At 43.5% G+C, this 72,089-nt stretch overlaps 1 protein-coding gene across 1 annotated transcript; it reads right to left on the reverse strand.

Annotated features, from left to right (window-relative positions):
• Positions 1 to 2,126: 2,126 nt before the first annotated feature.
• DPT (dermatopontin) lies at positions 2,127 to 27,543 on the reverse strand. The gene is made up of 4 exons (XM_009705512.1): positions 27,245 to 27,543; positions 19,566 to 19,691; positions 7,903 to 8,010; positions 2,127 to 2,193 (listed from the first exon to the last, which is right to left on the reverse strand). Exons 1-4 carry the CDS (start codon positions 27,541 to 27,543, stop codon positions 2,127 to 2,129), a joined length of 600 nt encoding a protein of 199 aa, XP_009703814.1.
• Between the last annotated feature and the right edge of the window lie 44,546 nt (positions 27,544 to 72,089).

Genomic DNA, 72,089 nt, shown 5'->3' on the forward strand with positions numbered 1-72,089 from the left:
GGAATCACTCTTTCTCTGCCTCAGTTCTGCTTTTTGGGTTTTTTTTGGTCCACATCCCATTTCTGCCTTCCCCCAAGATACATTCTGTTTCCCACCCACGTCTTTCCTCATCTGAGAATTACTTAACTTTCTGAAGAGGAGTCCTGTGAAATGTATCCTACACAGATGCACTGCTAGGGTGGAGCTGGGAATAGAGCATGGGTGGAAGGAAGTGACTGGGATAGGGGTGAGGGACAAAGGTGGCATATGGGACAATATGACACTGCAGCTCCATTGGACCCGAGAGCAGAACTGCTCCTTTCTGTGCCGCTGTGGATCTAAGTCAGCTTAGGATGATCTTGCACTGTCCCCTCAGAGGCCTCCATGAGCCCATGGTGTGCACACAGAATTGAGAGCGGCCTAAGTAGTCAAGATAAAGTTGTGTGGGAGATGAGTGTCCATCTACAGCAGATGTTCCCAGAGATCGTCCTTCTTTGCCTAATTATAGTGCCTGGCCTTTTCCATGAACTCCCTGGCATGAGTGCCTTCTCCCCTGGTGCTCTCTGTTTGGACCTCCCATGGCTTCCTTTGCCTGTCTACCCATGTGAGCACAGAAGCTTCTCCAGCTTCCCTAGGCCTCTTGATTTCTCTTTCCCACTGTTACTGACATGTCTCAGCAACTGGCTGTCACAGAAACTCCCTAATCACCATCATGGCCTCTGAGAATGACAGAGGGTTTCTGTGTGTGCAAATTAATAAGCTGGTGTAAGTAAAATTAAGAAAGGACAAGGCTAGAGCAATGCAAAACCTATTATTCTTTTATTGGACAAGTGTAGTTTTAATGCTCACGCTTGAGGGTATGCTAGTAAATATGTCAAAAACACTTGGAACATGGAAACTGACTGGCTGACAGCACTGTTTCCTATGAAGCTTTACAACCTTAAATTGGTACACGGGGTCATCATGGCCCTTGAGCCAGCACCACCAAAGCTACTGCTAAGTTTACCATTAAATTCATCAGCTAAGAAACTGAGCCCTAAATTCTGGTTTGTTCAAGAGCAAAAATCCTACCTCAGATCTTCCTGGAAGAAATCAATAGTCTTGTTGGATTAGAGCTGCACAAGTGCTGTGCAGTCTTGAAACGTGGTCAGCTTATCCTTTACAGGGAATGAGATCTGCAAGTTGGAGGAACTAAGGTCACCTAAGTCGTTAGCTTTATTTGTCTATTCTAAGCCAAGAATATATTAACAAGGGCAGATGGATGTTGTACAGGCACCCATAGTGGAAACCCAATCCACCTGAAAAGTAGACTCCTGACAAGTGCAGTATACATATTTAGTGAGAGTGCGAGTGGCCTGACCTACTCCTGGGTTTGCCTGGAGTAGCGCTCCTGGCTAGTTGTATCATTACAGACTTTTAAGACAATATAAAAGAGACTCTCAGTAAAGCTGGGTTAGACTTCTCTTTTCTTTGATGGACCTACTGTCATTGTAGTCGGGTATTGATGTCTTCCAGTGTTGTAAATACCTGGAATGCCCCTGTGCAGGCAGACCTTTGTCACACTGGAGTCAAGCTGAGGGCTGTAACGGTAACGCCAGATGCAGTATGTCAGAGACCTCCTGATGCTGCCTTTCAGCACACCCTCAGCTCCTAAATGCTGAGAAGCTGGTAGGGATCACTGGGTTGGTTCCAAGTACAAAGTTGAAGACAGGAAAGTCTAATGGATGTTGGAAAGCTTATAGTATGTCTGCACCTCGTTCGGAGTGACTGTGCTGGGAAGCAATTTATACAAAGTTGCTAAGTGAAAGAAAGTTGTATGTCTTCAGAATGGCTATATGTATATATAAAAAAGGTAACTGCATATGCCATAGACTTGTGTACCATAAATGTGTATGTCATAAGCAAATTTAGTTGTGGGATACAACTGCCAGTGCAGCTTGAAGGAGTTCTCTAAAATCGCTGTTGCAAGCACATGGGCTAGCAATTTATTTATTAGCTCCAGAGGGAAAGAATTGTATCTTCAGCAGACAGCTGATGAGTCTTGGTACTTTTTTTTGTGAGCCTAATTGCCCTTCTCCTGTAATCACTGACCCTCATCCCACCCTGTCTGTCCCCAAGCTTTCCAAGTGGGGTACACTCAAATCTTTTTAAACATTTTGAAATGGGCAGTCATACTCTGTCATCCTGCAGACGATGAATTTCCACTGACGATCCCTGCATGCAAGAGAGACGAGAGAGATATTAGTGAGCCAGAAGGGCAGAGGGTAAGACTATGCAAGTAAGAATAACTTTACAGCAGGTGTCGTGGCAACAAAAATGTGTCTGCCATTAGCTGTCTTTCCTCCGAGTGCTTTGTGTTTTTATGGACTGGAAAGAGCTTAAATACATCTGATAGTTGTAATTCCTTCACACTCTCTTACAGGGTAAGAAAATCAGCTCTCTGAATAATTAGGTCTCTGAGTATCCTTCTGAAGACAATGACCCTTGATGGTGATCAGTCCTAAATCGACTTTAAATCAGTGACAAAGAGGAAAAGGATGGTTCTGTCAAAAGTTATGGTCATGTGATATATTGCTCAGGAATGTGTACAAGGTGAAATACGTGGGTGATTTTCAAGCCATTTCTAAGTGCAGAGTTATCCACACAGCAAAATTCACTCTTTTTTTTTTTCTTTCCACTACTAGGTCTTCTAGTGTCATTTATTAAAGATGTGAAGGAATCAATAGTGAGAGAAATTAAATTCACTTCTCATCCTTGATCTCCACAAGTCACATGTGAGGCAGACTAATGTTTATGAGTGTAAGGAGAAATAATGCTCTTCCTGGTTTGTGAGTAATTGGATGTCTGTATTCTCTCTCAGGAGAGTGATACGATACCTACTAAGAATTGTTAGTAGGAAGCATGACTGGAGCAGCAGAATTCAACAGTGAACGCCACTGATTTAGTGTCCAATAGCTGCAACAGGCTGCAAATTTCCACCGTAGCTTACTGTGTGTTAAATTTTCCCTTGACAAAAAGGCGTGAGCTCAGAGGATCAAATACTGTCCTGCTGTGGAGCAAATGTTCAATTTGGGCTGCTTGGTACTGGCTAACAGGAGTTTAGATCTAAAGTACAGTCCTTGCAGATGACAGCCATCATTTAAATTGATAATGGGTAGTACTCGGAGAGGTTTCTGAGAGTTTGGATTCTGCTAATAGGGATCTCCTAAATCTGAGGCATGGGACAGGTAATGCTGCTGGAGGAACTGAATAGGAGCTTGCTTTACAAGACCGCTGCACAGTGATGGTTTTCTGATCATCGACTCCAAACAGTGAGGAAACTGGTGCAGAACCTGCTGCCTCTCAGGGATGTGCTGAGACACCTGAGCCCAGATTTTGGTATTAGCTGCTCTTACGTGGTTTGATTGACTGGGTGACTCTATCCTGGAATAAGATTAATTTGACTCTTAAGCTCTGCGTGGGTATAAAGCGTCTCATTTCAGCTTTCATTAACTGAGTTTTTTAAATTGAAAATATACTATGCTACTTCACCAGTTTATGCTGAGTCATTTGGAATGGGTCTGGCTCATACTCATCAGCAAGTCCGCGTTTAGTTATATAGTGTTTATTTTTTGTTTTCTTTAGGGCTTTCCTAGCTGGTTTTTAATTGTAATTTCCTCATAAAACTGTTACCAAAGGTTCATGAAATGCAAGATTAATTTTTAGGTTTATTTTAGGAAGTCCTCATTTGGACTATGTACGTGCTCTTGAAAGACAGTTATTACTCTCTTGGTCACTAAGCTACCCCAAGAGACAAAGAAAAAAAGATGACTCTCATGTGAACTAGGATGCACCCGTTGTCAGAGAGACTTTTAGCTCAAAAGTTGAGGTCAAGTCATTTTTCTAAACCAGGATATTGTAAAGTGAAGTCAGGTTCTTTAAAATAAATGTATTTTATTTACCCGAATTAATAACATGGTTTAAAATATTAGAACAGAATTATTTCTGAAGTTGTAATTTAAGCTTGAACTTGTAGACTCTTTAGCATATATGCACATGGTTGATGGCCAATAGGTTTATGCATTTAATGTCTTAATTTGTCTTTTTTTTGCATTACTTATGTTTGAAGTTAAGCACGTATGTCCAGCTTTTCAGGATGCGGGCAATTACTTTGTACCATTGGTGCTGTGTATTTAATTCAGCAGTTATCAGCCTGTTTCAATTTGTAGATACCTTACAAGTTTTCCAGTGGGGGTGCAGATCCCATCAGGAATTGCCCTATGTGGCATACTCTAGAATACATGTGAACTTGCCTTTGCAGATCCTTAACACCAGTTTATAGGTGCCCTCCAAATTGCTAATTTCATGCATTTTCCTTGGCTTGGGGAGTCGGTATTGAATTGTCACCTTTACTCTCCAGCTGAAATGTGCTCTCAGATTTGAATTTCTGATGCTATAGGGAAAATACCTTTTATCTCCAAATATTGCTGAATAATCTGCTTCCAATTCAGTTAAAAAATTCTATGAATTCTTATTCATATTGAGTTTGAAAAAAATCCTCTTTCTTTGGTTGTATGAAACTTATTAGTGACCTAAAATACCCTATAATTTAGCTCAGCTGGGCTCAGTAGATATCCAGCTTGTCCAGGCATTTCAAATGTACTTACTGCTGGGGTATCTAGGTGTTGTTCTATCTGTCAGTGATGATGTCTGAGCAGTTAAGAAATTACCGGCTATTCAGATCACCCAAATAAATGGAGCAGAGAACAGTTTTGTAAAAGAAATGAGCTTATGACAGTCTGCATGTGCTATTTTTATACTACACAGCAAAGAGCAAGCTGTGGCACCTACCAAGCACGTCTGGTAATCCCCACCTCCCTCTCCAAGCTGCTCACTGCTGGTTGGGCTGTGAATGCTCCAGTGGTGCTCTGGACTTTTGAGAGATCAATCCGACCAGACCACAGCCCAGTAACAAGACTCCACGAGAGAGCCGTGCCATCATCATTTGGCATGTTTCAGAGCTCAGGCTGAACCTATTTTGAAGCTTTTTTTTTTTAGTTTTGTTTTAAATTTATGAAGCTATTTTGCCAAGGGTTTACAGTGTGCATATCTATGTGGGCAGTTTCAGTTGTTTACAACCTGCTTCACATCCCCTATGTCGTTCTCTGAAACTTGACTGTATCAGTCTGTCTAACAAAAGATCCTGCCTTTCCCTGCAGATGTTCCCTTACTTCTGTCCATCCTGTCTGCATCAGCGTTACCACCACAGTCCCGAATGCACTCCCAGAGATACTTCAGACCTCTGCTAATTCTTTCCAGCTGCTTTTGTCTTGCTTTATAGACAATTGTTTTCTCCTTTTGACCCATTTAAAATGGGACTGAAAAATGTAAATATTAACCACTTTAAAGTCTGTTCTCCACACATGAGCACTTAAAACCTCTGACCATGAACAGCAACTCCTTCATTCATTCCTGATACACAGGCATGGAAACTCACAGAGAGTGATTACAGAAGAGGGGTGGGGATACCAGCTTTCTAAACTTTCTACAGCTTTTGCCAGAGGCATCACGTACTCTTTCAAATATCTGTGTATCAGCAGTGACCTCAGTGATGCAATGTCTTAGGGAATAGGAAGGGAGGATGTGATTTCTGCAAGTTTATTCAAAAAGTCTAAAAATATCTAACTGTTTGAAGTGATCAGGAAAGCTTAAACTAAAATACCTTCAGAGGCTTTTTTTGTGCCTCTTTTTAGCTCAAGAGCATTGCCTGTCATGGGCTAAATAGTACGGACACAAGTTTAATGTGCTTGAAAATGAAAAGCAGTCTCAAAATCTACAGCATGTTTACACAGACAAGCTGAGTATACTCCTGGCAGGCTGAGACTCGGAACAGCTTTTCTGCTCCTGTTCTGCCTCAGCCAGCTGCAAAGACCCATTTAGGATGACAGCTTTGTGGACTTTTGCAAGTATACCACTCAGGAGAGTTACGGCATGACTCTGAATTATGAACTGGTGTAGCAGGAATTTTTTTCACTTCATACGCTAGGCATCACAAGTTGGCTTTAGTCATTCTGGAAGCTGGAGGCCAGAAAGTTCATTGGCACAGAAAAGTTTCCTGGATATCAGTTCATAAAATGTTTTCTCTATAGTTTTCACCTGCTACTAGTGCAGGTTCACCTCTGCCATCACAGCAGTGGTAGGACAAAGATGTTGATGGCTTCTTCCCTTTCCAGGTACTGTGGTCCCATAACTTGTGAGGACTTGTACTCTGGGTGTACATCCCCATGATGCTGTCTCTGCTCCTGGCCAGTCCCCCCACTGCCACCCCGTGCTAAAGGCTGTACTAAGCCTTCAGCAGTCACAGACAGAAATCTGCTCAGAGGCACTGGTTACCTCAGCTGCTCTGTTTTCCAGACTCCTCTTTGTGATTCCTGACTTTACCCTGGTCCACATCCGATGGAGGCTGGAATCCAGCTGCAGAGGAGCGCACTGTCTGCATTATCTTCCCTACTCTCTGCCACGGCCATGAGGAACAAGGATTAAGAATAGCACTGGGGAATATTTAAGAGGAAAAAAACCACAACAGGGATGTCCCTTGCAACCTTGTAAATTCTTTATCTAAAGGGATAAATAGACAACAATTGATTGTGAAAGTTACTCTTCCACTTGTAGGAACAATTTGTAGACATGGCTTTCATTTTGTAATAAACATGCTAATGAATTTTAGCCAGAAAATTCTGGAAAAGCCTCCTTATTTTAGGTAATCTTTTGGCTGAGAGATCCCTAGTGAACCCTGGCAAGCTGAGAGCATCACAGTGACAAAAGCACCTCAGCTCCTTTGAGTATTACTAGGGACAGCTTGAAATGTTGGTGTGTTTAAACTCCTACTTCTCTCTTCTCTCCCTGCTTCTCCTGTAGCCGGTCTTGGCAGAGATAGGCCAGTGCAGCGCACCTTGCCTTGCTGTCTGTGTTTTGATAACAAGTGCTTTAATATACTGGACTGAGGTGTCTGATAAAAAATATCAGCAAAGAAATAGCTCACAGTTGATGTATTAGAGGTCAGCTCAAAAGGAAAGCATCAAGATCCTTCTCCCACCATCAGGTTTCAGTGACTGCTCACACTCTCCTTAAACCTACTCTGTTAAGATCTCTCTAGTCACAGGCAGACGGCACTGTGGGGTTTATGCTAAGTCCGTATTTTAAAACTTTGCAGTTCTGCATAGTAAAGAGGGAGAGACACTTCTTTTTAACTGAACAGAGCAATTATGATTCAATTTGCATGACAACAACTTCGCTAGCCATAGGGCCTCACTCAAGAGGATTAGCAAATGTCAAGTAAAGACCAGGACTTATCAAGAAAAAGTAGTTAACTCATTTTCTGGAAAGGGACCAATGTGTACTGCATTGCCTTAAGTCCTGGTGTGGTCTCAAATCTGTTCAAATTGTGTTGCAATGGATTGGGTAGTTTACAGCATTCACACTGAAGTTTGTATAGCCTTATCTTTGCATGCTGGCAGATTCCCCACTTCTCTACAAAGAAAAGTGGGCCAAAATAAGTCCCTCATCCCCTGAAAGGACAGGGTGTTCAGGGTGAGTTTTTACTGAGTTAGATGAAAGATGCTCCAACAAGAGGTAGGTGAGAAACAGTGCTGAAGATCTATGACAGTTTGCAGAGCTCAGATGTAGCCAAGCCTATCATTACTGTATTTTTTGCTATGCAGATGGACATGGCAAATGGTCCCCTTGCACATGAAGATGCCCTATTCCTGTTACACCGCCCTGGACAATTAACCACATGCACTGTGAACTTTCATCCTCAGAAGTACTAGCCCGGTGCTGAGTACCACAGCAGATGATCTGTAACCATGCACTGTTTGGGGAAAATAGAAAAGAAAGACTTTTTTTTTTCCCTTTACTTTGTAATGAAACAGAAGAAAAGCAAACCTGTCCACAGCAGAGAAAGTTGTGGTTGCCCCACGGATGTAATGGTCGTAAGTGTACATCATCATGTCCATATCTTCTCCATAGTGTCCTGGATATTCTGTTGTTAACCTTTACATTAAGGAAAAAGAAGATAAACTAATTTAGCATCTTATAGAAAAGTCCAGTTGACTGAATGCAACTCAAATAGTAGATTTTTCTTGCTTCTTTCAAAGTTCTTGTTTCTTAACACCATCACAAGATGCAGTCTCACCTATGAGACTGCCTTTCTCTTCTACACAACTAGTTCATGTAGCTATTTGAATACATTTCAGTAAGTTTAGAACTGTTAAGAGCAAGTTGGAGTATTATATATATATACGTCTGGAGCTCTGGGATAAAAGCAGCCTGAAACAAGAATGTAAAGCTTGTCTACTACTTACATCGTTATTGCAGGGATTTGCTCTGGCCTCTTGTGAGTCTGTTTGGTTTGCTGCTGTAGAGCGCTGTAAATGTTGCCAAGTCAAATAACTGCAAGCATTTATCCATTTATGAATTATATTAAATTAATGTAGCAATTAATCCATTCCTCTTTGTTGTTTCCACTTTCCGCCTAGCATATAATGTAAAAATATGGGCCTGGACAATATTTGTGCAGTGTATTCTATTCAAGAAGTTCAAAGTGATTCTGCAGTTATTAATCAAATTATGGTTACTGCTTCCCTGGGAAACAGGCAAGTAATACTGTGCTTGGTTTTACAGATAATGAACAGATGCAAGAAGGGGCTGGGACCTTGACCAGGACTTTATGTCAACATTATGTTAGAGGTCAGGAATGGAAACCTGGCACTCAGTCTTTCCTTATATTACACCATTTTTTTGTGGGAGTTGCTAGTGGAATGGTGTCAGCTTCACTCCAAAACAGCACAGGGAAGAATCGGGTTCCCTGTAAGGGAGATGCTGTCCCCATGGAAATAAATGGCTCAACTGCTATTTAGACTAACAGAGTTAAGATGCCTTTACAGAAATCCTGATGTTGTGGTTTAACCCCATGTGGCAACTAGAGTACCACGCAGCCACTTGCTCACTCCCTCCCAGCAGGATCGAGGAGAGAATCATAGAAGTGAGAAAACTCATGGGTTAAGTTAAAGACAGTTTAATAGTTAAAACAAAAGCCACGCACGCAAGCAAAGCAAAACAAGGAATTCATTCGCTGCTTCCCATGGGCAGGCAGGTGTTCAGCCACCTCCAGGAAGGCAGGGCTCCATCGTGTGTAACGGTGACTTGGGAAGAGAAATGCCATAACTCTGAATATCCCCCCCTTCCTCTTCTTCCCACACCTTTATAAGCTGAGCATATGACATCCTATGGTGTGGGATATCCCTTGGGTCAGTTGGGGTCAGCTGTCCCGGCTGTGTACCCTCCCAACTCCTTGTGCATCCCCAGCCTCCTCGCTGGTGGGGTGGGGTGAGAAGCAGAAAAGGCCTTGACTTTGTGTAAGTCCTGCTCAGCAATAACGAAAACATCCCTATGTTATCAATGCTGTTTGCAGCACAAATGCAAAACATAGCCTCATACCAGCTACTCTGAAGAAAATTAGCCCTATCCCAGCCAAAACCAGCACACCTGACAACTGTTGTTCTGACTTAATTCAGCCCAGCAGCAGTACTTGAATGATGCTTGAAGGTGATCCTAGCACATCCCAGCCAAGCAGCCATGTGTATGTTTACATCTTGTTGAATCGGTGGGGTTTGAGTACAAGCTCAACTATTTTACTCACTAGGAATGTAACTATTGGGTTGGTTTTAAGTTTTTTAGATGAGATGCTTTGGGGGTATTTGGAGCCCAAACCAGTAACTGTTGGAGTACTCAGAAACTGAAAGTTTACCTGAAAACTAAGGGATGCTGGAATATTAAACTGCTTTCTCTGAGAGTCACTTGCTATAACAAAAAAGTCCTCTGGAATTGCCACTACTCTCTCTCTATTTTAAATGTATGTTTGATCACTTTCTTCTTTGTAAAGCAGATGTGACTTAATTCCAGGTCATTTTCAGCTTTTGAAAATGAAAGAAAAACATCCTTCAGTTGGAACATCATTCCTAACAAATCGTTATTCCTTGACAAATGAAAAACGGGGCTGTGTCTGAAACTCAAGCATGACCTTATCCCTAAGTCTCAATAGTCAACTTCTTTGAACATACCTTGTTCTCCTGCCTCCTGTCCTTGGGCCATGACAATCATCAAACAGATTAAGAGTTGCAGTACAACACCCATCCCCAAGTGTGTTTGGGAAGCAGAGGAGGAGACCTGGTCACAACGTCTGTTGTCAGAGCTCTGACCAAGGACCCATGGGTTTGCAGAGCCCTCGCAGCGCTGTGCCATTGATAAGAAATGAGGAGCTTATGCAGACAGCTACTGCAGACTAAGAGAAATGGAAGAAACCACATACAGTGGCAATTGTTATGATGGATAAATAGATAGAGTCATCAGTATGCTCTGCAAGTGGGAAAATTAGAGCCACAGTTTTCAGTCCAGCTCCCATGAAAAGTCCAATATGAGACCACTATGGATTTTAAGGGAACTGGCTGTGACCCAGACAAAGAAAATAAATACAAATACTACAAAAAGCTGTTTCTCGTGGCTTCTCACCAGTTAGCTGGTGGTTTTTGCTAGACTAAAGATCATCACCTGAATGTGTTTCTGTCAAACCCTGTCAAACCTGATTTATTTGTTATTTGGATTGAAGGCTGACATTATGATTTTTGCTTTCAGGACTTGTCCCCATCTCCTCCCCCCCAAATATGTATTTATTTGTCAGTGTCAGACAGTTTACAGCTCTGATTTGAATACTTTTTTACTTAGATAACCTATGACTTGAATCTGTAATACACCTTTATGGCCCCATAAAGGAACCTTAACCTGAGCATAAGCTGGTCCCTTGGTATAGCCATCTTGCTGAAAACTCTGTAGTTTGCAAAGAGCTGCTTTTGGGACCCTGCACTCCATGCCCAGAGCTGTAATGAGAGCTAGAGTATACTTCACAAAGCCTGACCTCTGCTACCTGGTCTTTATTTTATCCATTTTCTTTACATAGAATCAAGGCATTGAGGAGAACTTTTTTGCATGCATGAGTCTCCCATCAGTGAATAGATGGATCTGAATCTGGGAACTTGAGAGTGTTTCTGAATCCATAGCCAGAGGCCAAGTGAAACTGGGGCTACATCTGTGCTAGTAAATTAAACACCGCTAGAGAATGTTCCTGTGCGCTATAACTTGATTGCCTAGATGTGTAAATTACTAGAACAATCTCTGGGACAGTTTTATCCCAGACCAACTAGCACAGTCTCAGCAGATACCTCAAAGACACAGTTTGTGAGTTAGCACATGGTAGGTACCATTCCCAACAGGCAGAACGTGGACACCCTGGTTTGGAGGGTAAGAAAATTTAATGGTGTGGCTGCGCTCTCTGCCAGAGGAGAGTCTCCAGATTTAGTTTACTAAGTGTCTGACAGCATGTCTTCGAAGATTCATGGGTCATAGCAGGTTTTTAAAATGTGACATGAAGACCAGCTATGGACCAGGATTTCATTTTGCATTCCCCCATCAACTCCAGGTTTTGGGGCTTTTTTGGGACTATTACTATGAGAAAACACTAAGATGTGTGTTTATATATGTTCCACCAAGTGTGTTTCATAACATTTGTTTGGCATTCAGCAAGGAAAATGTTCTGTAATCTTGACCAGCCCTATGTGCTGGGCACACGACACTATGCAAAACACAAGGTTAAAAAACTGCTCAGCTCAGAGACAGATCTGAGAGTCAGTTCTTTGAACTTGTTTCATGAGCCTTTCTGTTAAAAAGTAAATTTGATGACAAGCTCCTGAATTACCATGAAGGGTCTCTCAGACCTTTTGCAGAAGCAGGCAGTGTTATTCTGAAGTGAATGGATGCAGTAGGGAGCCTTCATTTAGCTTCCCTCTCTTCTCGTTCTGCCTGCTGTCATCTCCCCCTCTCTACTAGCTTCTGCACATTACCATGTAGCCTCTTAAGGTTCTTCCACTAAGAAACGTTTGAAAAGCAAATATATGCAATTACCAAAAGTAAATGATTTGGGGACTTGAGCTGCTCTGAAGTTTGTCTTGTTACATAGACAGATGCCTACTGACTTCTTTTGTTCCAGAGAGAAAAATTATAAATAGTGCTATGACAGCAATGTTCAAGTTCACTTGGGTCTGTGTGGCCTGTCTAATTCAGTTCTCTTTGATGTTTGCTGTACTCATTTATGAAACTGTTCCCTTAAGCCCATGCGTCTCAAGGTCATCTGGATTGCGCTGTATCCTTTAGAAGGAAATGCCATTGGTTGTCTACGTAGCAGGGCTCGGTGGTGTGAGCCAGCCCTTCTCTATTATCCCCATTCTTGGAATCCTGGGGGTAAGTTGGACAAAATGTGTCTGCACTGACAGATGCTCTAGTGTTTAATGCATAGGGATATTCAGTATGTGTTTTTTTCGTTGTGGAGAGGAGAAAGGTAATTTAACTGGGCCATTAAGGATCTCCTCAAAGTGATCTGCCTGCCATGGAACAGTGGTTCCCTCAGCATTTGTTGTAGTTGGTGTGTAACCTTATTATCAAGTGCTTAACTGAAAATATTAAGCGTTTTATTGTCTAATGCATATCAACGGCATATCAACTGTGAACCACCTACCAGGGCCCTACAGACAGATAATTCATTCACAAACATGATAGCATTTGCAAGCCACATGTGGCAATGTATGGTTTACACCTGATAGGGGTCATGAAACAAGTGAGAGGCACTTTTTGCCCTAGTTGGTGAGGGTTTGCCTGCACACAGGAGTCTGGACTCCCAGGGAGTCCAAGCCCAAGGGCAAGACCCACTTGGGAAGAGCCATCCACAGTAACCTACATGAGGGCCCTGTAAGCATTTCTGGTATTGATCTCGTAGCAAAGAAGACTGGGCCAGGGGAGCAGTGAGAACCTTGGGAGTTGCCAAGTGCCAAGACAAAGTTGCTGCTGCCGTGTGGGGTGATCTAAGGCCTCTGGAACCAAGCTGTGGTGCTTCAGGTGCCTGAGAGAGTACATGAGGGAAGGCCCTAGAAGAGAGGCTTGCAAAGCAGCTGTGTGAAGACCTGTGTTACACTGGTTGTGGGACCTAGGCACCGAGTAATTTGGTGCCAAAGGAACCCTGAGGAGGCAGAGGATCTGTGTAGGGGCTAGCAGGGTGCATTTAGTTGGATTCTTTGCTAAACCCAGATATGCACATAGGTTTTATGTTTGGGGAAGGACTCATGAGGGAGAAAATAGTAATATGAGACCTTTAGCACGCGGTAGTCTTTTCAATCCATATGATCTCTTTGCAAGAATTAATACAGAAAAGAGGGGAATTCTGGGTCAGCTTTGCAAATCCACTGCAGGTTAGTATGAGGTGTATGATGACTGGACGCAAGAAACTAGGAGCACTAGTGGCCTTGTTGAGAGAGGAGAAAGCAGGTAATTCTACATTAAAGATTGGGAAAGAAAAGCTTGTGAGAAGGGATGTAAGTGGTTTGGCATGTGTGAGAGAAAGCAGGAAAACCTGGCAGAAAAAGGTATTTTCATAGTGGGGTTTTTAGCTGGTATAGAGTTGATGTGGGATGGTTTCTCTTCTGACTGGTTTGAATCACCCCACCCGTCCCCACATTTTTTAGTGTACTTTACTATAATCCTGTAAATCTTGCTCAGGGCAGGAAACGTATTGAAAAAAGGTATTAAATCTTTAACAGAATTACTGTTGTTATTGTTTCAGTCTGAAACTAGTAATGTTTATTTTTCATGATAAAGAATTACTATGTTAGAGAAAAATAGAAAACACAGAGTTACTCATTTAGCACTGAGAAGAACATTTTGTACTAATCTACAGTGATCCCTAGCATTGTTTTAATGATTGACTTCGGAAATAGTTATCGTGAGTATTTTTTACCTATAAGAAGATCAAGTCACACAAATGGCCTTATTAGCATTGTACACCCTGCCCCTTAGAGAAGTAAATGGGAACTGTGGATATGCCTTGCCTTCATATGTCAAGCAGACAGAAGAAACAAGTCTTTTAAAATACCAAAGACAGTCAATGGTAGAGCTCATGGTTTCCTGCTCCAACTGTTGAATATAATTATTCCTTGCTAGTAAGTACATTGTTTGATAGTGCCTTACACTTTTCACTTCTTGTGCAACTACAGTGCTAACAAGATGAATGGCTCCTCTTTAACCTTCATTTTCCTCTTCGCTGCTGAACTCTTCCTCTAACAATGCCACAGCCAAAAGAAGGAGCTGTTCCATTTCAAGATGAAAACATAAGCTCTGACATTAACTTTCTGACCTTTGAGGACAAGGAGTGTCCCCTGAATGGCCTTACTGTTTCAGATGTTATTTACAAGTGCTTCAAGAATATGGCTCTCCTTTAGGAGAATTTTGTTTCGAGAGTCATGAGCCTGCACGTAACATTCAGTGAACATGGGAATTATATGCTTCTAATCAATGTCAATTCTTCCTCCAGCTGGAAGACAGCAGACATCCCTTTTTAAAAGGCATACTATGCTGAAAAGCCAAAGAAGGTCTTAGTAAACTGTCTACAGAAATTCCTGCCGATGCTCCCAGTATAGCTTGCTGGGCTGCCAGGGAACTAGAGGTGTCCTGGAGCTGTTCTAGAGATGAGCAGTTTTCTCATGTGGCAATGTCATGTGCGTTTTGAGATTGAGTTCAGTCTCCACGCTCTGAGATCATACATTCACCTAGACATCACTGCTCTTCCGTTTCCACTCTATTGTAGTGAAAACCACAAACTCTCACAGGGCTGATGAGCCATGCGGCCAACACAGTGGGACCATAGTTCTTCTTGGAGGGCTACAGGAGCTAGTGAAATACAGATACAAGCGGCAGCAGGGAGCTCAGGGCACCTTATGCCTGTTCATCAAGAAAGCCATGTCTGAAATAACATTAGCCAGATTTCCAGTGTTAAGCAAATGTATTTCTCCTAAGATGTCTCTGGAAGATGATCTTGGAGATTGAACTATAAGGTTGTATTTACTGGGATACAAAAAAAATCAGTTAAATACATTTAAAAAAAAAAAAAAAAGAGGGGAGGGGAATTGGGTTGCCCAGAAGTGCATGTTTCCACCACATCTATTCTGAGTTCACCTCCTGGATTTGTATCTGTGCTGTTGGTAATCTCTGAGAAACCTGCATAGGATCTTATCAGTTTCAATATGGCTTTGGTGTCAGGTTCAGTCAAGAAAACAAATCAGTTCTTTAAGCCCCATAACTCTTGGAAAATATAATTGTTGCCTAGACGATGTCATTGTGATAGAGAGCAGCCACAGCTCCAGACAGACCTTCTGGCACTTGGACTGCTTGTTGTTTGGAGAGGGGAAACAGTCTGTGCAGACTTGGGGTTGCTCTGTCACATGTGTTTGCTTTTGAGAGTATGGAGTCAAGCTTTCAATTTCCTGGCAAAGAGAAAAATCTGAGCTCTAATGGGACCACTTAATAACACTGTCTCTGCATCTGTGATGGATTTACTTCCTTTATGGTTCAAATCAGCACACAGTTTATTTTACTGTGGTAGCATTCCCTAGCCAGGTAAAATAATAGGAGCTTTTCTGCCTCCTGTGAGGAATGTTAATTATTTTCAGTATGGTAAAAATGTGCGGAATCCATGACAAGACTTGGCATGGTGAGGAAGGAAACAAAGTACTTGTAAAAAAAAGTTAAAAGTAGCCAGTCCAAAACTATAAGACTGGAAAAGATTAGTATGCTTATTTTCAATATGGACTTACTGTACAGGTAAACTGAGAATTAATTGTGAGAAGATGAGCTGTGAAACAGAACTGCTGGGCTCTTAGATTAAGGATACAGATGCTACCAAGCAAAGTCCTTAAGCATGTATTTGGCTTTAAGCATGTTCTTAAGTTAATCAGAGTGTTTAAGTGTGGGTTTCAGTCAGCATGATGGTGTGATAAATTAGTATTCCAATAAGTATTAGCAGGACTCAAAAAACACAGGAATGTTCCAGCTGTAAAAACCAGGTCAAATTCTAACAAACCATTTGCAAGGCTCATATACATGGGGAAAACCTGTCTTTATTTGTTGTAGGGAGGACCAGCTCACTTCAGGAGGAATGTAGTCCGGCGGAAGAAGAGCCAAGAGAAACCATGCTTAAGGATCAGCTGACTTACTGCTTTTATATTTGCCAGAGAGCCCTGTACAGAGAGGGAGGGATCAAATACCCAAGGTGAGCGCTAATTTAAAACAAAGAGTTTTGTTATGCCTCAGTATTGTCAGTTTTCTTAAAAATGCCTTTCTGCCCTTATTTGGTTTCATAATGAAGGATTCATTGCACATTAAAATTCAAGGCTGCTGAGAAATTCTGCAATGTGGATTGTCTTTGAATATGGATTTTCCTGTCACGCATGATCCATGAGGCACCACAGTCACTGCATATTTTCCTGGTATTACTTTTCCACATAGTCATGTACTAATAGATGCCTTTGCATGAAATTAAGCTGCTTCAACCAAGAAATAGGAGTCAGCAGCATATTAATAGCCATTTCTCCACAGATAGTTTATTGACAGTTAGTTTCTGGAACAAAATAAATGCCATTATAGGTTGGGGAAGAAACTGTAATAAATAATGATACTGTATACACACACACATTTTTATTCTGTCTCATATGCATATGCATTTTGAGGTCCTATCCATGGGAGCCCAGACCTGCTTTGCAGATTGTTTGGAAAACACATTCTGTCAAATGTATCTTAAACAGAGTGCAAGATACAGACCAGAAGTGTGATGTGTGAACAAGGTTTTGTGACAATAAATTGGAAATACCAATGGAAGTGAAGTTGTGAGTGAGTTCTCCTGGGCTTAGGGAATGGGAAATTTAGTTCCTGTACACTGAAGTTTAACAATTCAGACAAGTCACATCTGTAGTAGTGAAAGTGGGTCCAAAGCATGGGATTTCATGTTACCACATTGCAGTTCACATTGCTTATGTATTAGCATAACAACTAGCACTCTCCAAGACACTGTCTAGGCAGGGTAAAGGGAATAAAACAGAAAATAAACCATTCCTGGCAGACAATAGACAGGAGAACAGTGTTTTGGAGAGGAGAGTTTAGCTGCATGATGTGGGCTTTCCAGCAGAGGAGTCCTCCTGTTTAGCATCACCGGATAACTCTGGCAAAAAGGGACCTCAACGGGTCTCTGGTACAGCCCCCTGCTCAAAGCAGGGTCAACAGAAGGTCGGACCAGGCTGCTCAGGGCTTTATTCAGTTGAGTCTTGAAAACCCCCAAGGATGGAGCCTGCACAACCTCACCAGGCAACCTGCTCTACTATCTCACTGTCCTTGTAGAGGAAAAACTTTTCTTTATATCCCTCTGAACAGCAGTCCTGCCCTCAAGCATATTAGCTGTTCCCCCCGGTTTGGTGTCATATGCAAACTTGGTGAGAGTGTGCTCTGTTGCCTTGTCAAGGTCATTCATAAAGATGTTAAGCAGGACGGGTCCCAGGATAGACCATTAGTTACAGTGCTTTGCTTGTAATGGACACCCAGGCAGGGCATCACCCTTTAACCACTACCTCTGAGCCTGTTATACCACCAGTGTTTTACTCATCTAGTTGTCTGTTGATCCAGACCATAAATTCCTAATTTGGATAACTGTGTGTAGAAAGAGCTTGTATCTACTTTTCTACCAAAGGCAGAATAAGAGCTTGAAAGAAAATGGAAGAAATATATTGTAAGGAGGCACTTCAAGAGAGTAAGGTCAAACAAGGCTCTCAAGTAGAAGAAAGTATGAGAGACTGTCTAGGTGGAGAGTGGATATGGAAGTGTCAAGATAGGCCAGCACCTTGAACAGAACAAACTGGGCTCCAGGTGGAGTGGCTGAGCCTGGTAATACAGGGTACAAAATGGTTTTATAATGAACCTATAATCAAAAACTATGCACCAGAAGCTTTTCACAAGCCAGGTGACTGGTCTTCCCAGAGGTTTTACAGCTCTCCCCTCCCAGAAGAACGTGAGCACATAGGATTTCTACCCTGCTTAGAGGGACAAACGCTTCAATTGCCTTTGAAATGCTGCCTTTTCTTTATGGAAAGACAGTAGCAGCTGAACTCCATAAGGCATTCTTTTCCAAGCATAAAAATGGAGTGTTGTCACTGTTGGAAATAGAAGGGCAGTACAGGAGTCCGTGTGCAGCTGGGATGGAAATGCAAGACATCACTAACCCCAAACATTTACGTTAGGATTTGCATTACTCTGAATGCCAGTTTGCAAGGCAGAGATAAAGCTGTTCCCAGTTGTCAAAGCAACGTCTGAGGGAAGCAGGACTGTCAACAACAACAAAAGAGGTCAGAGAAAATTTCTGTTGTCTCTCTGAAAATACATGCAATATTAGAGGAGTAAGAGAGACTAGAAGAACTGCTTGAAAGTTAGAGTGAGTTTCCCTCAGAGGGAAAAGCCTGGGCAGGTATGTAAATAAACCCCCAGGTAGAGAACATTTGTAGGCAATGTAGGCTGGAAAGGGGGGCAGAAGTGTGTTCAAAGACTTTGTTACAGAATCCTTGTCATTTAAAGTCTTTAAAAATGATAATAAAATCCCATTTATTTTCCTCCTGACTGCATAGAGACTGAAGGATGCAAAGCAAGGCACTGCTGTTGTGTTTGGCCAGTAGCCAAGTAGACCAGTAAGACCACCGGGCATGTAAACAGTTTGTATGCATCTCAATGGGAAGTTTACTTCAAAGCAGAGTTCTGGAAACAAAGATTCAAGCACAGATTTTTTTCCTCTAGTTTCTTCTTCTTTTTTTTGTTAAAGTGTGGGCAGGTTATTCTTTGTATCCATGTGAACAGCTGGATTCATAGCCCTGGAGCGTAAATTTATGAGTTCTGTTACTCAGAATGGGCAGGACCAATATGAACTTTCTCTACACCGTCTGCTATTTTGCTTCCATCTCAATTTGGAGAAACCACAATGGGGACAGAGGGAAGCTTGGGATGTGTAGCTCATTTTTCCATAGCCTCTGTGAGGTTGGCAGCACCAGTTTGTGATACTGTGTTGAGTTGAGGCCACCTTTTCTTTTTAGCTTTGGACTACGATCAGTGCTTATTTTGACTTTGGTCTTCAAACAGCCTTGAGAGAGGGAGCAAGATGTATGCACTACAAATGCAAAAATCCCAAGTTGCCAGCCAAAAGATATTTTTTCTGAGGTAACTGCCAGTAAGTTCACTCCTGTAAGTCACTGTGGCACAATTGCATAGCGTGGAGATGCTCCTACTCCAGTAAATATGCTGGATTTATAATGGGAGCTATATCACCACCTTTGAAATGCCGTTCCACTTTGGAGACTTCTGTCATGATTTCCAGCATAGCTAGGCTGCTGCTGATACTCAGACCTGTTCATTTAGGGCTAGCTACTGTGTTACTCTGTTCAGCGTAACTGTGCCCTCATTCTCTTCCCTTAGCCATGGATTCTCAAGAATCCTGTTACCAGACTGTAAATAACTTGCTTAGCCCCATAAAACACAGTTAACTTTTTCTCAGACAAGGTTTTTGATGGGCCAAGTGGCCAAAGACATTTATAGGGACTGCTGGGGAAAAAAGGCTGACAGGTTTGGTTTCTGCTTGAACTCACCAGCATGAATATGGGCATCTCCGGCTATAGCGGCAGCAGTAAAATTGCCATTCACGGTCAAGCACAGATGGAAAATACTGGCTCTGGAAACCAGCCACCAGCCCATTGTTTGAGCAGGTTTGATACCTAATTAAAGAGGAAAAAGAAAAGAACATATAAGGAAAACATGATATTAGATTCCCTGATAGTTTCAAGCATTTCTGAAAACAGCATTAAAAATTTTGATTCAGGGTGGAAGCTTTGTATTGAGAAGCACTGTAGGCACTTGCTGTGTATTGAGTAGCCATTTTGTATAAGAAAGCAGCAGTAACCTAATAATGTCTTAACACTTATGTTGCACTTAAAACTATTTAAACTGTTTTTAAGTATTTAATCATTCCAGTATGCTAATCAGGTAAGAAGACTGTGCTGGTGTTGACATTCTCAACTGTTTACAAATCATGAGACTCATTTCAAAATAGTTCATTAATACTTTTATCTTTGACTGTTGGTATTTGAGCATTTGGGGTTCACTAGAGTAATTTTTTCAACTGCTTCTCTACAAAAAACAAGCCTTAGAAACTCTTTTATAAAAGAAGTTCAGCAATTTCTTTTATTTCTTTCTCAATTACCTGTCTCCAGGAGAAGGTGTTCTTAATTTAAAACAGTATAGGCTTGTGATGAAATCATGATTTGATAACAATCATAGAATCGTAGAATCATAGAATCATTATGGTTGCAAGAGACCTCAAAGATCATCAAGTCCAACCATAAATCACATGAGGAAAACTGAGACTCAGATGTTATGAAATTATAAGACTCATAAGTTTTATGGCTGGATTTTCAAAAGAAAAATCTGGTGCTTCATGCTTTCTATGTACTCAGGAATTCTGTCACACATGTAAATCACTGCCTTCAAGTAGAATACACATCATCTCTAAGCATGCAGGTATATGCTTCTCTTTCTGCACACCGTACAAGCATCTGGACAGTGATACCCAAAGGAATTCAAGTGATAATCAGTTTGACTAGTTTGCTGCTTGGAGACTGAAGTCGAGGAGAACTTGAAAACAGACAGCTCATTAACTCAGCCATTGAGTGCTCATTCTCTCAAGCACCCTCCTAGCCCCATTGTTTCCCTGTTGGAGAAAATGACAGAAATCCAGTTTCTTCCATTTCCTTTCATTTTCATTCTTTTTCCTTCATCAAGGAAAACTGGCAGCCTAGAGCTGCAGCAAACCTTCCTTGTGATACCATAAAATCAAATACATTGATATATCCAGAAGACACTTTCAGAAGTAACTTTATGGTCAACAAATAATAAAAAAAAATCCCCTAGTTTCATTCAAGGACCTCATAGTTTATTTTAATGGATCTAGAGTTCCCAGAAGGGAAAACACATCTTCTAACAGACTTTGATGTTTGGAAAGTCATTCACTTGTGCATACAGGTGTTAGTGATTGAAAAGCATGAGGCTCAAGTGTTTGTATGCAAAAGCTGAAAAACTGATAAATTTTAACCAGTGCAGGAATGAATTCCTCTGCCTAACTTTCAGCTTCCACCTTTGAACCAGGGGTCTCTTCCATATGTCCCTTGCCCTGCGTTTTGTTGTTCAGACCAGAGTATTTACATTTGTTTGTATCCCTGCATCTCCCAGGTTGCTGGGGCCACACATACTTGCTGTGTTTTGTGAGACTCTTTCGAGGACCTTCAGAGTTAAGCAATGATGGGGACTCTGAGTTGCTATAGTATCACACCAAGTAAGGCAGTTTGGCTCTCACTCAGAGGATGTCAGCATGACTTTGATAGGAAGTTGCTCTGTTTTTTGGCACATAGGCCATGGGAACATATGGCTAAGACTGTGTAAACATATTGGATAGCTGCAGATGATTGGTGTTATCCTGATGGAAGAAGGGTTGATACACAGAAATATAAGGAATGGTTGTACCTGTTGCAAGCTGAGCATTAATCTGTGTAAAGTACACAAACTTGCGTCTCTTCATCTTCTGCCTCTCTCCCTTCCCAGTTACATGCATTTCCACTGCTCAAGTCCTTGTGCCCCTGCGAGATTTTCTAGCTCTTTTGCATAGGTGCAATCATGGGAGCATTTCATTCCTTCTTTTCCTTTGCATTTCCTTTCAGAGGCTTGGCACTGCCCTGCAGTTTCCCATCCCCACCGATCAGCATCTGATATTCCTGCCCATACTTGTCTTTCTGGGAGGTCCTTCCCTCTCCTTTTCTCTCCCCACCTGCTCACATGCAGTCTGGGAAGTCCTGCCCTCTTTCCCACTCTCTTTGCTCTACAACAGGTTTTATTTTCTTGACACCTCTACTAATACAGTCCAATTTTTTGCACATGGAGAGAGGTGGCCTAACTTCATGCAGCCAGTAAGACCATGGTTAGAGTGTGGGAGGCATTTTTTAAAAAGACATTAGATAGACTGTTTTCCTGGAGTGTTGTTTCACCAAAGTCTGTTACTTTCAGTGTCCAAAACTTAATTTCCTTTTGGTACAGCTGTGGAGGGGAGGCCCTATCCTGCTCTCCTGAGTTATTTTTGTGGAGTGTCCTCCCTCTGTGTAATTTGGTTAGCCGCACAATGAAAGCTAATTTAATGGTCAGTCTGTTACAGATGAATGTCTGAGGGCATGCTCAGGACACTTGAAACACTGGCACTCAGACAAAGGGAATGGCTTTTCTGTGTTTGATTAGGCCATGCCAGTCTCCAATGGCCACTTCTACGAGGAGTCTTCACTATGTGTTGTGGGGTGGTGAGACGTGGTGTCATGACTTCCACATGCCAAAGGCAACCTCACTGTCATCTTCAGCTATCTTTTTCTTTCATTTAGGGATCAGTGATGACTTACTTTCTCCTCTCCTCCTGAAGAGAAGGCAATGCCCTATTTGTCCTGTTGATTTCTCCTTCACAGTCACTGAGGAGGCCTCCCTATCTACAGAAACACCCCTCTTCTCCTCAGATGCTCCCACTGGACTCAGTCCATTGCAGCTGTGCTAAAAGCGTGTTACACTATCCCTTTAACATAAACCTAGGGCTTTGAAGAAAATTAACTTGTTTGCGTAGACAGCACAAATGGGAACATTTTGAAAGGGCAGCTTGATTATCGGGTTTGGGTAATACAGCCTCAGATTTGAGACTTGGGATCGGTGAGAGATTGAGAACAAAAACAGTTCCTCGCAGATGTACCAGGGTGTGCTGCCAGTGCCTGAAGAGGAGGCTCCTGCAGACACTTCCTTTGCTCATGAGTCTGCCTTTGCACCTAGTTTGTGGGAAATAGGGCTGTGTGCCTGCTTGAAGGATCTCTCTGTGTGTGTGTGTGTTTGTGCACTTAAAGAGAAGGCAAAGAAGAGTGAGAATGGGAGAGGGGAGGGAGAATCTAGATATCTGGTTTTTCCAAGTCCCATCCAAACACTTTCTCAGAAGTCTAAACAAGGAAAAGAGACAATAAACATGCATTAAATACCACTTGGCTGGAAATGTTTCTGCTTTGTGCCTTATGGGTAACTAGGAGTGTTTGAGGATATGGCACGGTTCCATCTGTATTACGTGGTATAAACCAAACATTTTCTCCTGGAAGGAAGAGTTGCTTGTCTTTCACTTGCAAGCTTTTTTTTGTTTGTTTGTGTGATCCCTGTCCTTTGGTACGATCACTATCAGGCAAGAAAAATATTTTTTCTTAAGTATCTTGTTCAAAGACTGGTCTGTAGGGACGACTGTAGTACTCAGTGAAGCAGTGAAGAACAGTCTCACCTGCAATCACTCGGACATTACCTTTTCTTAGGTGGAGAAATATTTACCCAAGTCAAACTTCCTCTAGTACAAATCGAGCTAAGAGCATAAGCTTTATTCTGTCTGAAAAGGCAGGATTCCTTGAGAGGTCATAACATACAAATAATTAGAAGGACTGTATGGAATCAGAGGATGTCCTGAAGACTTTTACCTACTCCAGACATAAGTATTTCTAAATTATCCAGGAACAAATTCTGCTCCCAGTGTTGAATAGCATGCTGGTTAGCAGGTAGTCTCTGCAGAAATAAGGTGTTGGGTCAGATTTAACAAAGCCTTTGTATACATACTTAACTTAATGAAGCTGAGAAGGCATCCCTGGTCATCTGATCCAATCTATTGCCAAAATTTTCCCTGTGAGTCTTGTAACATGTTCACAGGTTTCTCATGTCCATTCAGCAAAACACAAAAGAATGTGCTGTCTTCAGAAGGGTATGTATATATATGCTTAACTTCAGGGATGCATTTATTATGCAAAGCACCTATAGTTAGATGTATTCTGAAATACCAGTAGCTAATTCTAGGCAACTGTCAGAGGTGATTGGTCTTCATGAGTCTGCTTCTGGAGGGAGATGGGATGTCCCAGAGAGCAGTTTTTAGAGTACCTGGTTCTCTCCATTGACCCCGGAGGGGGCAGAGGTCATAAACTAGGCATCGTGATTAGATGCCTAGTGTGGATCTGTGTCATTCCTCTCTATCTGTTGAATAATTTTTTTTGTATCTGTAAGATGCAAAGTCTTACAGCTTTAATCCTAGAAGTCGATATAATACCTAGTGTTAGTGTAGGAAGAAAACTTACCTGAACCAGCTCTGCCAGTGGTTCCCTCCTGCCCTCCAGCCCCCTGACTCTCCTGTCTCTGTGCTCCCCGCATCCATTTCTGCCATTTCCCTCCCCTAGTGCTAACAGCCAAAGAAAATAATGAGTTGGAGACTCTTCCTTCTCTCTGCTTTATATTCCCACTTAATTTTCTCTCTAAAGCTTTTCTTGGTTTGGTGTCTTTTCTAAAAAAAACTCTCTTGGGTTTGTCTCTGTTGTGCAGCTGCACAACAGTCAGGAATAGTGATTCGTGAAATGCCATAAACATCATTTGTCAGAGGTCATTTTTTGGTGTTTCTGCCAGATTAGAGTTTCTGGGACATGGCTGAGAAACTGGAGGGAATTCAGAGGAGAGCTGTACATATGATCAGTGCTTGCTTAGGACTGTTGGAATATAAAACTTCCAAAGGAGGACTAGGAGAACAGAGACGTGTTCAGCCTGAAAGCAAAAGGATCGGTGAAGGTGCATGGGTGAGGGAAAGGCATAGCTACTACCTGTTAATAAGTAAAAGACATTTTACAAAGGATGCAGTGTGCTTGCTCTTGTTACTCGGTGAAGGTAGAGCAAGGAATAAAAAGCCTCAATCACAGCAGAGGAAATGTAGCTTAAGTTTTAGGAAAAACATGGCAGCTTTGTAGTTATTGGTGGTACAAGCCAGTGAATCTCCCTGGGTGTGATGTGCAAGGTGAGACAAAATACCCTGTGAGGCAGAGCTGAAGAAAGAATATTACAGTCCATCCTACACGGATGGGGAATGGGCTAGCAAGTCCAGCAGGGTGCTGTGTCAGCTGACATGAGGATGATGTATTGCTCACCAATAGATTAGTTCATCAGGAGATCAGTGCGGAAACAGATTTGGCCAAACAGGAACTAATGGTACTGACTGTGACTCCTATTTGTGGTCCCACTTGAATACTGAGTGAATCTCTTTAGAATTGGGGATGGCTCCAAATAGCACTGAGCTGGGCATGGAAGAGAGAGAGAAGAGAGAAGCAGCTGTGAGAAGTAAGACTGCCAAAAGAGAAGGTGTGGGATTGTCAAAGGCCCCGCAGGCTACATATGTGCCTTGACATTAATTTGAGGTTTGAGTTTGCACTCAGACACTCCAGGCTGGCTGCCTGCTGGCCCACACTTTCACTCCAGTCTGGAGCAAGCCTGCTGGGTTCTTGGGCAGCAGCGTCTGGGCACAGCGAGGGACATGCTGGCTTACAGCATGCCTCTCTCCATGAAGTAATGTAGGTGCAACCAGCTCAGCCTTGGGTGCAGAAAACTGCAGAACACAACCAGGCACAACTAGCTAAGGTTTCTGGAAATAGCCCATGTAATTAGGAGCACAAGTTCACCTTTGCAAAGGGATATGTGTTCCCTAATCGCTTTGGTGTATTCCTCCCTCCCCAAAAATAGATAGAAGAAAGACAAAAGGAGATCTATGCAGAGAAGACAGATAGATGTAAGGATGTTGTACTGGAAAGGTGAGCTAGGGAAGAAATAACTAAAATACCTCCAAAAGCTAGGAAAGAGAGTGAAACAGAGTTAAACTCACTGAAGAGGGCTTGCAAAAGAAATAAATTTGGAGAAAAGATAGGGTTGGCAATAGGAAAAAATGTAGGCAAGAAGGAGGACAAAGTGGGAAGATTTTTTCAAGAGGTGAAGGAAACAAGATTCAGATAATACACGGTGGGTGTAGTCATGCTAAGCATACGGAGCATGGTGATGAATATGGCCCCATGGTTAGATGGCAGAAGAAAATGTTCTCTATAGACTTACACAGTATCCTTGTGAGAAGTGAACTTGAGTGATTCCTGCCAGGGATTTTTAGAAAGAGAATAATAATTTTATTTTGAACAATAGAAAGGCCTAATTAAAAATTACTATACAATAAGTAGAAATTTCATCAATGTATGAAAAATGAAGTCATCCAGGATTATCATGGTGTCTTCTTTCTGCTGTTTTGCAGCCCCTCCCCTTCCTTTTCACTTCTTATTCCAAAATTAAGTATAGGGTCAATCTTTCTTTCCTTAGCAATTGCATCAGCCATAGGAATGTATCACGTGGTAAATGAAAGAGTATGAATAATTCAGAACAAAATTTTGAATCATTTAAAAAGCAGAAGCTCCACATTTCATTGCTAACCTGTTCCCATATAACATGAAATCTACAAAAATCACATTGCAATTTCTGGAACAAAACCATTTCAAGTATTTGAAAATATTCTTGTATTCGTTTCATTCTTTCCAAAGAATATTTCAAACTCTTAGTTTTCCAAAACTGTGTTTCACATTTCATGAAAGAATCAGAAGATAATTAAATACTGGGTATATGCTGCCTAAACATGAAACACTAGACATATTTCCAGAAATTATTGTGGCCATAAAATGTCATCATCTTTGCCTCTAAGGTTGATGGAAAATGTAATTTTTAGTTAACCAAAACTGACTGTATTAGGGAATTAACATGATCTTCTGCTATCATTATTATGCATATATATGCCACCATCATCACTTGTTAGTGTGGATTTTTGGCTCCTGTAATATCAGCACGACTAGAAAACAGCCTTTGACTGTGCCTAAGCCAAAAAGCTCAGCAACAAAAACACAAAGACAAAAATCAGGGCGATACAGAGAAGACTTTTTTTTCCTAGTGATAAGAACAGGAGGACAGAGTGAGGAGTACAATTTGTTCCCCAGTTTAGTCACTGATTCAATGTGTGGCCTTTCAAGAGGGACTTTATCCTCTCCTCACTGAAGGTTCATGCCTCATTTTCCTCATCTGTGAAACAACAATAGCAAGACCTAGCCGCTTTGCAGCTGAGGTTGTGAGTGACCAGACAACACAGCATTTCCAAAGCATGCTGAGACCCTCCAGCAAGAAATTTCTACAGAGAAGGCAAATGTGATGCTGATCACCTCACACACATGCATCGTGATTAGTGAGTCTCAGGCAGTCGTTCAGGGCAGTGAAGCTGCTGGTTATGACAGCATTAATATGCGTTTGCATTGCTCTGACCGCAGTATTAGCACCCGCGTTCCTCTGGGGGTATCAGGGCTGTGCCCACTGGGGATGGTTGGGGGTATCCTACCATTCGGTTCCTGCCCTGTTGATCTCTTCCCACCAGCACTCTGTCGGCTCACCGAGGCTCTGGGCTGCCGGCATGCAGGCGTAGTTCCACAGTCTGTCGGAGCCTTCCTTCTTGTTGAAAACACTCCTGACGGCCACGATCACCTGCCCATGTGGGCACTGGAAGTTGAAACCCTGCCTGTACGCATTGACCCATTCATCATTATCTCCATAATTATAGGGACCATAATAATAGTCACCGTACTGTCCCCATGCCACGGTCACCAGAGGCAGGAACACGCAGAGAAGGACAAGGTCCATCCTGAGGATGTTCCTGGCTTAGAAATGCCCCACTGGTTTGTTGGGCTGGCCCTTTTATATTGCCTCTAACATTTGGCTTCCAGATGTTATGCTTCCAGATCCAAGTGCAATGTGTCATTGCTTAGCAAACCTTCTCTGAGTTACAGACATGTCCAATTACTTTTAAGGTGGAATTCTGCAAGTACAGTAAGTCTGCAGGCTGTAAGAGCAGGGTCTTACCACCACCACAAACCATCTGTGATCCCTTGCTGCAAAGCTACTGTATAGAGCAAGATACACATTGTAGTACAACTGTCACAGACATCCCACTTTATACTCAAGGCAGCAGTTAAGTTTGAAAACTACTTTATTTGAAATTAAAGCTCTATTTGAAGTCGCCATTTTCCATCATTAGTAACGTGCAACAAAATGTGATCATGTGTGTGTGTCCCCACCCTCTTTTCCTTAAATACGTGTGGCGTGATTCTGCCAGTCCCTAGAAAGAAGGGAGTTGGGCAAGGTGGGGGAATTCACTGCTTCTGTTGTAAAAAATCCTTTAGACATTTTGGTTTAGTTGGAGGGGAGGTGGAGCCTGAATGACTGAGACTCTGGCTTGGCATGGAAACAGCTTACCCTGAGAAGCGGGGCATCAGCTTCTTCCATGCAGAACTGATTTAGCTATGACTGTGGGTGAGCACTGTAAAACTGTGGGCTCGGCAGATGTTTTAGTGTGAGGATAAAGCACATAAGCAAGTTACGATGAAATAAGCTTCATGTGTCACCATAGCCTATTGAAATCTTTAAGCAAGGCCCTTTACGCTACCTTGCATTTATCATGGGCTAGAAACAGGGGGCTACTGCTGAGGAACTGCTGTGCTGCAAATTCAAAACCTGACTTGCCACTTGGAAATATGTTTATATGTCACATCCTCAGGTAATTTCTTTATCAGGAACCCATGCTATTCAGGAGAGCGTGGAACGGTGTGCTTTATTTAACTGTGTACTTGACCCATAGAAAACTGTGGGGCTTGAGCATATTTTAATAAGTAAGACAGTCCAAAGTCAATCTAACATAGTCTACATATGCGTGTGTTGTCTATGCTGTGATACTAGTGAAATGTGTGACCCTTGGAACAACTCCAGATTCAGATTTTGTCTCTTCCAGTGAAATCACTGCAAAGGATCCAGAGACTGTTGTTTCCTTCAAGTTTCTCCTCCACTCTTTTCACTACCCCTCTTCCCCATTTAGGCTATGCAGAGGGAGGAAAAAAAAAAATGTGTATGAGCTTTTATTCTGTTGCTGATACTATCAGAAAGATCTGTGATGGGTAACAGTGGACTTGCTCTTCTCTAGGGATTTCCAAACCCATCATGCCTGGTCATTGCTTTGCAGGAGCATAAGCATCCCAGAAGGCAGATGGCTTTACTAACCAGCCCCAGATCTCAAAAGCTGCGTTCATCCTCATCAACCAGGTACTTTTGTGCCTTCAGCTCATGGCTTTTTTGTAGCAGAGCATTGTTTGACAAAACTGTAAGCAAGGGTTGAGCTCTTTGCCGGGAGGACAGCGCAGCAATCTCAGTTGTCCATGCTCACAGCCAGTGCAGATCCATGTGAACCTGGCAGCTGAGAGTTGCTGATCTAGCTCAGTGCCTCACCTCCAGCTGTAGCAGCCCCAGATGTCTGGGGAAGAGGGCTGTGGAGACAGCACAGAGCAGCCCTTTCCTTCGAGCTGCCCTCTAGATTTTAGGTAACAGCGGGGACACAGGTAGCCAAAGTCTAAAGAAAGAGGAAATTTAAGATTAAAACCCCCATAGTTATCAATGGGCACCAGAGTGCAGACTTGAACTGCACGATCTCACATGAGTTTTTCTGCTATCTTGATAGTGTGTTTTTTTTCCCTCTTACTTCCTTAGACACGTAGTCACATCTGGGAGCACTGCACACTGCTGTATATGCCTGAGAGGCATTCTGGAAGACGTTTTAACAGGAAGGACCACATTATCATATATATATATGATCCTTACCTCACATAACCCTTTGGAAGTGCCATTCCTTGGTAGGAAGTCCTTGCATAACCCACACAAAATCAGGGGCAAGAGGGGATGAGAAGGGGGAGGAGGGTTCTATGGAGAGTAGGGCATAGACTTTCTTTGCCTACCTTTGACATGTGTGTGAAACTTCGAGTGTCTGTTGTCACTTCCTACATACAGTCTACCCTGCCTGATCCCAATTAGTGGATAGGGTGGCACTTCCATACTGCACTGTGATCAAGAAGTGGTTTGGCTGGCGGGAAAAAGCTGTGCAGGGAAGGCAGTGAACACAAGAGGTGTGGAACTACAACTCTCTGTAGCACTTGTGGCAGTGCAGACGTGTCCTGACCAGGGACTGCCTGAAAATCTGCAGTGCTGTGTTTCTGGATCCAGTGCTTTCTGGGAACTTTTAATATTAAATTTCATACTTCATTCTGATACTGAATTAAAACAGAAGAGAGCAGAATTTCTTACAGGAGGAACATGATGGTTTTTAGTCACCTTGGAGAAGGGTGCTATTTGTGAGTGGGAGGAACTGTGATTTGGAAATTCCTGTAGGGGTTAAAAAAAGAGAATAGTGTGCATACATGAATTTTGTTTCTGAGTAATGCTCATTCAGCTCTGCAGTTCACAGCTGCTTGGTTCATGGAGCAAAATTAAGGCTGCATGCGAGTTGTTTTGCTAACTTTTCACACCATTGCTACAACCGGGATAATTCCACTGATGTTGCCAGTGCTGAGAGTTGCAATTTTAGCCGTATTTCCATCAACTCACTGGCATGTTAACCACTATGACTTACTCTGTTCTGGCCAGTGAATCAAACATAGCAATTCAAAAGCCAGTGGCTAGATGAGCTGCAAACTAGTCTGCAGCTTCGTGACTTTGGTTAACCTCAGCTAGAATTTGCACTAAAAGAAAACTCAACAATATTTAAAAGTCAGTGCCTCTCTGAAATTACTTACCCTTTAATTTGACTTTAAAAACGTCAGCTATACGCCTTACACATCCAGTTGTCAATGAAGTAGTAAATATGAGGTGCTAAGACCAACCTTCAATCATCAGTTCCTTGCTGTGGAATCTATATTGGTTGGTAATTTTATTCACTATGAGTTCTTAGAAATGCTGCATTTAATCCACGTGAACAAGTATTTAGTTTCTGCTCACCCAATGATGGTGTATGAAAGTAGTTGTTCTTGAGAGCCCCCCCTTCCTGGCCTAACTTTGAATTTAGCTCTGCTTTGTGCGCAGTTTGGACTAGAGGCCTTAAGAATGTCCTTTCCAACCTGAATTATTTTGTTTCTCTCCTGCTGCAGATACTGGATGCAGCATTACTTAGCACTGCAGGTGTTATTAGTGCCTTGGAGGCATTAGGAGAAATGCTGCAGTATTCTCTTACCATGCCATGTTACAGCCATGAAATGCAGAGAAATTGCAGTGCTTTGAACTAAAATCACAGATGCAGTAGTACTATTTGAACAAATAACAGTAGCCAGCTTAATGGGTTTTATTTTAGCACCCAAGCTCTATACCTAAATAGGAGAAAGAACAGAAGAGCTCTATTTATTGTTTGGCAAACACAGAGACACTAGAGCTGCAGTGTGAAAAGCAAGGGTTCAGACTTGGTCAGTGACAGGTACAACTAGACCTGTGTCTACAAAACTGAGTTGCATGAAAGTAGTGTCATCTGGTTTTATTGGAGTAGCTGTGCTGCTGAAGTTCCTATGTCCGCAAAGGTCTGACTTGCGGGCAACCATTTTTTTACCCCACTATGAGGGCAGAAAGGGCATATGAGGGTGTTGTCTCGCAGCACTTCATCCTTTAGATGCACAAGAGTGATTCCATCCATATTACTCAGGACTGTAGCCAGAAGTGAAGCTTTGCATTTTGTGCTGGTGAAGGAGGCTGAGTGTGTATCCCCGGAGCCCTGAAGTCCTCTGTACACAAAACAGGTATGGCAGAAGCAGTGACAGTAGCAGAAGCAATATACATCTGCTTCCAAGCTAATGCAACCGCATCTTGGCATTTCACAGTGAGAAGAAAGTGTTTTTCATGTCAGCTCATTGCATCAGTGAGGTCACACATTTTGAACACATTTTCCATATTTTGTTACACATTCTCTCAGAGTGATGCTGGCAAGCGGAGTGGCTTGGATGAGTCAGGGAGGCTGCATGATCTGGGAGCCGTAGATTGAATTCAATTACTGATTATTTTTCCGTGCCATCTTTGCAGCATGACTGATTTTTTTTTTTTAATAAGCTTCCTGCATTGTCAGTTTTTATAAAAATGTGAGGGTTTGGGGTGCCTTTATTATGTTTTTGAAATGAGGTAACAGAAGCCTTGGTAACGTGGAGAAGGATGAAGCTGCTAGAAAGCTGTGCTTCACAAAGGACAAAGATATATCCTTGTCAACTTTTTAGCTCAGAATTATTACCTTCTTTTAGAGTAATGTACGTGGTGAAGGCTGGAGTTCATTTGTCAAGGCTTCCTACTGTTAATGATACTTTTTCTAGCACCTTTCACTTGATGTTCTCAAAGTACTTCGATTAAGTTCAATCACCTTCTTGAAAAGTAGGAAAGGTAAAAATACCCTTATTTTACATGGTAGGTCCAGTGGTCTGCCCAATGTCCACCAGTACCTCAGGGCTAGAAACAGATGTTAAACACCAGCATCTAGACTATCAGCATCAGACTCCAGCCCTAGGAAAGCATACCTTTTCCCAGCCCCTTCTCCTGCTACTTCCCTACAGACATGCTGGTTTGCATAGCTCTTTCTTTGTAAAAGGGAAGCTACTACTTAAGATCCTATGATACTAGAGGATATTTCAGAGCTGTTTTCTCTTTGGAAGTAGCTGTAGAAAATTCTGATATGATACCACCTGGAATATTGCTGTGGAGGAAAAAAGTGCTAGTTGCAGTGCTCTTTTTCCAGGGTTATCATAAGCCTTTGGATAATTTTTGTAATAGCTTCCTGCCTGCATATGTAGTATTAAATCACGGGTTAAGTAATAAAGCAAACAGGAAATGCAAAACTTAAGGGATAAAGTCCTGAAGAAAGGGTAAGGAAGCTTCACTGAAACATTAGTAAAGAAACAACTGAAACAAATTTTCTTGATCTGGGAAACCAGCTAGATGCCATGATAAATCTTTTCCATCTGCAACTCTGAAATCTATTATTTTGAAAATGTAGTTTCCAAGCAATCGGTGAACAAGTGTTTCGTAGATTGATCACCATTCCTAGATCAGATTACCCCCCAAAACTGGGTACAAAAGTGACAGTCACAAACCTTTGTGACAAACCTTTCCCTGTTCACATAAAGCTTTTAGCAGGGAAAAGTTGGAGAGAGAAAAAGAGCTAAATTGTGCAAGGGGAGACATCCTTATCAACTGCAGGGTTTGTGCAGACATCCTAGAATGTCAACACAGAATATTCTGCTGTTAAATAACCCAGAAGCCTGTTGCCGTCATTACTGACTTCCACAGATCTCTCCCCAGAAATAATTTCAAATATATTTACTAGGGGATATTTAACCAGTTCTGTTACATCCATTCCTCAAATCTGGGCGTGAGGAACTGTGTAGTAAGAAGTCATGCACAGCTTATGAACAGAAAACAATGCAGTTTTTGTTCAGGTCCACTAGTAGTGAAGAAGTGAGATGATTCCTGCACTTTCACCTCCTGCATGGTTTAATCATAGTAACACAGGCTTTTGTCCGAGCAGTGATACAACTGCTCCTCCCCACTCTGCACATCAGGCTGTGAAAGTTGCCCTCTTACCATTTGTGCCAATAAATTCATTCCCTAAAGTTGTTGCAAATTACAGAATTGTTGCAATTACAGTGACTCTTCCAGGATCACTACGATGAGGAAAAGCCAATTTGATGAGTGTTTACCATTACAGTTGCAAATGTCAGCACAGGGCATGGTATTTTTCCAATTACATGTCACTGCTAAAAGCTAGGTGATTTTTCCTAGTACTCTTTGCTAAAAAGGACTTTTCTTATTGCTGTAGCTGTTGTTATCACTATTTCTTTTAGCATGTATGCTTAAAATCCGTAACAAGACTCTAGTGACAGTCCCATATTAAGCCTAGACAGGCAGAGTGCAGTGTTTGAAGGTGAAGCTGCCAAAAGAAAAGAAGAAACCCTCGAGGCTACAGGAAATTCAGGTGGCATTGATTCAGGAGAGAGCCAGATGCTTCAGGCTGAATCAGTGCTGAACCTCCTTGCAGATTTAGCAAGCAGCATTTTACCAGGACCTTTTTATACATGAGCTCAGTAAATGAATCCCCCTTTTCATTTAAGATCTTCTCATCTGTTTTTTTAATATAATAGCTTTATATTTAGTCTTTGAGATAAATTCAAGCTTGGCTATCTTTGTGCTGCCTAGAAGTTGGTGGTTCCTACTTGATAGAGCTGGAAAGCAATCATCACCAGATCATCAGAGGAAGAAATGTTCTAAAACTTTATATGACTCCTTCAGAAAGAGATATCTTCTCCGGTGGGCTTGTTGGACATCTGAGTGAAAATGGTACTAAACCTAATACATAAGGAATTTTGAATAGATCTATGAAAAATTAGCTTCTCCTTCTCTCAACTTGTTTTAAGTTTGGCCTCAAAATGTGTAGCTTCAGCTGATTCTTGAAGCATTGAGAGTCTGTTGTGATAAAATGGGTAGGAAAAATGTTACATTCTAATGCAGAAGTTAGAAAAAGCAATCAAGGTATTTTTGATGTATCCTTCATAATCTGAGAAGAGATACAAAAGAGGCACAAGTCCTATTTTGTTTATTTTGAGTGTCTCACACAAAGCTTTGTTTCCATGTATGGCTCAATCAGTTTAATCCATGGGAAACCTTTTAGAAAAAACCACAGCAGCCAGTTAAAGCATTTTCAAAATCCATGGACTACCGACTTGGGGCTTAATATGGGCCACCCTTTTCCAGAGTGTGACTGTAGCTGTCCCAAGTGAACAGCATTAAGAGGTCAGTCAGCTGAGATCCTTGTCATGGAAACCAGCTGCTGTGGATGATGAGCAGGTTTCTCCTTCAGAGAATTTTTGTATCATTAGAAAGTTCTCACATGGCTTTCCCTAGCATAGACTGTGACCTACAGATCATGACATCGCTGTGAAATGCCAGAGGGGAAAATCTGAACTAATCACTCATAATAACTCTGCACAGACCCACAGGGTAAGTCTGAGGTCAAGGCTGAATTTGTCTTTGATGTGAGAATGGTGGTAGCTGTAATTGACTTGCTGGTCATGGGAATGGGACAGAGCCAAAACCAGTTTTCTCTGAGCTAGATAAGGGGGAGAAGGGGTGAGAATGTGACTTAGGAGTGTCTCAGTTTTACATTGAAAGGACCCTATCTCTGCATGATCGTTCAGGCCAGTGCAAAGTAAATGCTGAGTAGGAACACTCAAAGCTTGTGGTGTTTTATACCAGTTTTGTACTTTGTGCAGACTTCGTGTCAAAATAAAATCTTAAGAGTTCAGAATTATCTTGCTTTAACAGTCACTAAACCCAGGTGCTATCTGGCAGCCCATGTGATGTGGGAAATGAAGAGAGATGCTTAGCTGGTCCCTTTTGGCCATATGGTTTGTGAATTTGGATAGCTGGAGTGACAGCGTAGCCATTGAAACCCAGCTCCCGGCCCAGCTCCTGGTGCCCTCTGTCCATTTGCATTCCAGCCGTGAGAATGATTTCTCTTTTCTTTACTTTTTTGCTTTTGTGGTGCTGCAGATGGCGGGGGGAAGAAGGGGGGAGAGAGGAAGAGAAAATTTGGGGAAGGGGCTTCTACGTCCTGTCACTATAATTCTTTGCGATCTGACCTTTCGGATTTTCAGCCCCGCTCAGCCATCCACCACTCCTCATGTGACTGTCACCTCACATTATTGTAATTAGCAACTGCCAGCCCCAGAGATTTGATGGCAGAAGTGAAAAAATCTGAGAAGCTCTCTGCCAATTTAAAATTAACCCTGTCACTGCAGGACAGATTGCCCTGCTCTAGAAGTAGCTCCTTGGCAATCGCACTGGGACAATCCCATGCTCCTGCTGTTGTAACCCAGCCCCCTTGTCTCACCCTGCTTTTTCCTCCTTGTCTTCTCCCAGATCCCAGGACTGCTTCACCCTCCCTCCTCCCCACATGCCAGCCCTCTTTGCTGGCTAAGAGAAGTGAAGCTGCTAACGAGAGCACTCAAGCCGACAGTCCCAGAGTCCACGTGGGTGGATGATAAACGTGGCTTTCTGTGGCTGTGCCAAATGAGGTCTGTCTGCCCAGCCTCAGAAAAGACCCCGCTGCTCTACGCACGTCTCTCTTCTCCTTCCCCCCCACCTGGGGCTTCTCCTCCCCCTGTGCGAGCACTGCAGAATACAAACCCACCTGGGCCCCTGCCCATTTATGTGGCCGTCAGTTCACGCTGCTGTCTAAGACTCACCATCTTTGCTGCTGTGAATACCTCACCCAGGTGGATGAAAGCTGGGTCAGATCTGCCTCCTCACGCTACAAGTTCCTCACCTTTTTAAAGGGATTATAGATTTTCTCCGAGTGTGACTGGCAACTGCTGTTGTCAAAGCCGTCGTTACATGGCATTTACAAATCTTGCTTCATTATCTTGTAAGCAGGGGGTGGCTGCAGGTCATCCCTGTTGCTGCTCTCTTCAGCTAATTAGGAGCAGCTCCTGCTCGCCTGCTGTGCAGCGGTGGGAGCACAGTGACAGCTCAAAGAAAGGTTGCCTTTTCCCAGGCAGGATCTGGGGTTTCATACAAAAAAATTGGAATATGGAGAGTGCAGCAGTATCTGACACCCAGTCTCTGTAGTCATTGTATCTGTTCAAACAAATAGAGCACAGTCAGGCAACAGAGGTCCTGATAGTCCTGCACTTCAACTGGGTGATGAACTGTTTCAGTGCATGTGACAGGCAGGTTTGACACTGCCCTCGCTCAGATTCCATTCTGATAGAGTTTGCATAAAACCAAAAATATATTTACTTGACCTGTTCTGCACCCTCCTGTATAGGTACAGGTTTTTTTACTCCCAAATTCATAAAAGCTGGTACCCTTAGTCCTTTAGGATAAGGTTATGCCCTTTTTTGCAGTAGTTTCACACTGCCATAATTAGTTTTGATCCATAATGTGCTTCCTCTGCATCCCCCTTGTTGCACGCAGTTATAATGATCACTATTGCTACAAATTGCCTATTTCTTAGTTCAGCTTCTCTGCGGGGCCAGGGCAGAGCAGCTCCCCCTCATCACCACAAGAAGCCTAACTGAGAGGCCCTGAAACATGATTGCAGTATCTGGTCTTTACATGCTTGAGCCATGAAGTTCCTGAGCATGCTGTCAGCTTTCAAACTTGCAGATTTACCTTTGCACCACAAAGCTTATCGTGCCTTATGCCCATCCACATGGCAGGCCATTTTTCTAAGAGCACTCTTGTATTTTGTTGGTGTGCCTGACATTGTGGTAGATCCCACCAGTAACTGTGTTCACTGAGAAGCAGGAAAATGCCTACATAGCTATTACTGTGTTTAGCTTTCCTAATCACATCAAATTCTGATGGCCTGTCAACTACATCGACAGAATAATGCATCTTTTCCTTTTCTTTGGGCTATGCTCGAGGTTATTTTATTGCTCCAACAGCTTTATTAGGGTGGCAGACTCTCCATTTCTCTTCTCACCTTTAGGATATTTACAGCCACTGCTCATCATCGGAGGACACTGTGAGTCTGTGGAAGAGTAGCCTTGAGAGTGCATAACCTTGGTGTTACTATTTGCTTTGTATGGATAAATGGAGAGAAAATAGTTGCCAGTAAATGTAAAGATAGACATGGGAAGAGTGAAGAAGAATCAGCAGAACTCTAAAAAATCTCTGGAAACAAAGTTACGTGTTTGGGTTGTTCATAAGGTGAGGCATTAGAAAAGCAGGCATGATGGGCACTAGTGGAATACTTTGTGCTTGTATTTTGCAACTGCCTTCAAGGGAATATGACATGATTAAGAGAAATTTCTGCTCATTGCTTAAACGCCTGGCTAAATTTTATGTCCACACAGCGCAGTGAAAGTGTCAGCACCTATTGGTTCCGGAGGTCATGATTTAAGCTAACTAGGAATGTGTGTGGATAAGTCTTGTGCTACTAGGTTAAGCTGCCTTTGTAGCTGTACCCAGTGATGCTTTCTACTGAAGCATGGAAAATGGAAGGGTTTGTCCTCAGTAACCGCCAAATACTTGGCACCAGCTGAAGGCAATAAGGGCCAGAAGTCACTGTTCTGCTAACCATGGACAGGAACACCTGCCTTCCTCATGCCGCAGTGGGCACAACATAGTTCAGGTTGGAAGGCATCTCTGGAGGTTTCTGGTTCAACCTCTTGTTCAAATTAGGGTTGGCTGAAGATTTGACCAGCTTGTTCACAGCGTTCTCCAGTCTGGAAAACCTCCATGGGTGGAGAATGCACAACCTGTCATTTTTCCACCCGCAAACAGAAAGTATAAGTTGCAGTGCATGGCAATGTAATAGCTTTGTGACCAGAGGCACTTGGTAACAGAATCAGAGTTGCTGTTATTCTACTACTTGTGCACTCCTCTGCTCTGTAGCTGTCTTTATCCCCTTCAAAGTGTTATATTGAAAATGGTGTAGGTGAAAATGTTTCACTTTAGGAGGCATGTCCTGCCTCTGTGACCTTAGAATATTTAGCAGCATGGATGCAGAATGCATGCCACACATGCGGTGAAAGTCCAAGACTGTTTCTGAGCCTATATTAGGCACATTTGCCAGCTGTCACCTGTGTGTGGGTTTTTTTGTTTGTTTGTTTGTTTGTTTGTTTTTATGTGGGATGCAAAACCCAGCAGCTAAAAAGACCGCATCAATGTTCTTTTAGGTCAGCAGTGGGTTAGACCTGGGGAACTATCACTGTCCCTAGCCCAGTAGTGCTGCAACTCTCCAGATGCCCTGACAACCTTGCACACAATAAAAGAACTGTGCTAATTGCTTGAGACCTTTTTTATATCTTCCTTCTAACAATATTTTCATGTATTTAAACTTAAACTTCAGAATATCAGCAGTTCAGTGAGAGGTGCTATTTTCGTAAATGCTGGAGTCCTGGGTAAATAAATCCGGACACACTGGGTTTAGTCACAGCTCAAACTGGCTCTGTCACTAGGCTGTTCTGTATCCTTTAGCAAATTACTTTGCCTCTTCATGTTCCCGTTTGGCCTTCTGCTTATTTTTGGTCTTTCTGGCCTGATACTGTAAGCTTAGTTGTTAAATTACTGTCTCTTACTATAGATTTGACAATCAATGTATTGCAACCCCAAGCAAACGCCCGTATTCCCCAGCTATTAACTATTTGTTTCTTGCTTCATGCTCTCTGTCTTTTCACAGTAAAACTCACAAAAGTCTCTATCTTGTCCTGTTGTGGAAGAAGATGGGGAAAAAAGCTTCCAACTATTCAGCAGAAAATGAAAAATTATTTCTTACCCAATAGTTATAATAACTACTATGAGCCCGTATCTCTAGATACATGATTTCCTGACATTAAATGAATTTGACATTTACAGCTGCTTTTATTTCTTCCAAGAACCTTGTCTCTTTTTTTCCCACTTAAAGTGCTGTTGTACTCTGAAAATTGTTGTTAATATTGGCACCACAGGAGCTCCATATTATATATCAAGTGTACTCAGAGCACAAACAGGCAGATCAACAGCAAGAAACTCCCTGGCTTTTTGGTCATGGTGGAAAAGGCCTTTGCTAACTTACAACCCTGCAAACTGGATCTCAGAGTCTGCCTGAACTGTGCAGAAGTGATGGAGGGCAATAAAGGAGAGCATGACGCACAGCACCGAGAATAGGCTGTGCAAGAAAAGCAGAGACAGCAGGCTTCTCTCCCTTGTCCCGCTCTTGCTGCTGCGGAGGATTTATGACGTTGTAACAGGCTCTGCCGTGAGTTGAATATGAATAGCAGTTCTCCCAGACTCTAGTACAATCAGCATCTTTGCTGCATTGGCTTCATTGCTTTGCTTCAGTACCCCAGTGAGCTGACTGGCAAAGTCCAAAGCTGCATGCTAAGATCCCTGCAGCGCTGCAGGCAAAATAATGCCCAGGCTGCAGGAATAAGGAAATAACGTACCTTGTAAGTGCCCTTCACTTAGGCCGAGATTACCTGGGGAACAATGAAAGACCTGGAGAGGGTCTTGCCAAAAATTCCTTCTTCGCTGTCATCCACTGCAGAGAAAATAATTTGCATATGGTTACTGCTCTACGAATTGCCTGACACAGTCTCTGCCCTCTGCAGCAGAGAGTTGCTGGCTGCCTTCAACACAACAAACAGATCCAGATTCTCATAAACATGAGGCTGGGATGGATCGCTTATCATTTCACCAAGATGAAACCCAATTAGAAAAAGCAATTTCATTGCAGCATGTCTGTCTCTTACCAGCTTACTCTATCCATTGGTGTCTCTTGCTTACAGTCTAAATATGAGACTCTCGAGTAAGGATCATTAGGTATTCACAGTGCTGAACACAATGGGATCCTTATCTTCCTTTATCAATCACTATCACCATCACATCAACATTCATTTGTTTACACTGTCTGTTCTTTCGGTAGGAAGCTCTGCTGGGAGCCATAGTGGTACTAAGGATTTTTCTCCACCATGCCTCCCTTTGAGAATATAAATGGCTTCGCTCTTTATGGCACCCAAAATGATATTTTCCCACAGATAACAGTGATTATTTTCTGGGTTGGCTTTTCTTTTTTATGCCTATCTGATGCTTTTCTTACACTGTAATATTTTATATCTTCCTAGCACTTTCCATTAAGGATCTTGAGGCATTTATATCTATGAGGTACAGAAATGTTGTATCTATTTTACAGACATGGGAAACTGAGGAAAAACATAAGGTTTCCTTGTCGTCAAGGTCATGCACTGAGTTTATAGCAAAACTGGCAATAAAAAAAAACAACAGATCACCACCATTTCTTCCTCTGTTTTTAGCTATTCCCTTCCTTTGTGCCTAATCTCCCTCCTGTCTTCTTTTCCTTCTACTATTTTGCCACTGTCTCGTCCTCCCTTTCAGCATATCTTAACCCTAAAAGTGGGATTTGTTTTCCAAATTTTTGAATCTGAATCTGACCCCAACTGCTCCTTTCATGTAAGCGTATGCCATACAGTGCTCACACACTGCCAGTCCTGCTTCTCTTTTATGTGCTAACAGCTAGGAATTTCCAGAGTAAACTCACAGGTATTTCAGGGACCTTGGACACTGGCAGTAATTCTCATTTCTCGTGCTTTTTTCCTGTGGCCCATTATAGTGCTAGCATTTAACTTTGTGTTATAGGCCATTAGTATTTTGCTTTATAAATAGGTCATTCTGAAATGTTGTAGCACCTGCAGTGTGTGTAGACATGCAGAACAGTGTTCCCTGGGCCCTTCTGGACTCAGTATCTGTTGTATGCCTATCTGCAGTGGTATGTGAGGATGAGGGCCATCTTTTCCCAGCCTGTATTTCAACAGAGATTCCTAATACAAATTTTCGTTCTGTTATTCCCACATTGGAAAAAAAAAAACCCAAATGCTTCCTGGATGAAATCTTCAGTGTTTGCCCTGCAGTGCACCCCAAAAAGACAATCATGTGCTTATGATGCAGCCAGATAAAGGGAAGCGTTTAGGGTTTCAGTGGGTTATTTGTGTTGGTTTGTTTTTTGTTTTGTTTTTTGGTTTTTTGGGTTTTTTTAGCCCTTCCCGAAAAATAACATAACTTCTGCACGTGGTTATTTCAAAAAACTCTGGGCAATGTACTCTGTGAAGTAAGAATAGCCGATTCAAAATTCTGATTTCTATAGATGTGGGCACTCTTTGTATTTTAGGCACTGTGTAAATGCCTTTTCTGGATAGATTTGTTATCTTGTTTTTAATATATTGAAACAAGGGGCAGCTGCTAAGGAGGAGGGGAGGCTCTTTGCCAGTATAAGGACATCAGGGAGGCTGTCTGCCAATTTCAATGAGAAGAACAATTTTTTTTCCTTTCCACTCTTCTACTCTTTTCCAGTGCTTCTACTCCTTCACATTCGCTCCTGGACAGAGGTAGGAGTTCAGCCTCCAAACTGAATCAATTCTTACTCCCTTCACTAAGGCTGTCAGCAGAGTAGAGTTAGGTGTCATGACAGTGGTTTTGTGTTGTAGGTAACTGTTCTCTGTGCACTGGGCTGATATAAGCAGGCTGATAGCCCCTTTCCCCTTTAGCCTGCTCAGCGCAACATGCACGCTGCAGATCACTAAGGCTGAGATTACTTGGCTGTACATATCTTCCCTAAAATTACTTCAACCCCTGTCTCTCTCCTAAAAGCACTGCAAGATCTCTGAAACCATGTCTTTCCTCTGAGTGTGCTCAGAGGGAAATTTCCTGATTTTAAAGATGTATTTTTCTTCTCACTTGTTTTACATCTCCAGTTATCTGTATGAACAAGGCAAGGCAAAACAGCCATAAGAAAGAGTAGCCCAGTGCTGATAAGCTGGCTACCAGATCCAACTCTGCAGCATGTTCCAATTAGCTCTACCAAGAAAAGCATCAGTGGCTGGAGTAACAACATGGATGGGAGACTCTCAAGGGGTTCAGCCAATACCAAGTGGATCAGCAGCCTCATGTTAGATGCTCTGGTACTGGTTGAAATTGTAGTTTTCAGGTGGGGCAAAAAATGAGCTCCCTGCTATGCTATTTTCCACAAGAGTAGAGGCTATCAGCCTTATTCTAAACATGTGATTACTCATCCATACATGTCTGTACCACTTCTTACTAGATGCTATTTACATTCTGCCTTACTCAGAATTTCTGAAGCACTCTTCATTTACAAAAGCAATCCTCCCTACTTTCTGCTCTGGACTGCTGCTAAATACGTAGATGGGTTACTGTGTTGGGGGAAAATTTGCCCTGTATGCGGAGCAGAGAGTATACTGGAAATGGCCAATGTCAGCTATGCAAATAGTTGGGGTGATGAAACTTGACCCAGTTGCTTAAATGGCATCGTTCATATGTATTAAACTATAATCTAATGGTGGAGTATTAAGCTGGAGGGAGGAACTCACCAGGTTGGAAATCCATGTACAGTTAGTGAAACAACATCTAAAGTTGGCGTCTTGTTCCCCCTTAAAGCTTTAAGTGCACTTCAGCTTTTGAAGCTAAACCACTTTGCTGGAGGACTGCCCAGTCTTGCTTTGGCTTGCCTCTTTCTCTGGATTCCCGCCACTTAAGAGATGTTAGCTACTTCAGTTGTGTTTTAGAAACATGGAAAATGTGGCTCATGTAAGCTTATGTTAATGGATTGCCGGACTCTTCAGGCTGATGTTTGTCTTTTGCATTCTGCATTTCATGCTCAAGAAGGCAATTTGTTTTTCCCCTTGTCTAAACCTCACCCCTGTTGTTTGTTTGCAAAAGGAACTGTTTTGCAGAGGTGGCAGGATTTGCAGAGAGTAGGAAGGGAAAGGGGCTTGCCATGTAGATGTGACATTTTCTTTACCTCGCTGGAGCTTTGCAGCAGCATCTTGTTTCGCTGCTCTCTGATGTCTTCTTTTGCTGTACTATTGACTGATGTCAGTTAATGCTTAATCACCAGTCATCAATGCTTGAGCTATTTCATGGCTTGTTGAGGTCCACTGACTATCACCATGCAACCCACAGCAGCCTTGGTTTTGTAACACATGAATGAGAAGAAAGTTGTCTAACAGAACCACTTCTTACTGGAGCTTTCGGACAGCCAGCCACCACAACTCTTATCCTATTATAGGTAAAGATATGTTCATGAGGTAACAGGTATGCAAAACGTTATTTATTTAGTAAAATACCATATATATTTATATATTCCTCCCTATTTATCTATCCCCCTCCCTATACGTGTATATATTTAGATATTCCTTCAAAATTAGGGACTGTCAGTGATTATCTGCAGTGCAGATACTAAAGTGGACCATTTTTATGTGAGGCCCTTGGGCATATGGCAAGTTTCTCTCAATAATACAAGGCATGGGCTCCCCACGTCCCTAAGGCTTACCTGCATAGGTACGGTTATGCTAAGGTAATGTGTGGTTTCACTGTTTCACTTCTCCCCTCCTTTCTTCGGGTGTGACTCCCTGCCAAAGGTATGGTGATATCATCTTGACATCAGACTGGCACCAGGGAAAGAAAGCTACAGAGCTGGCTTGTGAGACAGTCCATTTTTTGTTTGGCCTTTGCATACTGAAGTGCTTCAGCCATTTCTTGTTTGTAGGGCAGTGGCAAACTTCTCAAGCGGATGTTAAGATGTGAACACAGGGAAGAGAGGTAAAGTGCGCAGCCCCTATCTCATGCTGTGGCCCTAATCGTTCTGAAGAATTACACGCTTTGTCAAGTCCCATTTGTAATTCCTCTCTTGATTCAGCCTATCTTCCACCAGAGGGAAGGGAAGGAGAACTGCTTAATTTGGATAGCTCTTGGAGGCAAAAATTTTCAAAAAATTAGGGCCTTGACATGGTGATTTTATATGCATGTGGATGTCTTGTCAGCCCATTGTCATCCCACAGAGACAACATTTCCCTGGATGGGTAGGTAAGGCCTATGTGCACAGAGTGTATGAAGTGCTTTTGGTTTCTGGTGAGATGAAATGCCCTTAATATAAACGGCGGCCTCACAGAAATCAAGAGCAAATCTCCCAGTGACCTCTGTGGGGCCAAAGTCTTACAAAACTTGACCTTCTAGAAATGGCTGAAGTCTAGATGGGCCAGATTTTTCTAAGCTGCTAATAGGCTGCTATACAGAAGGATCTTTTTTCTTAGCTTAGTTTGCTGTGAAAATACATTTTGCTTTAGAAATGGTCTTCCCGTGGTGACCAGGTCAAGAGGGGATCATAACCACACACTTGATAAAAGAGTCTACAGCTATATGGGATGAAGCCATAATGCTCTTCTTTGGGCAGTGTGGAATCTCATGGAAAAATCCTGAAACACTCATCTGGAAAGACTTCCAAGAAACTCGATTCCAGATCTTGGATTCAGCTACCCTGCTGGTTTTTCAGAGTTCAAGTTTCAAGGCTGAACTGGGATCCAAATAGAGGCAAATGGTCATTCTCTCCTTATAGAAGACCTGAAATTGCAGGTTAGCATTTTCCTGACCTCTGTGTTGTTCCTGCTACTGTGTTTTGTGGCATCAGCCTGTCTCAACAGCAGCATTAGGTCAAAGGAGACCCAGAGGCCTCCCTGTTAATGACAAAGGAGTTGTGCTTTCTTCTCCAACACACCATTCCTGCCCATGGTCAAGCTCTGAGATAAAGTTGGCCTAGGAGGATTGCTCAGAGGCACAGGTCACAGAGACCAAAGTATGTAACCTTGGAGTGAGTCAGCCTCAGTACCTCTGTGAGACTGACATTTGAAGATGAAGAGAGAGAAGACAGGCCATGAGTTCAGGTGTCAATACACTTGTGTGTGTACACGTGTGAGCAAATCTGTGGGTAAGAAGCTGAAAGCAGAACTGCTGCTGTGTGTGGCAAGCAACAGGGGTAGCTGGACTGGCCCTGAGGGTGGGAAGAACAGGTAAAGGCAACTTCAGACCTGAAAAATGCCGTCACAGGGACTGGACTGGATTGACACCATGCTGTTCCACTGACTTCTGTACTATGCAGCCACGGTGACCACAGCCATATTTAACCCAAGCTTTTCATCTTACTCCAGAGGAGGAGAGGGGCCAGAAAAGAGCCATATACATTCGTTCTATATGCAACACATTATGCCCACTGCAAGGAGAGGTTTGGGATACTTGTAGGATCTTTTTGATGCAGATGACAAAGATGGTATCTCTCCTCCCCCAAATATACACTGTCCGAGGCTGTAGCTTTGTCCAGTTTCCTGGGAGCCCAGACCTTGGTGGGAACCCATTGGCACTGTGGTATTGTGCCCCTCCACGACACCGATTAGCCTTCATTGGCCTAGTTCTCCACTGGCTCTGGCCTCCTATCAACAGCTTCAGGGACACTTGGATGTAAGGTGTCCCCTTTTATTCCTCTGCCTGTAGGAAGAGTTAGTGATGGGGCTTGGAGGACAGGCAAAGATACGAAATTCCTACTTGCTCTCCATTTCCCGTCTTCACTTCCTCCTCTTACCAGATTAGGAGATGTCTGCATTTCAGGTATATTTTTCCAGTTTTAGTGGAGAATGTCTGCTAGTATTTTCTGGTTGACTGCATTCATTTTAGAGAGCAATCTTATAATTTTGTCATTCATTGTGGCCTTCTGTTCCCTCTAGTGGTGGCTGGGCTCTCTGTAAGCCATAGCTACGTAGGGAGTTTGGTTTAGGTCTGAGCCTACTTTCAAGTTCTAATTACCCTCAGTCTGTATTGTTCACCACAGACATTCACTAAGAGGGCTAGGAGACATTTAATCCGAGCTCTGGGGTTTGGGTATGGTCCTTCTGCAGGCCTGAACTTCACAGGACCTGGTGTGTCAAGCACCAGCCCACCAGCAGGTGTCCCAGAAGCCATGGGTTTCTCACCACAGTAGGCACAAGATCTCCCGTACTTGGGCTTGGATCTTCTGAAGGGCAGTGTGGCTGCTGTGCCACAAGCAGGATACAGCCAAACTAAAAGCACAATGTACAAAAGGAAAACGTGTGGACTGTGGGAGTGGGTGTGCTTGAGCCACGATCTTCACCTCACCGTGTGGGTACGCTCCTTTCAGGGGCTGAGGAGCCTGCTGTTGCCCTGGTGACTGGAGCCGGCTCTATTAGCACAACCAGGAGAGCCTAATCCAGTATAGTCCAGACAATTAAGAATGAGTCCCTGCAGCACAGCATGAGAAGGGATGATTTCAAGGATGACATGAGGCAGATATCGTATTTTGTGTCATGTATAACCAACACATGAGTACTGGATTGAGAGAGTTCACTGCTTATCATTCCCCCATGCTGCAAAGAGAGCATTATCTTTCTTATATTGCAGAAGCCTTTTATCTTTGAAAGGGACAAGAACTTCACTGGGGACTACTACTTCTCTATTAGCAGTACCGTCAACAGACAGTAGTTTCTCCAGCTCTTGCAATGGAAATGAAACCTCTGTCTAAAGGAAAAACAGTAATAATGTTGTATTAGTCCCTGACAAAAGCACAGGAGTATGTGCTAGCACCATCTAGCCAGCATCCCTGTCACTGCATCACCAGCTACCTCTTATCCCTTTTTTTCCATCTTCCAGCTCGTTGCACGTAGTTGTCCTCTATTTTCAGCTACAACTCTTACTTACTGCCTTGTATCCTTTGTCCTCTGGCATTACCGCACAACCTCCCTCATTCCCAGGGAGAGGCTGCAAACTTGCAGGCAAAGCCATTGACTATGTCCCAGTACTTGTGAGTGAGGAGGAAGGGGGATGTTCTGGTGATATCCCAAATCTCAGACCCTCTGAAGAGGGTGAAGCCAGAGTATTCCTGTGCTCTGCTTACAGTAAGTGCCTGAAACGTGGAAAAGGCTGTGGGGAATGAGTTGAAGTAGCCTCTGGGGAAGCTCTAGCTTGATACAAAGCACAGTCCATCAGCCCTAAAAGCAGTGAGCTGTGAAGTCACCTTTGCTACCTGCCATCTCCAGGTGGGGTAGCCCCAGGCATCGGTCAGCTGGACCCAACTGTCTCATTTCAAGACCCTGTGCCCAAAGCAGCCAGGGAAAGGCCAGATGAGCAGCAAGTAGTCACCTGAGGCAAGTAATCACCATAGACTCGGCAGTGCTGCAGGCCAGCCATCCTTGCATGCCATGTAAACAGCACCCTGTTTCGTGCCCTGGGGGCTGTTCTGGCAGCCCACTCTGTCTTGAAGCTTGCATGGCTCCGAGCTCATCTCCTGGCCTCCTTTTTTGGGGTGTGCTCTGCCTGGGCGGTGACATGGAGGTAGTACAGCAGCATGTGAGTGAGGGCAGGATATCCCTGCAAGCCCTCGGTCCTCATCCCCAGTGTGTGAAGGTCACTGGCTCCTGGGTAAATTTCCATCAGATGCGGCACTCTCCCGTTGCGACTCAGCATTTCTGACACCCGACTGCAGCTTCTCTTTCTCATTTGATCGTTTTCTTGGTAAGGGGAACTAACAGCCGTTACTAGAGTGATTTGGCCACTGTCCAACAGTGTGTATATTACTCACACATCTCCCTGCTAGCAAAAGGCTTTTCTTTTTTCACTGTCTGGTTGCAGCCTCTTCCTATCTTCATCATTAGAGAGCTCAGAAGGTCAGTGCTAAGAGAAATCTTGGAGGCTTTTTTCACAACCCAGAGTAAGAGAGGGCCGGGGGGGGAGGGGAAGGGTGAGAGGGAAAGGACGGTGTGCCCAACTGAACTGATTCTTCACTAGGATTGTCTCTGATACAACTGAAAACACGATCCTGGAAAATGGGATATTTATAGAAACTGTACTGCCCCAGTTGGGTAAATCTCAAGGTCATCTGATGATCACTGCGAAACAAATGGTCAGATACTGCTGCTGTTGCCCCGGCATCATGAGCCTATAAGACCTTCAGCTCAACACTGAAATCTGCATACAAAATGGGATCCTACTCCCTCTCCCTGACAACCATCTCTCCTGAAACTGCATTAAGGAAATACACAGCCCAGCAGTGAGGCTGCTCAAAATGCCTGCATGGCTTTTTTGTGTGTGTGTGTGCTGTGAGAACATTAAGCTATTAATTCTAATTCCCTCGGAGGCAGAGGTCCACAATTCATTTCACATATAGGGCATCTCAGGAGTTTGCCTGAACAAGCAAGGGACCAAGTGCTGGCCTGAAGCCAGTTCTTTCATTTTTGAGCCCTTCCCATCCCTTGAGGAAATTCTGCATGGAGGTGCTGCATGCCAGAGTTGCCAGTGAGAGAAGAAGAGCAGATGACTTGTTTTTTCACTACATCTGTTATATTCCTGCACAAAGACAAGTCCTGACCTCATTGTCAGGTGAACACAAGCCTTCCTCTGCCCTCACGCCCCCAAAAGTACTAGCTGTCAAAGAAATCTGTGGTGACAGGGAAAGGTGAGAGCAAGGTCATGGCCGCAGCTATTTCACTCTGGCCCAAACAATTGACCAGGTCTAAAGAGTGAGGGGTTTCCACTGCAGAGAGTGGAGTCAAGGAGGCACTGTCCTGAGGCAGCTACCCACTTCTGAAAGTTTAAAATGCTCTCCCCTTCCAAAACATTAAAGGCAAACTAAATGTGACCTCTAGACAACCTTCCTGAATTGCCTTTCCTGAGCACAGAGCAACATCTTCCCTAAGATTTTCCATTTCTGACGTATCTTTTCTCCAGTGGGCATGCCTGCGAGAGCCTTTAAGTTTTGTGTACAGGGTTAAGAGGGTAAATTGGGGTAATTATTCATATCTTCAAGCATTTATTCCGCTGTGAAGCAAAATACTTGATTGCAGTGACAGTATTGTAACCAACACAATGCAATGCAAAGCAGTAATAATCATGTGGCAACTGCAACAAGGAGCATGGAAAGCATACAGCAAAGGTGAATGCCCCCAAGAGTACACCGCATGAAGGGTACGTTTTTGCTGTTGCACAACCTTGGGTCAGATTAAGCTGGGCCAAGCAAATACAAGTGTGCCAAGCTGTACTGGAGCGTGTCCTTTAAAAAGGTGTGCTCACTCAGGTGGGGCTGCAGGCCTTCTGCAGTCACCTCCCAGGTCCTCAGCCCTGCAGTACCCCGGGGATACACTTTCTTCTGGGTAGCTGAAAGCTGGTCTGGTTGTCTCCATAGAAATACTAGAAATATTGCCTGACCATCAGACTGCATTGCAGTGGGATTTAAACCTGGTATATACACTGTCTTAGTGAGGGGTCATTTCTGATGCAGAAGTAGTGAGTAGGTAGCTGACCAAGGGAAGTTATGGAAAAGCACTGGAAGACTAACAGTTTTGAACACAGTGGCTAACAACCTGAGCCTGAGCCAAATTGAATGGCTCATTAAACTCAGGCAATAGGTTTTTGTGGGTCAAGGGGAAATGGATAAGGAAAAATGCTGTGGAAAAGCTTAACTTAACACTGCAGGTGAATGTGAACACTGAGTGTGAACATGCAGTGCTGCAGAAAAAGATGTACAAATACAAAAGGGAGATATAGGGCAAGATAGTCCAAAGCATTCAACCTCCAAATTCCCAGATTGAACCTCCCTGCTCTGGGAAGGAAAAATTATATATAGGTTTAAAGGTGGATCCTATGGGAAAAGCAGTGGTTGCTTGCCTCTCTGAAGAGTAAAGGCTGTAGGAGATAAGAATTCCTAGCCTAGGATGGTCCGTCTTGCTAGGACTTGTATGAAATTGAATCCACTCTACAGGATTGATACCAGAAAGGGTGCAGCTAATGCACATGACATTCTCAAGGATTAGAAAGATGATTTTTCATGGGCCAGATTACTTTAGAGACATTGGTGCTATCATATCAAGGTGAATCCTATTATCCATCCAGTAGTACACATGACAAATATGAGAGCACCACTGGGATATGAAATGTAGAGGCAGCTTACTTACATGGGAGGAGATGGTTAAATGCATCAGTGAGAGAGAAGCCTAAGTACACTCTTTGTCTTGTTAAACTTTAAAAGTTTAGGGCAGAGATGGTCTCTGTCTTGTGTTCAGTGTTGTCTTAGCCATACTTTGGAGAATGTAGGCTTGGCTTTTACTTAGCGAGGCCCAGCTCAAAGAGGCAAATGGTGCCTGAAGTACCCAAAATACGGCTCCTTCTAGGAACTCTACACTATTTGTTGATACATGTATTAACTTTTCATTTGAATGCTCTCAAAAGGGAAGTATGTTGCCCTGATCTGCTGGCTACATTGATGATTAATGCACTGCTGAGGCTCTAGGTGTCTTTAGGTGGCCTCACAGAGGTGTCTGGTAAACAAGAAAGACAAAGCTGTAGCTCGAACATTGTGGAAGCCTTTGTCTGCTCTTTTTTCTCTGATTTATTAACACTTCTTGTTGAAAAAGAACTGTAGTGTAATCATTATTATGCTTATGCCCCGATCCATGGAATCAAGGCATGAGCAAAATTCTCTTCTTAGTTCTTGTCCTTTGGGTGTAGCACAGGTTAGGACCGTGCCATGTAAGAGGGACATAATCTATTCACTCACTCCCTCTAACACTGTTTTTTGCCTTTTAAATTCTACAAAGTCATAAAAGGCTCCTCCTGCTATGCACATTTTAAAAGACTTCCAAGCAGAATGACCTCCTTCTCTGTTCCCTTGGTGAGAGGACACCCTTCTGCCTACAGTGAAATTAAGCAAATAATAGCATCTGCTAGTCCAGGGGGCATCTTTCAGCGGTGGAAGCTTACAGGTTTTGCCTGGTATTTTCCCTCTTCCTAAAACACATGTTAATGATTTTGACCTTTCTAGTAATTTGATTCCAAAAACAGTGTTGCAGCAGCTGAGCCCTTAGCTGTCATTTTGAAGAGAAGATTATTACTGCTCTGAAATCAAAGCAAAGGGCTGCTTGTTCAAGCCTATGTGGAGATCCTCTCATGTATGGAGATCCTCCTCTCTCATCTCTCTGTGTCCTCAGCTCCAGGCCTGCTGTCAAGAAGTTCCAGTTGCTTGGCCAATGTAAGGATAAATCTGCTGCCAATTCTTTGCATCAGTGTAGTATGAAAAATCTCTAGGAAAGCCAAACTGGTTGAATATTTTGGGGTGACACCAAAGGAATCCTTGTACACAGGTACCTTGGATAGAGGGTGTGTGTGTGTGTGAAAACGTTTGTTCGTGGTGTGCAATGGTTGAAAGGACATTTAGGCTATTTGCAGATAGGCCAGAAAGTGCTCCCTGCTTGCCTTAAGCAGAAGCTGGCTTGTGCCAAAGATCTCCTTCCAGATCTGTGTTCCCTTGGCTCCTCCCACAGTGTGAATAATCCCTAACGTTTCTGTGACTAAGTGGATTTGTGATGGAAATCACGGCAATATTTTCAGAGTCCTAGTCTAATACCTGAGCCCTGACATGATTCTTTCGCCCACATTGCTAGCATTTTGCACAGTGATGTAATGCCTCTTACTCATGGCACCGTGATCAGGAGTATGTCCACGTAGTGGGGAACTAGTGAAATTTGTAGTAAACCCCAAACCTCCCTTTTGTTCACTCTTGAAAACCTTTTCATTCATGTTTGAGTTTGCAGCTTTTTTGGGGGATGTGATTTGCAGATAGCTTGCTCTATTGGCGGGAACAATAAGGTCACAGCTTTGTTTTTGACTTCTTGACTTTGCATTGCAAAATTTAAGTTGCTGTGTGGAAAGAAAGTCTGGTTATCTGCTTCACGAGACTAACATGAGCATCTGCCTTCAGCTTGGCTGTTTCATCCCCTCTTCTCCCAGTCCCTTTCCTCCTGTTCCCTAAACGCTTATTAAGAACAGCAATTGGAAGAGCAGGTGTGTATAAAAAGAGAAAGATGTAATCTTATCCATACAAACCCCTAGGCCCATGGCTGTGTTTCTTGTATCAACTGAATAGAAAGCTGCTGTCCTCAGAAAACTGATAATAAAAATCATTTGGGAGGCTCACTGCTCAGTGCAGAGCAATGTCTGTTCTGAGTGCAGTTTCTGGTTGCTTCTTTATGGACAGTGTCCTTTCTGCTGTGCATGACAGGGATGGTTCTCCCAGGTTCGATGGAGCATTCACAGCTGTGTGCAGAAGCCACAGAGCCTTGTATGGGGCAGGTGCACTGGGGAATGGTCACAAGAGGACTATTCAGATATTTTTGTGTCATATTCAGAGAGGGGATTTTACTTGGCTAACGGAAAGGTAGGGGTAAACCACTTTGCAGTCAGTTCACATAAATGAATGCAAATAGGGTTTGAAAGTGGTAGGCGTGCATGTCATGCATGTCCACACCATCTGCCTTCTCTGGGCCGTAATCACCTTTTCTGCGAGGTTGTATCAGCCACTACTGCTGTCTGTAATAATCATAGTAGCACTGACTGCACTGTTCATCCATTCATGCAACCATGGTCTTCCATAGCGAAAGCTGCCTCCCTTGAGGCTAGAGACTTGAAAGCAGACCCACCTGCAGACTGCCGTGCCGGCAGCTGTAGAACAGGTGGAGAAGCCAGGGCCAGAAAAGCAGTCAGGCATTGCAAAGCCACTATCGGGCTGTTTCACAGGTGAAGAAACTGACACAGATGGAGGGCAAGGGAATTGCTCAACGTGGTATGAGTAATATCACTGGCAATACCCAGTCTTGAAACTAAGCCTGGCTTAGGCCACATTCTGTGCAATGTGCAATAAACTGGGCTGCAGCATCCCTGGGCTCCCCACTCTTGCCCCACAGAAACTCACTGCAGACGGCTGGCGCAGCTGACACTGCCGTTGCACCGCTGTCTTGGCTCTGATCCGACAGTACTGCTAAGGGAGCTTCCCCTTCCTTTCCCCTGAGAGTGTCTATGGTGAGAAAGTAGCAGATTCTTTACACAATAGGTGTTCTTTCTTAAATTAAAATAATCCCTTCTGGGTTTTGGTCTTGTTCAGCTCAGTCTTCCCTTTTTGGGCACATGATGTAGTTGGGTGACTGAATAATTTATAGGTACCACCTGGCAGGAGCAGAGATACTGACATTTAAAGAGTCAGTAAGGATGAAACAAAGGCTTTGTTGTTTGCTGATGCTCCAAGAATAGGCTGCACTGAGAGCAAGCACACCTTGTATTTTCCCTCTGCCCCTTGTCCCTTTGGTACCCCCTCCCATTCCACTCCAGTCTGCAATTTCCACTTCTTTCTTTCCTCCTTCACTCCCTAGAATTGGCTGCCTCACGGGAGCTTGAAGCTCAGGTGCTCCATGCTCCGGTTGCACAGAGTTTTCAGTAGACCATAGGCAAAATGCAGTCAGATGTATTGCAGTGTGATAAATTGGGACCCTCCCCAACCTCTTCTAACTGAGAGCCCAAGGTGGACCAATCTGCCTCGTTCCTAGACCTCCGAGTAACACTTTTCTGCCCAATTTCTTCTTTCTATTTGCCTGTGTCTAAGCATCTGCTAGACCTCTGTCTCTGACTAAAGAGCATTCTCATCCATGAGCCCTTTTGCACATTGACCTTCCTTCTAGTCCTCCAGCTTGGCCAGGCCCCAAGCTCGAGGTGACTGCTCAGGTAGGCAGTCCAGTCTGCAGGGAGAGTGAAGGCTGTAAAGGAGAGACATGAGGGAAATCATCCCAAACAATGTTTTTGACAGCAATTTAATTACCCATGATGTGATGTGTACCCATCCTGGGCCACATCTAGTCTCCCAGTTCTTCTTGTCTTTCAGGAAAAATGATGGGATGGAAAAGAGCCAAACAGATTAGCTTGTGTTGGGGCTAGGACTTTTACAGCTCATATGGCTCTTTATTAGCTCACATGGCTATGTCAGGCTAACCCATGATTCATTCACTTTTCTAGTTATTCAGACTTTGCCTAGCTGTCCATCATCCTAGGAACCAGCTAGTTTCCTGAAAACTAATTCTTCCCGCCAACACTGCCATTTCAACCCAGTATCTTTGGCAGTCCTAGGACACTTCTCTTACTGTTTGGTGTGCTTGGATCTGGCCTAGATAAACTAGGAGACCTTGCTATTGCTCTTTGAACAGCAAAACCCTCTTTGCACTGATAAACTGTTGGCTAAAGTATTTGAATGCTTTAGGTGATGTGCTTCACTTTTTAAAAGAGAAAGACAGAGAAGAGCACAAATATAAACACAGAAACCTGCAAATGATGAAAAACAAGGAGGCTTCTAAATTCCTCTTTTCTGATTGATAACTTGCAATCCAGTGTTAACGGTGTATTGCTCATGTCTCCAGAAAAGATATTTAGAAGGAAGAGGGAGCTGCACATTTCCAGAGCTAGATGCATGGAAAGGATAAATAGCTCCGTCCCATAGTAACACTAGTCAGTCAGGCGTGTGCTGTGTGTCACTCAGGGGAGGAGTGCCTGCTCCACTGCGCAGCATCTCTGCTGTCACTGACAGTACCTTCAGTCCTGTATCCCTCACTTACCTTCCCATCGTGACTCTCCTCTGCACCTTCCATCCTTTAGTATCAGGCTGCTTCCTGCTTCTGGATTAGAGATCAGCTCTGGGAGTATATCCCCTTTCTCAACTGTGCCATGCTTTTTGTGCCTCTGTGCCTTTTACAGTCTCACATGCTGACCACGTTCACACTTTTAATCTCCTTTATTTCTTCCCTCCCCTCTTAGCGCCCTGCTCTTTTCAGCACTATAATAGTATTTGGCACTTCTTCGAAAAACATTTCTAAGCCATCATCATATTTGCTTCAGGTTTTTACAGTTTTAGCCATCTCACAGTGCCAGTGGGGAAAGTGAAGCTAAGCACACTTAGTGATCATCCCAGAAAATGCTCATATCAAAATCAGAAGCAGACTTCAAGGTATCTCAGTCTCAGTGCATGGTTCTGGCTCTGTTGCAGGGCACGGACACCGTGCCCTGCTCCAAGCCACTCAGAAGGTGGCAGTTCCTGCCATCACCGATCAGCTGGTGAGACGGGCTCTGCCAGCCCCTCGTAATCTGCTCCAGTGCAAAGTCAGCCGGGGAGTCAGGCTGGTGGGCTTTGTACAGGTTGGTGAGAGTCGTTCGCAGGATCCCATCACCAACCCAGTTTTGGGGGTACCGGCAAGCAGCTGGCTCTGCAAGAATATTCTAAATCTCTTCCAGATGCTTGAAACATGTGCCTAGAAGTCACAGACTAGACAAGAGGGAAGGATGTGATAAATTGGATAGATCTTTGATCTGCCCCTTCTGACCTGTATGATATTATCATTAACCGATGCTCTGCGTTCTGAGCACGAGTAGGCCTTGTGTCAGCCTCAACACAGGGGTGAGCATAGCTTGGCTACCTGGAAATACATATGTGCTTTGGTTTATTGTGGGGAATGTAACAGAATGGAATAAAATTAAACATTTCTGCCATTTATGGAGGGTAGACTATGTGTCTGCTGTATATTGTTCCTCCTTGGATAGAGCTGTTGAATGGCTGTCAGCATACTGAAGGCTCTTAAATGTAACAGAAAGCCAACCTAAACTTCCCTCATCTGGTCTGGATAAACTGACTGATCTCACCATTCCTGCCGAACAATGGAAAATTGCCTGAATATTTAAACATGTATTGTTCTTAGGGAAACAAAATGTTCAGCTAGTTTGGTTGCCTTAGCAACATCCACTTCTAAAAATACAAAAGAGACGATCTACAAAATAAGTGAACGTGTAGAACAGGCAAGGAGAGAAAATGCTTCTTTCTCCCTGACCCAGAGCAACTGGGTCATAGGCATAAAATGCTTTGATTTAAATCATCTCAGTGAAGGATTTAAGGCATATCTTCACACACTTGTTGCACAAGTTTAATTTTTAATAGTTTAGAACATGGCTAAAGTTAAACCCACGCAAGCCCCTGTGACATCTCTTTTATATTGACTCCAAACCGATTCTGTCGATGGTACGTTTAGCATGATGTGAGCCCAGAAAGCACAGATTGCACCAGAAGTAAGCAGCAGGTCACAACGATGGTTGCTGTGTGCTGGGGGGCAAGGGGGCTAAAACTGTAAGGATTAATTAAGAATGATCAAAGGCCAGCCTGAGATAGACCTTGCAAAGGCAAGTAAAAGAAGCAACAAACAATTCCTTTGTGACATGAGGTGGAAAGGACCTGTGCATGCTTGGGGAAGGTAATGAGGGGATCATAGGTGTGACCCAAGGACAGCATGAATTAAACGAGTAACACCTCTGCTTTCAGTAATTCTGACAATGGAGAACACAGGGCAAGTGCTGTGTGTATAGAAAAGGAAATGACTGCATTCGAGATGAACAAGAACGTAAGCATCTTGATCAGCTCCAGTCACAGGGACCAGAATATCTCAGAATATTGAGATAGCTGGCGTATGAAATGGCAAGTCTTCCAGGGCGGATTTTTAATTAATCTATCAAGTTGGTGGTGGCACTGTCTGACTGCAGAATAACAGATGCAGTACTTCTGTTATCTCTAAGAAAAGGAAAAGGGTGTAATCTAGGGAAATGCAGATCCATTCTTCTGACCGCCACAGTGCATATAGCTTTAGAGCCAATCAGTAGGAGGGAATAATAAAAAAACAGGGAGGCAAATGAACAATGAAGTACAATGAAATATTAGTTTGTCGAAGGCAGAGCATGCCAGAATAACTTGATATTTCTCTTTGATAAGACAACTATTTTAGATAGCGGAAATGATAGAGATCTCATCTGTCCAGACTACAATAAAGTACTTGACACAGTGCCATATGTGAAATTAATAGCTAAAATAGAAGTTATGAAAAAGTTAGAAGGCAAATAACGAGCTGGCCGATGGGGAGACAAAGGTAGGTTGTATGGAAAAGGAAGGTATCAGGTTGGAAGAATGGAATTTAGTAACTGGCTTTGCTAGTGCATTAGCTTTAATATGCAGAAATGTATCAGCATCTGTAACAACAACACTGTGGTGGCTCAACAGCTGGAAATGTCAGAGGTGGACAAAAGCTTGCACTTAGTAATATATTACACTGTCATCACACGGGGACTGTGAGCCCCAACATGCTGCAGTTGTGAAAAGGCAAATAATACCCTACAATGTATCCAGTGAAAGAAGGAAGAGTGCATAGTGGTATGCAGGACTCGGGGGAGATCTCATTTGAAAAATGGAGTGCAATTCTTGTTGCCTACTTACTAGAAATATGTATTCCAATGGGAACAGGTGAAGAGAAGAGCGAGCAGATGATACCAGGACCAGGAAGGCTCCTAGCCTATGTGGAGAGATTAAGGGAGGCTGGCTTTTACAGACAGCAAAGTGAAGAATGAGAGAGGCTATATTTCCTCTCTATAAATGTATCAGAGTGTAAAAATCAGAAGAGGAGGTTATTAAAGCCGAAGGACAATTGTATCCCAAGAACAAGTGAACAGAGCAATTAGGTTTGGGAACAGGCTCTAATCATAGAATCAGAGAATCATAGAATGGTTTGGTTGGAGGGGACCTTAAAGATCACCTCGTTCCAACCCCCCTGCCATGGGCAGGGACACCTCCCACCAGACCAGGTTGCTCAAAGTCCCATCCAACCTGGCCTTGAACACGTCCAGGGATGGGGCATCCACAGCTTCTCTGGGCAACCTGTGCCAGTGCCTCACCACCCTCATGGTGAAGAATTTCCTCCTAATATCTAATCTAAATCTTCCCTCTTCCAGTTTAAAGCCATTGCCCCTTGTCCTATCACTACATGCCCTTCTAAAAAGTCCCTCCCCAGCTTTTTTGTAGGCCCCTTTAGGTACTGGAAGACTTGCTCTAAGGTCTCCCTGGAGCCTTCTCTTCTCCAGGCTGAACAAGCCCAACTATCTCAGCCTGTCTTCACAGGAGAGGTGCTCCAGCCCTCTGATTACCTTCGTGGCCTCCTCTGGACTCTCTCCAACAGGTCCATGTCCTTCTTGTGTTGGGGACCCCAGAGCTGAAGGCAGTACTGCAGGTGAGGTCTCACCAGAGCAGAGTAGAGAGGGAGAATCACCTCCCTCGACCTGCTGGTCACACTGCTTCTGATGCAGCCCAGGATACAGTTGGCTTTCTGGGCTGCAAGTGCACGTTGCCGGCATAGCAAGGAAAGAGAGGCCAGCATGTTTTAAGAGTATTTCACTCAAATGAAAGACATTTCATGCTGTGGCTTCCTGTGATAGCACTCAGTGACTGAGAGGTTTCTAGGGCTATATTTGCCTAATCACAAATCAGTTTGGCAGCATCCATATCCAAGAGGTCTCTGTTTTGCCTAAACTTAATTCTATGCTTTCAGCCACACCAGTACATCTCAGGGTGCAAAACAATGATTCACTGGAAAACACTTGGTGGAGGGAGGATGACAGCAGGGAAAGGAAAATACTAATTCAGCAGAAAGCCCTTATCCTTCCCTGGTACTGAGGGACACAAGGTAACACCACATTTGCAAACTGGGGATACAGGCCTGTGATGCTGATGCCAACAGATGAGCCAAAAGAACTTCCTTAAAGTATAGTAACTGCATACATTGTGTATAGACCTGTCATGGAGACAGGCAGAAACAGCCCCAACTCTCTCCCAGTCTGTTTCTGTTTGCTTTCCCCCATGAACAGTGACTTTGTTGAGGCTGTTCAGATGAAAGCCTCCTTTTTTCTGGATGTTTTTTGGCCTGTTTTTTATCATTTACAAGGTGGTTGCCATGCTGCGATGCTCCTCATGACATTTTGTGACAGTTCCTCTCACAGAAACTTTTTACAGAAGAACTGATGTTCAAGCTGATGGGATGACTTGCCTGAAGTTGCTTGGGAAGTCCGTAGCAGAACAGATGGTCTACTAAATCCCTACTCCCAACCTAACGACAAAGCCAGTGTCTTTGCTACCCTTTCTTCCTTGTTTCATTTTTCCCTTCCATTTCAGTCTGCTTCTGTCAAGCTCACTCGTGTCCTCTTCACACCCTTCTCCTTGCCAGCTGAAGGGCAAGGCTTGAGTGCCCAGCTGCAAGCCTCTGCCCTCTAATTTCTCATGGTTCTCAATTTGCTCCATCCATGGCTCTCACAGTTGTAGATCACCACAACAACAGCACAGGGGTGGTTAGGATGAACATAAAAGAAAGGAGTTATTGTGACTCCAGCTGAAGCAATATGCATGTACTAATGGGAAGCAGGGCTTTGGGAGAGCCCTGGGAGATTTCTTGCTTTATACAGGGGATAAAATCTGATATGACAGACTTGCCAGATCTTGCTCATCAAGGGTAAAACTCATGCAATTAATTCCCACCTTGTGCTTCCATCAGCAGGCAGCTTTTGCTCTGTGTTTTCTCTGCAGCGTTACAGCCTCTGTCTCCCCTGCGCCCCCTCTCCCATGCCAGGCACAGCTGGTGAGTGTAGTCTGTGATCCACCGAAGACCATCTGTGGGGACAGGGGTGCCACAGAGCAGGACACAAATGTCTTGTGCTGTCATGTGAGCCAGTGGGCCACATGCAACTCCCACCGGTATAATGCATGGAAGAGGAAAAGAGTTGGCAGAGAAGGTGGCAAAGGCAGTGGATACTGCAGTTGCTATGTAAGACTGTTGAAATTATCTGAAATGACTGTTCAGGCAGGGATCTGTGATGCAAGGAAACTCACATGTGTGTATCCTTCAACAGGCAGAGTGAGCTGCAGCTCGTCTCTACATGTGCTTTGATTTGGAAAAACAGCTAATTATGTATCATTCACACTCTACTGTAATTATTCTGTCTCCAGAAACAAAATTTATGTGCAGTTTGAAAGGGTCTGTCAATGCCACTGCAGCCCTTTGGGTGAGCAGGCTTATGCGAACCTGGTGTTTTGAGTAGGGAGATTTTCTCTGAAGTATCAGAACTTTTATGTGTTTAAGCTGTGATGAGAATGGAGACCTTTCTCATCATATGTGTGTCTTTCCAAGCAGGGAGTCTCAAAAGCAACTGTGATATAGTGAACGTGATACCTGACTATACAGCCAGTAACAGAGATTCTTGCCTTTCACAATCTTCCTGTCACTGTCCCATTTATATGGATGTAACTTTTGGTGTGATTGCAGCAATTGCTTACAAGGAAAATGACTTAGTTATGTATAAATGTGGTCAGTGCCGTAAGTGTCTTGAGAAATTATTAATCATAATGGACCAGATCTTCAGATGAATCAAGTTAATACTTGTCTCGGAGAAAAGCGTGCAGGGCAAGGTGACATAAGCTAACATTTTACCCAGCTAACCTTCACCCTGCAGAAAGATTAAAATGGATGAAAAGAGAGTGTTACTAAAAGGAGTTTAGGGTTTGTGCTACCTGTGCCACAGGTATATGTCCCTTGGAGACTGCTATAGTGGCCAGAGATTTTGATGTGCTCTCCTCGATCTGCTCCTAAATAGCAAGAGACCTAAAGCTGAGCGTTTCATGTCAGTGCTTATGAACTTCGTGTCCAAAGACCACAGGTGCTTGGTAAGACATTAAAGGTTTTCTACAAAATACTGCAAAAATCCACATTGAAAGAAAATGCACGCCTACATTCCTGCTTGCAAGCACCAACAAAAAAGAGAGGGAGAAAGAAAATGCTATTTAATTTATATAAACAGAAGGAGGAAATAGTAAAAGCATATACAGAATTTTAGTCTAATTTTTAGTTGATTATAAAGCAATGAGCTGTTTCTTTTTTTTTGGTAAAGACTTGATTGCTAAGAAACACTGCTACACTCTGCCTCAGCGCAATCCTTTTGATCAGCTTTCTGCCTGCTTTGTACCACAGACTCTCTGACAAAGCTGGGGCCACAGATCTGTCCCACTCTCCCCCTTTTCTCTCCATCCCCTCTCCCAGCTAAGGAGCTCACACACTATGGTAAAGACTTGAGGGCTCAGATCTCACTATCTCCACTACTGTGCCTCAGTCTTACCCCCTGGAGAGTTATCACTTTCTTTACTGGTAAGATAATTAAAGGGAAGCCCACTTCATACATCAGCTGGTCCTTTGCAAAGCTTTGTGGAAAGCTTTCTGCTTTGTTCAGGGGGATTCTTCTTCTTCCCCATTAGCTGAATGACTGATGTGGGCTCATTTCCCTGTGGGCATCACATTGTGATAACAGCAAGAGATTCTAACCTTGTGGTCCAGTAGTCGAAAGCAGTGATCCCATGACGTGATCCTCTCTTCCCTGCCTGTATATTCCTGCTTGGCCTCTTTCATCAGGCTGCCTAGCTGTCACATCCTCTTCTCTGTCAGTGATTTCCAGCTGCTGGTTTCTTGCTACCCCTTCTCTGACCTGTGATTAAAGTAGCTATGGGAGTTCACTGGCTCTGGGGACTGTCATCATAGGCTTTAATGAGTATGTGGTGATGTGGCAATGCATCACCTTACAGTGTGGGGAGAGGGCATAAGAAAGAGGAAGGGAACAAGTAGTGAACTAAACTCCAGCAAAGGTTGTGTCTGCTCGAGGATGCAGTGGCAGGCAGCTGCAACATCTGTATGTGTTTGTCTGTAGTTACGTAGGGCTCCTCTGCCATGCTTTCCCTTACTGTTTTCCACCAGGTGGGACAATCTGCAAGCATAAAAGCTAATCTCAGTGGGGAGACCCCAGGATTTCTCTCTGTAGATTACAAAACGTACCCAGCTCATCTGTCACCAGCTTTTTGCTTGTAGTTTGATCACAATTTCTGATCTGTTCCTAAAACTGGGGGCAGGTATGAGTAAGACAGTAATAATGCCCTTAGAACTCTTCCCCCTGTAGGAAGGAAAAATGGCCATGAACTTGGAGATCCAACTGGGCAAGGCTAGGAGCTGAGTGGGGCTTCCTGTTGAAGAAAGACTGTCTTGGCTCTGTGACTGCTTCTGCTCTCCCACTGTCACAAAATGTCCTGATCCCAGAATCATCCCTGCAGACGGACACTAGTTAGAATCATAGAATCGTTTAGGTTGGAAAAGACCTTTAAGATCATCAAGTCCAACCGTTAACCTAGCACTGCCAAGTCCACCACTAGACTAAGTCCCTAAGAACCACATCTACACATCTTTTAAATACCTCCAGGGATGGGGACTCCACCACTGCCCTGGGCAGCCTGTTCCAATGCTTGACAACCCTTTCAGTGAAGAAATTTTTCTTAATATCCGATCTAAACCTCCCCTGGTGCAACTTGAGGCCATTTTCTCTTGTCCCATCACTTGTTACTTGGGAGAAGAGACAGACTCCCACCTCGCTACAACCTCCTTTCTGGTAGCTGTAGACAGCGATCAGGTCTCCCCTCAGCCTCCTCTTCTCCAGGCTAAACAACCCCCATCTCCTCAGCTGCTCCTCATAAGACTTACCCTCCAGACCCTTCACCAGCTTCGTTGCCCTTCTCTGGACTTGCTCCAGCACCTCAATGTCTTTCTTCTAGTGAGGGGCCCAAAACTGAACACAGTATTCAAGGTGCGGCCTCACCAGCACTGAGTACAAAGGGATGATCACTTCCCCAGTCCTGCTGGCCACACTGTTTCTGATACAGGCCAGGATGCCGTTGACCGCCTTGGCCGCCTGGGCACACTGCTGGCTCATGTTCAGCCGGCTGTCAAGCAATATCCCCAGGTCCTTTTCCACCAGGCAGCTTTCCAGCCACTCTGCCCCAAGCCAATAGATCCTGCTATTGCTTCTGCTTCACAGCATCTGCCTGGGGCCTGGTAAGACTGTGAAGTGAAACTTCCATTATAGTAGAAGTCTGGATGATAAAACTTGATCTTGAATGGGCTGGTGCCTGTCCTCATGCAGAAAAAAGCTTTGTTTCAAGATATTTAAGAAACAGTTCACAGGACTACATGGAGGAACAAGGGAAGCTGTCCTTGTTCAGCTTTTCTGTCTGAAGCCAAGAAACTCCCCCAGGGTTTCAGAGGTTTTGGAGATGGGGTGTATGATGTAACTAGAAGTTTGTACTTTCTAGCTAGTGGAAGTTTTCCTCGTAAAGAGGTCTAGATTGCATTGAAGTACATGTCAGTGCCGTAGATCCGCCATGCTGAGACTATGAGCAAAAAAAGTTCCTGCAGGCTTAAAAGCACAGCGGATCTCCACAGCCAAACCCAGACTCCAATGAAGTCTTTCTCTGTCCTGGATTTCAGTAGAACCAGGATTTTGCCCCCACATCTACTTTCATCAAATAACTTTTTTTAATCCTCCACACTGTTCCTTAGCCAGCATGCATTACAAACCATCTATCTGACAAGTACCTTCTTCCCATTTAAATCCCTGGCCATCTTCTGCAAAGAATTGCTTAATATGAGTTACTGCATTTTCATTACATCATTATTTTAGATATCTGTAAGGCCTTCCACAATCTGTCTGGCTATGGTATACCAGCCTAAACCAAGTCACTGTGTTTGTTGCAATTCCTCTCCCATATTGTGCCCCAATGATTTCCTTCCCCCTGCAGTGAGGTTCCAGGTTTCTGAGGGGAACACATCTAGAAGCACTAAAACCAGCAGGATTATGCCTACCAGAAAGCTCCAACTCACATCTGCCTCTGAAGGGTGTGTGCCCACCATCCCTTGATGCCCCAGCTGATGTCCCCACCGCTGTGCATGCCCACGGAGGCATCCCACCCAACCCTTTGCATTCTTTCCAGAAAATCTGGCTGGATCATAGCACTGCAGTGGGCACAAGAAAAGCTGCACTGACGGTTGCCTTTAAAGCCATGAACTGATGACGTTGTCAGCACATAGTGTTCGTTCCCAAGCCATGAAGTTTATTCTGGGACCACTTGAGAGCTTCAAAGGTCCGTCTCCTTGCCAGGAAAATATCTGTGCTGTTGAGCTCTCCTTCAGATTCTCTCCACATGCTATAAAGGAAATGTTAAGAAACCTAATCTGAGGGGGATCGTGCTGCAAATTCTCCTTGTCTCCGTTGACTTCATGAGGCATGAAATCTGAGGGTGCTGTAGGAATTAGGCGGCCTTTCTAATGCACACCAGCTGTGTCATGTGCCTCCAGCAGGGAGGCAAACTCTCATGTGTCCCTCCTGCTTCAGGCTCTGCTTTTGCTGGTACCCTGCTCACTTAGAAGGACCCTATTGCTTGTAGATAGGACTGCTGCTAGGTAAGCAAATAGGCATAACATGTTCTTCCCTTGGGGTAAGCGTGAGAGGTGAAGGATGGTCTTGTGACTGAGGCACTGAGCTGTGACTCAGAAAAATAAAAACTTCTGTTCTCATCTCTGTTTCTCAATTCTTGGGTGATCTTGACAAGTCACAGTTACTGTTTCGGTTCCCATCTTTGAGCTGGGGAAGATAACACTTTCTTTTTCCTTTGTGTAACCTCTATCAGTCCTCAACTTTTTGTGCCACAGACTGTCCTCAACAGTATGTTTGTGTGTCATCTAGTACAGTTAGCCCTTCATTCTGGGTGAGCCTTTAGGTGCCTTGATATCCCTAAGTAGGAACAGGAGTGGAGCCTGGGGCATGCGTGGGCAATGCACTGATCCCGACAGCTTCTTGCTGATCCTGTTCTCTTGGTGCATTTTCACTCAGCAAAGGCTTTCACAGTCTCTTGAGCATGAACCCCTGGATCTGAGCTACAAATAACTACCACAGCCTCAAATGGATAAGCACCAGATGCTAAACATTCACTGTCAGATATTGCATTGTAAGTGAAGACAGATAGTTAACCTACTTTGGGTACCTCATCCAGGATGTCAAGATGTGCTTCCAGTTCTGCTGACGCAGACTTGAGGAGACAAGCTAAATCAAGCTACATAGCCCTCATGATCTGTCATGTGGGTCATGTGGGCTTATATGCCATCATTTGGAAGGCCACAGAAGTGCCAAATGCCTGGCAATATATGGAAAGGAGGCAACTGCAGCAAAGCAATGGCTGTTTTGGAAATTATATGTAAAATGCCTAGAACTGTATAGGAGGATGTCTAAAAAATGGAAGCCACTTCCGCAAGACAGAGAGCACACAGAAATCAAATGGGAGATGAAGGGAGGATATGTGCCCATGCAGGAGAGACATCATTTCCTCAGTAGAACATACCTGTTGGTAGGCTCTTTTCTTGGGCCATATGATCCCAAGTTAAATCAGCTATTGCGAATGACTTGATGTCACCAGAAATCAACAGGAGGGTAAAGCCCTGTATAAATGGGCACCAGAAAAAACTAGTTTAAGGACGTGATCCTGTAAGGTTCTGCTTCAGAATCCAAACCTGGGTCAACTCTTCTACCCTGAGCAAAACAAGAGCTGTGGAGTGGGACAAGGTGAATTGTGAGGGAAAAACTGAAGGGGAGGACAACAGAGAAGGATCTTGTGAAGAAAATGGATGGAAAAATGAATAGGCATGAGGAGGTTTGAAAGAAGGGGTAAAGGAATGAAATGGGGAGGTAGTGAGTGGTTGGGAAAGAAAGAGAAAGGTGAAAGAAGATTGAGGTGAAAAGACAGAAGATTTTTAGTGGGTCTGTGGTGATGCATTTGTTAAGCTGGGTGTACCTTGGAGCACACCTTGAATGATGTATCTGTGGCCGTCCTGATAGGCCTTGGAGAGGAATGTCTCATACTTTCCTCTTACCTTTTGATCTGGATGGGGAGAAGGATATTACTAAGGCTCAGATCTCTTCTTTAGGATCCTTGAGTATCAGAGCAAGCTAAGACCAAACTGTTTTCCCAAACACACTTATAAAGAGTGACATTTTTTCAATGCCTGGAATTCCTTAAACTCCTGTCTCTGATTTGAATAATCCCTACAAAGCTCTGTGATTTCAGGTATATCTTGCTGACAGCAAAGGCAGATTTAGGGAATGAGACAGTTTTACAGAGATATCCTAAGCCCTGAAGGACAAGGTCTTCTTTCATCAGGAAATAGCTTTACAGGCTCTTCCTGTTATTATTACAGGCCAGTTTGAGACTCAGTGCTGGCTTAGATCAAGGATGAAGTCTTTGCTTCAACCTTTCTCCCAGACCAGCCAGTCACTGGTTCCTCAAGAGCTTGCTATGGCAGTTACCGCCAGCTTTCCTTGTTTTATTGGGAGTTTCTCAGCAGTCAGAGGTTTTGTGTCAGAGTTATGGGCTTAACCAAAGGTCAGCTTTCTTTTTATTTAGTTAGAGTATATTTCCCTGATGATTGCTGAGAAGAGCTTTAAAATGTGAAAATTAGATATTTAAAAACTAGAAAAAAAAATTAAAATAATTTCCAATTTTGAAAAAAAGTTTTTACATGAATATCATTACTAGTTACCTCCTTTGTGATTTTTTTAACAGATTGTGTTTTCAGAGATTCTGATAAGGGAAAATGAGATGGTAGCTAGTGTATTTGTGTAATAAATTTTCTGCAGGATTTTAAGATAGCTCAGACAAGAAATCTGGGATACAAACTGTCAGGTTAATTTCTTTCAGTGTGTTTTCTTCCCAAAAGTTGTTCCCTTTGAAACAGAGTGGCCAAAACAAGTGCAAAACTTCACAAAAGTAACTTGCTAATGGAAGTGAAGCTGAAGGCTTCTTAGTATTAGGCAGTCTCCATAGATAAAAACTGTATTATAAAATTGTCAGAATGGATCGCATTGGGATTGCACATGTGTTCCAGCATTTCCATCAGTGCACCTCCCACACTTAAACAAGCCTTAAAACATTGTGGTATGCTACAACAGTGTGTCAGGAGTTGTGCTGCCCAGCCCTGGGGGTCACCTCTGCCTCTGATTCCTGCAGAGTCCTCTGGTAACACACAACAACATTGCTTGACGCATCCAGGTATTTTGCTTGACCTTCCAGGCAAGCAACAATGCCCAACCCCATTTCCTTAATTTAATCTTTGACTATGGTAGCAAAACCAATCAGACCCTAAAATTACTTCCTTGGCTAAATTAGCAACTTCTGTTTACTGTTGCTTTTACCACAACATAATTTGTTAATAACCCTTAAGAGCCTTCTCTATCGAAGCACTCCACTGGCTGGTACAGGGTACACCACAGATAGATTAGGGAAGTACAATTGCAGAACAACAATCTTGCACATAGTTCGAGTCCTGGCTCTGTCCACCATGCCTAATATATCCAGCCTGCAAATCTAGACAGCGTCTAGGAGCTCTCATGGTCTCACCCCACAGACACATCAGCAATCCCACCGAGCCTCCAGGAGCAACCAGGCGGTGCTCCTTGCATGCCTGCAACCTGCCACCAGCCCAGGGGCACTTCTCCTGTGGATGCTACAGTGTTTGGCCATGAGCCCTGGGGCAGGAGTGAAGTGCTGTCAGCTTGGGAGTTCCTTGATAGTGGAGGTATGGAGCTGGGACGTGGCGGTGCCCGGGCACTTGGCCCAGCAGAATCTTTTGTATTCTGCTAACACAATCAGGAAAGGTTAGCTGCCCTTAATGCCAGGGCAAGTTGACTGCTGTGTTACTATTTTCCCTGCATGTAAGTTCACAAAGGCTCCTCTGCCGCTTCCATCAGGTACCTGATGAAAACATACCAGCCTATGAACGCTTCTCCTTCCCTGTAACATGAAGTGCATGGTGATGTAAGCAATAGAAGGGAATGCCCACAACAGCAAGACTGCGAAAATAATCTGTCCTGTGTGTCTGTTTGCCCTGTGACCCTCTCCTGTTCCTCAATATAGTCAAGACAGTGATCTCGTTTCACTGCTTGTGCAGAGGTCACTGTAGATGATCAGGCACCACATCAAATACTCCACATCTACTAAGAACCCATAGCCTGTGGTTCCTGTGAAGTCTGCAAAACTAGAAATTAAACCCACTGGGCAGCAAAAATAGATATAGTTAATCAGCTAAAAGACTAGACTCACTAACAACAAAGAACTGAAAGATTATTGAAGTTAAGAGCATTTATCTTACCTTATATATGTATGCCATGTGCAAGTGTGTGTCCTAGAGCACACAATCACACACTCACTTGTGTGCAGACATACACATAAACATAGCTTTTGTGAAATGGCATGCTGTTGTGGGCAAGAACAGTCTTGGGTTGGGGAATTTAACAACAAATATTGCCAATTAACATAAACTTTTGATTACTCTTTCTGGAATCGAGAAATAAAGAAGACAAATAAACAAGTGCTTAAGGAACATATCCCAGCTTCCCTCTGGGTACCCCTCCTCCTCCTTGCTGGTCTCCAGTCCCCTAGCCACAGGCTGTGCTCAGTCCTCTCAGTGAGATGAGGGGCGGCACAGGAGGTCGGAGTTGGTGTATTGTGGTTCCTTTGCTTTTGCTTCTCTTTGTTTCTTACTCAACTGCTCCAGCATGGGTTTCTCCATGGGCTGCAGTCCCTTCAGAGGCATGTCTGCTCTTGTGCCTCCTTTTGCTCTGGCATGTCTCCTGCTCTACCCCTGCTTGGGTGTCTCCTGGTACACCATCACTTGTGCCTCCTTCTCTCTCTCCAGTATCTCCTGCTCCAGGAGCAGTTACTGTTCTTTCTTAAATATGTTTTAGCAGAGGCTCCTCATCCTCTTCTGTCTGGCTGCAGCACTGGGACATGGTGGGTTGGTGTCCCCCATTATTGCGTTGGCTGGACCTAGCTGGGACTGGCACTGGGCAGTCCCTGATCTCGTCCCACACAAGGCACCTGGCACCCTTCACTGCACCAACCCTGCCCAATACATATCCACTCAAACAAGTGTTCATACCATGCTAAATTATATGCAGGTCAACAAAGGAGTTTCATGGGAGTCTTTCTGCTCCAGCCTATGGGGTAAAGTACTCTTCCAAAGAAACTTAAGTCCCTCAGCTTCTCATTGCCCTGTGAGCTGTCTTCGTAATTCAGCGTATTGAGTTTACTGTATGCCTTAGAGCTGGCTGAGTCGTGACCTCTTAGACACAGTGGTCCCTTGTGACAAAGCACATGGAAACACCACTTAGCCAGCCTGAAGTTTGAGGGCTTCACCTGCTGGACACTGTTCCCCAGGCTAGCTGGCACCATGTGCAGTTTCCACCACAACTTTCATGGCTTCTTTCCACACCTCACAGGCTGCAGAGTATCCGCACAAGCTGTAGTTAGGACCAAGCGATCATATCGGTGGCTTCTTTCCACACCTCACAGGCTGCAGTGCAGTAATGACAGCATCTCTTTCATTTCACGTTGTCTCCAGCCTTAGTAATGTGACTATACTGTACCCAAGTAAATAGTATTTTGTTCTCAAGCATTCCCAAGTCTTGTTTGTGCAGTCCTGGAGTCTTAAAATGCTACCTGCCTGGCAAAAGTTTGACTTGGGTAATCAAAACAAGGTGATTCATCCTGTAGGACAGGAAACCCTCTTCAGGACTGCAACAAGGTGGAGATTCCCGGGCTGCACAAAACAAACTTCACCCACTGTGGAGCTGCAGCTTCTTCTGGGTTGAACAGCAGCTGTTGGGTACTGCACAACACCATGACGTACCCAGTCGGTTCAGGAAATGAAAAACTGTCAAGGAGATCCTGTTAGCACATTCATGGTGGGAGGAAGTACTAGGAATTTTGAATCAGGTACACCATTTCCAATAGTGACCCTCTAGAAAAGGGATCTTTAAAGAGCTGGTCTGCTGTTGCTTTTACAGTGCATCAGAGAGCATCTTCAGAAGTGTAGGACTGCATGATACCATGTGAAGGTATTGGATCAACCTTTCACCAAGGTTTTCTTTAAGGTCTCCCATCCAAGTACTGACAGGTGTAACTCAATAAGAACGAACAAGCAAGACCACAGAAAAGTGGAATAAATAAGTATTATTTCAAGTCAGTGAGAGAATAACTAAACAAAACATGCTGAACTTTTTATTCTTAAAAACTTAGTCAGAGAAACCAGTCACCAGGCAGCAAACACCTCATAAGCTGAGGATGTCTAGAAAGGGAAGCATGGTGTAAAAGTGGTTTGTAACTAATTAAACTGGAAATTTTTTTTTTTTTTTTTTTTCAATTTAAGGTTCTCTCATTACTAACAGGAAAAAACAGAGAGGATACTGTGGTAACTTGAAGCTGCTGGTGTGACTAAGGTAATTAAAGCGGACCATATGGATTTCAGACCACCCACCTACCCACCCCAGCCCTTAGTCAAGTCAAAACAAAGCGTTACATTTTTTAAGAGTTGCAGCTATGGAGAAATATAGGCCTCTAAAAACTTGTTATTAGACCCTGCCAAGATAGTTTTTTGATGAGCATTTCTGTTAGTTTGGCAACATAAATAAAACACCAGAGTTGTTTATTATGGTACATAATGTGAGGTGGAGGCTCTTTGTCAGGTATTCCCCTTCAGGGCTTCTCTCTCAGGCATAGGAGATGCAGGTGGCAGGGCATGATGGCATCTTCTCAGGGTTGCCAGTTTTCACACATTCATCTCAGTGAGCCAGATGTGCTCAGTATGTGTTTTCCACCTCTTCTAATGTTTTAGCGTCTCTAAATCTCCACTGTTTCTTGCATCCCTCCTCAGGATGATAATGTTCTTGGTTCTGGTGTACAAATGGATCATGCAGCCTGAGGAGACCTGACATGGGTTTCCGGACAATGGCATTGCCCAGTGGTTGCCTCTCTAGAGGAAGAGGATGAGGAGAAGGCCTTTGAAGTGTTGTTTCATTACAGCAGGCAGCACCCGTGTTTTTCTCCCTCCAAAGGTCTTGAGGTTCCAGTGCACCTCTGTCCTCACACTTCCACTGGGGCAGGTCATCCTTTTGCCTTCTGCCCTTATGGAATTCCTCTTTTCTTAGCCAGAAACTTTTGGATAGGATGAGCTCTAAGACACAGTCTACATCACGCTGTTTTGGTGGGTTTTTTTCAGGTCTAGGTCTGGCAAAACTAAAACTGGAGGTCGTGCATTTCAAGGACGCACTGTTAGGAGAGACTAGTTTAAAGAGAAAAAAAAAAGAAAAAGAGACAATAGAAATGTTGTTAGATTTATACCAGTAGTCAAGAGGAGAAGTTATTTTTTTGATTCCTAAATCTTTTCTGTAACCTTCTGGGGAGATGCGAAGAGGTGTTTTCCTGTCTTTGGAATTGCTCAGCTTCAAGTTATCCTTGTGGTCCTAGCTCTCAGCTTGTAGCAATAAAGCAGGGAAGACTGATAAGGTGAGTCCCAGCAGACAAGTGAAGGAACGTGGCAGTAACTGTTGCTGTGGCTGCTGTGGAGAGAGGTGGCTGTGGCTCACGCATCTCCCCCATGGCTAACATAGAGCTGGCGTGAGCAGATGCTTCCAAACTCATCCCAACTCATTTACTGCCCACTTGCTTTCAGCATTTATCCCAGCCGAGCTCTTCCTCAAGGCTGTGGGAAGGATTCCTCAGCAGATGGAGGCAGCAGAAGTACCATTGCTGGGGCCAGGGTTAAAGGATCAGAGCACGTGAGAGCAGTTTTGAGTCACTGGAACTGGATTCCCTGACTGTCTGTTCCAAAATAATTGATAGCACCACAAATTATTGTAGTTCTCCCTCTGCTGAGAGGACATTTTAGCATCCTCCACAGGCAGTCAGGTCTTTGAAACCTGATGCAATGCATTCCAGCTTCTCACGACAGAGAAAACACAAGTCCATAAGAGGGTCATGGCAGGTCACAGGTTTGGATCATTTTTGCTAAGAAATGTTAAGAGTGAAGCTCTTTATTTCTGTCACATAACTTGCACAAGGCACTCAGAGAAGGATATTAAGACATAGATAATGACTCAGGAACATCAGGCGGAGCAGAGCAAGCTTTTGAGTGCAAGAGCAGAGAGGGAGAGAGAATAGCTGTAGCAAGTACATTTCAAGGTCAGCTTTGTGGAAGAGAAACAAAAGACTGTAGACTTTGAAGGCCAGCGGCTCCAGGGTGTAAATTCTGCCTGCTTTTATGAAGTGGGACTGCAGGGAATGATCCTGCATATTGTGACAGTATTTCAGGACGGCAAGTTTTGGGAAGCTCTCCAATACTATGACAAGCCAAATCTCAAGAACTGTGATAGATGAATCTCCAAGTGTTGGAAATTATGAGGTTTGTCTACACAGAGAAATTGCAGTGGCTTTAAATATCCCGATGGAGTTAAAGCTCTGTGATCTCTCCTTTACTGTGAATGAACATTATATTTGTGTAAAGGTGTATGATGCCAATACAACCATTTCTGTATGTGGGGGAAGAAAAAAAAAAAAGGAAAAAAAAAAAAGAAAA

This window comes from Cariama cristata, unplaced genomic scaffold, assembly GCF_000690535.1.
Source record: "Cariama cristata isolate BGI_N322 unplaced genomic scaffold, ASM69053v1 scaffold1508, whole genome shotgun sequence".
Taxonomy (NCBI): Eukaryota; Metazoa; Chordata; class Aves; order Cariamiformes; family Cariamidae; genus Cariama; species Cariama cristata.

What these genes read in the sequence shown, in the direction of transcription:
- DPT (XM_009705512.1), bottom strand. Translation starts at nt 27,543, where the DNA reads ATGGACCTTGTCCTTCTCTGCGTGTTCCTGCCTCTGGTGACCGTGGCA. An exon ending in AGATGCCCATATTCATGCTG is followed by an intron (nt 8,011 to 19,565) that starts GTGAGTTCAAGC and finishes CTTAATGTAAAG; the next exon opens with GTTAACAACAGAATATCCAG. An exon ending in ACTTTCTCTGCTGTGGACAG is followed by an intron (nt 2,194 to 7,902) that starts GTTTGCTTTTCT and finishes TCTTGCATGCAG; the next exon opens with GGATCGTCAGTGGAAATTCA.